The sequence below is a fragment of the Oncorhynchus mykiss genome, chromosome 10 (assembly GCF_013265735.2).
Source record: "Oncorhynchus mykiss isolate Arlee chromosome 10, USDA_OmykA_1.1, whole genome shotgun sequence".
Lineage (NCBI taxonomy): Eukaryota > Metazoa > Chordata > Actinopteri > Salmoniformes > Salmonidae > Oncorhynchus > Oncorhynchus mykiss.
In genome coordinates this window covers 35,322,943-35,394,632 of record NC_048574.1, presented here as the reverse complement: position 1 = coordinate 35,394,632, position 71,690 = coordinate 35,322,943, and the positions used below count along the sequence as shown (strand labels likewise).

The window sequence follows — 71,690 nt, the reverse complement described above, 5'->3', positions numbered from 1 at the left end:
AGGTATCCGCATCTCGACTAAGGAGAGGGAACGGAGAATCACCAACCGCCTCTGTCTCTATTGCGGTTCCGCTGGTCATTTTGTCACTTCATGTCCAGTAAAAGGCCAGAGCTCATCAGTAAGCGGAGGGCTACTGGTGAGCGCTACTACTCCTGTCTCTCCTTCAAGATCCTGCACTACCTTGTCGGTCCATCTACGCTGGACCGGTTCGTCAGCTTCCTGCAGTGCCTTAATAGACTCTGGGGCGGAGGGCTGTTTTATGGACGAGACCTGGGCTCGGGAACATGACATTCCTCTCAGACAGTTAAAGGAGCCCACGGCCTTGTTCGCCCTGGATGGTAGTCCTCTCCCCAGGATTCAGCGTGAGACGCTACCTTTAACCCTCACTGTTTCTGGTAATCATAGTGAAACCATTTCTTTTTTAATTTTTCGTTCACCTTTTACACCTGTTGTTTTGGGCCATCCCTGGCTAGTTTGTCATAATCCTTCCATTAATTGGTCTAGTAATTCTATCCTCTCCTGGAACGTCTCTTGTCATGTGAAATGTTTAATGTCTGCTATCCCTCCTGTTTCCTCTGTCTCTTCTTCACAGGAGGAGCCTGGTGATTTGACAGGGGTGCCGGAGGAATATCACGATCTGCGCACGGTGTTCAGTCGGTCCAGGGCCACCTCTCTTCCTCCACACCGGTCGTATGATTGTAGTATTGATCTCCTTCCGGGAACCCCCCCCCCCCCGGGGTAGACTATACTCTCTGTCGGCTCCCGAACGTAAGGCTCTCGAAGATTATTTGTCTGTAGCTCTTGACGCCGGTACCATAGTCCCCTCCTCCTCTCCCGCCGGAGCGGGGTTTTTTTTTGTCAAGAAGAAGGACGGGTCTCTGCGCCCCTGCATAGATTATCGAGGGCTGAATGACATAACAGTGAAGAATCGTTATCCGCTTCCTCTTATGTCTTCAGCCTTCGAGATCCTGCAGGGAGCCAGGTTTTTCACTAAGTTGGACCTTCGTAACGCTTACCATCTCGTGCGCATCAGGGAGGGGGACGAGTGGAAGACGGCGTTTAACACTCCGTTAGGGCACTTTGAATACCGGGTTCTTCCTTTCGGCCTCGCTAACGCTCCAGCTGTCTTTCAGGCATTAGTCAATGATGTCCTGAGAGACATGCTGAACATCTTTGTTTTCGTTTACCTTGACGATATCCTGATTTTTTCACCGTCACTCCAGATTCATGTTCAGCACGTTCGACGTGTCCTCCAGCGCCTTTTAGAGAATTGTCTTTTTGTGAAGGCTGAGAAGTGCACTTTTCATGCCTCCTCCGTCACATTTCTCGGTTCTGTTATTTCCGCTGAAGGCATTAAGATGGATCCCGCTAAGGTCCAAGCTGTCATTGATTGGCCCGTCCCTAAGTCACGCGTCGAGCTGCAGCACTTTCTCGGCTTCGCGAACTTCTATCGTCGTTTCATCCGTAATTTCGGTCAGGTGGCAGCTCCTCTCACAGCCCTTACTTCTGTCAAGACGTGCTTTAAGTGGTCCGTTTCCGCCCAGGGAGCTTTTGATCTCCTCAAGAATCGTTTTACATCCGCTCCTATCCTTGTTACACCTGACGTCTCTAGACAGTTCGTTGTCGAGGTTGACGCGTCAGAGGTGGGCGTGGGAGCCATTCTTTCTCAGCGCTCCCTCTCTGACGACAAGGTCCACCCATGCGCGTATTTTTCTCATCGCCTGTCGCCGTCGGAACGTAACTATGATGTGGGTAACCGCGAACTGCTCGCCATCCGGTTAGCCCTAGGCGAATGGCGACAGTGGTTGGAGGGGGCGACCGTTCCTTTTGTCGTTTGGACTGACCATAGGAACCTTGAGTACATCCGTTCTGCCAAACGACTTAATGCGCGTCAGGCGCGTTGGGCGCTGTTTTTCGCTCGTTTCGAGTTCGTGATTTCTTATCGTCCGGGCTCTAAGAACACCAAGCCTGATGCTTTGTCTCGTCTCTTCAGTTCTTCAGTAGCCTCCACTGACCCCGAGGGGATTCTCCCTGAGGGGCGTGTTGTCGGGTTGACTGTCTGGGGAATTGAGAGGCAGGTAAAGCAAGCGCTCACTCACACTCCGTCGCCGCGCGCTTGTCCTAGGAACCTTCTTTTCGTTCCTGTTCCTACTCGTCTGGCCGTTCTTCAGTGGGCTCACTCTGCCAAGTTAGCCGGCCACCCTGGCGTTCGGGGTACGCTTGCTTCCATTCGCCAGCGTTTTTGGTGGCCCACCCGGGAGCATGACACGCGTCGTTTCGTGGCTGCTTGTTCGGTCTGCGCGCAGACTAAGTCCGGTAACTCTCCTCCTGCCGGCCGTCTCAGGCCGCTTCCTATTCCCTCTCGACCGTGGTCTCACATCGCCTTAGATTTTGTCACCGGACTGCCTTCGTCAGCGGGGAAGACTGTTATTCTTACGGTTGTCGATAGGTTCTCTAAGGCGGCTCATTTCATTCCCCTTGCTAAGCTTCCTTCTGCTAAAGAGACGGCACAAATCATCATCGAGAATGTTTTCAGAATTCATGGCCTTCCGTCAGACGTCGTTTCGGACAGAGGTCCGCAATTCACGTCTCAATTTTGGAGGGAGTTTTGCCGTTTGATTGGGGCTTCCGTCAGTCTCTCTTCCGGCTTTCACCCCCAGTCTAACGGTCAAGCAGAACGGGCCAATCAGACTATTGGTCGCATCTTACGCAGTCTTTCTTTTCGCAACCCTGCGTCTTGGTCAGAACAGCTCCCCTGGGCAGAATACGCCCACAACTCGCTTCCTTCGTCTGCGACCGGGCTATCTCCTTTTCAGAGTAGCCTCGGGTACCAGCCTCCGCTGTTCTCATCTCAGTTCGCCGAGTCCAGCGTCCCCTCCGCTCAGGCTTTTGTCCAACGTTGCGAGCGCACCTGGAAGAGGGTCAGGTCTGCACTTTGCCGTTATAGGACGCAGACTGTGAGGGCTGCTAATAAGCGTAGAACTAAGAGTCCTAGATATTGTCGCGGTCAGAGAGTTTGGCTCTCCACTCAGAACCTTCCCCTTAAGACGGCTTCTCGCAAGTTGACCCCGCGGTTCATTGGTCCGTTCCGTATTTCTCGGGTCATTAATCCTGTCGCAGTTCGACTTCTTCTTCCGCGATACCTTCGTCGCGTCCACCCGGTCTTCCATGTCTCCTGCATCAAGCCCGTCCTTCGCGCCCCCGCTCGTCTCCCCCCCCCCCCCCATCCTTGTCGAGGGCGCACCCATCTACAGGGTCCGTAGAATTTTGGACATGCGTTCTCGGGGCCGTGGTCACCAGTACCTCGTAGATTGGGAGGGGTACGGTCCTGAGGAGAGGAGTTGGGTTCCCTCTCGGGACGTGCTGGACCGTGCGCTGATCGAGGATTTCCTCCGTTGCCGCCAGGTTTCCTCCTCGAGTGCGCCAGGAGGCGCTCGGTGAGTGGGGGGGTACTGTCATGTACTGTCATGTTGTGTCTTGTCTCTGTCCTTTCCCTTCACCCTGTCTCCCTCTGCTGGTCGTTGTTAGGTTACCTTTTCTCCCCCTCTTTCCCCCAGCTGTGCCTTGTCTCCTCCTAACCACCTCGTCACCCCTTTTCCCACCTGTTCCCTTTTTCCCTCTGATTAGGTCCCTATATCTCTCTCTGTTTCTGCTCCTGTCCTTGTCGGATTCTTGTTTGTTGTGTTTCATGCCTGAACCAGACTGTCGTCATGTTTGCTGTAACCTTGTCTTGTCCTGTCGGAATCTGCCGGTCCGTCTGAGCCTACCTATGTTTGGTAATTAAAGAAGCTCTGTTTAAGTTAATTCGCTTTTGGGTCCTCATTCACGCACCGTAACAGATAGTCATTTAGGCAGGTTACCTTGGTGTTCTTGGGCACTGGGAATATGGCGGTCTGCTTGAAAAAGACCGGATCAGGAATAGGTTGAAAATGTCAGTGAAGACACTTGCCAGCTGGTCAGAGCATACTCTGAGTACACATCCTGGTATTCCGTCTGGCCCTGCGGCCTTGTGAATGTTAACCTAGGTCTTACTCACATCGGCTATGGAGAGTGAAATCACAAAGCACTCCGGAACAGCTAGTGCTTTCATTTAGCTCGGTAGGCTTGTGTCGCTGAGCAGCTCACAGCTGGGCTTCCATTAGTAATCTGAGATAAACAGATTGTAAACACAAGCCATCCGTTGAGCGTCAGAGCCAGGGCAGGAGGATTCCATTTTAATCCTGTATTCACGCTTTGCCTGTATGATGGAGGTCGTAGCGGGATTTCTTATGAGTGTCCGGATTAGTGTACCGCTCCTTGAAAGCGGCAGCTCTAGCCTTTAGCTCAGTGATAAAGTCATACTTGAGTAAAAGTAAAGATACCTTAATAGAAAATGACTCAAGTAAAACTGAAAGTCACCCAGTAAAATGTTACTTGAGTAAAAGTCTAAAAGGATTTGGTTTAAAATGTACTGAATTATCAAAAGTAAATGTAATTGCTAAAATATACATAAGTATCAAAAGTACTAAAACAGACAGCACGATCTTGTTGTTTTTTAAATTTACGACTAGACAGGGGCACACTTCAACACTTAGACATAATTTACAAACAAAGCATTTGGTGTTAGTGAGTCAGAGGCAGTAGAGATGACCAGGGATGTTCTCTTGATAAGTGTGTGAATTAGACCATTTTTCTGTCCAGCTAGGAATTCAAAATGTAACTAGTATTATTGGGTGTCAAGGAAAATGTAAGGAGTAAAAATAACATTATTTTCTTTAGGAAAGTACAGATACACCAAAAACTACTTAAGTAGTACTTCAAAGAACTTTACACCCCTGCCCGTTGCTGACAGGTGGATAAAATCGGCCACACAGCCATGTAATCTCCATAGACAAATTTTGGCAGTAGAATGGCCTTAGTGAAGAGTTCAGTGATTTTCAATGTGGCACCATCATAGGATGTACTATTTATATAATATATAAATACAGTACCAGTCAAAAGTTTAGACACAAGTACTCATTCAAGGGTTTTTCTTTATTTGTACTATTTTCTACATTGTAGAATAATAGTGAAGACATCAAAACTATGAAATAACATATATGGAATCTGGTAGTAACCAAAAAAGAGTTAAACAATTCAAAATATATTTTATATTCTTCAAAGTAGCCACCCTTTGCCTTGATGATAACTTTGCACACTCTTGGCATTCTCTCAACCAGATTCACCTGGAATGCTTTTCTAACAGTCTTGAAGGAGTTCCCACATATGCTGAGCACTTGTTGGCTGTTTTTCCTTCACTCAATCTCAATTGGGTTGAGGTCGGGTGATTGTGGAGGCCAGGTCATTTAATGCAGCACTCCATCACTCTCCTTCTTGGTCAAATAGCTCTTACACAGCCTGGAGGTGTGCTGGGTCATTGTCCTGTTGAAAATGATAGTCCCACTAAGTGCAAACCAGATGGGATGACGTATCGCTGCAGAAATCTGTGGTAGCCATGCTGGTTCAGTGTGCCTTGAATTCGAAATACATCTCCAACAGTGTAACAAGCAAAGCACCCCCACACCATCACACCTCCCCTCCATGCTTCACTGTGGGAACCACGCATGCGGAGATCATCCATTCACCTACTCTGCGTCTCACAAAAACACGGCAGTGGGAACCAAAAATCGCAAATTTGGATTCAACAGACCAAAGGACAGATTTCCACCAGTCTAATGTCCATTGCTTGTATTTCTTGGCACAAGCAAGTCTCTTCTTATTATTGGTGTCCTTTAGTAATGGTTTCAATTTGACCATGAAGGCCTGATTCATGCAGTCTCCTCTGAACAGTTGATGTTGAGATGTGTCTATTACTTGAACTCTGTGAAATATTTATCCCAACCGTGAAGCACGGGAGTGGCAGCATCATGTTGTGGGGGTGCTTTGCTGCAGGTGGGACTGGTGCACTTCACAAAATAGATGGCGTCATGAGGAATGAAAATTATGTGGATATATTGAAGCAACATCTCAAGACATCAGTCAGGAAGTTAAAGGTTGGTCGCAAATGGGTCTTCCAAATGGACAATGACCCCAAGCATACTTCCAAAGTTATGGCAAAATGGCTTAAGGACAACAAAGTCAATGTATTGGAGTAGCCATCACAAAGCCCTGACCTCAATCCGATAGAAAATTTGTGGGCAGAACTGAAAAAGCATGTGCGAGCAAGGAGGCCTACCAACCTGACTCAGTTACACCAACTCTGTCAGGAGGAATGGGCCAAAAATCACCAAACTTATTGTGGGAAGCTTGTGGAAGGCTACCCGAAATGTTTGACCCAAGTTAAACAATTTAAAGGCAATGCTACCAAATACTAATTGAGTGTATGTAAACTTCTGACCCACTGGGAATGTGATGAACGAAATAAAAGCTGAAATAAATCATCCTCTCTACTATTATTCTGACATTTCACATTCTTAAAATAAAGTGGTAATCCTAACTGACCTAAGATAATTTTTACTTGTATTAAATGTCAGGAATTGTGAAAAACTGAGTTTAAATGTATTTGGCTAAGGTGTATGTAAACTTCAGACTCAACTGTAGTGGGTCAAATTGTATTCACAATCAAATCTGTAGCAAAATACAGGCACAGAGACACACAGGCACAGAGAGACACAGCAACAGGTTATGCCTGTAAGATATTTTAATATGTGACACATATTATTGCCAATATAACAAGCCTGTTTGTTTTTTTGGGGGCAAAACATGTGTGTTAGGGTTAGGGCTCTGCCCCACCTGTGCTGAATGACAGGTCGCCACTGCACTCTCTGAATTAATTGAATTCAACTACTGAAAACCCTCCCACTTGCTGGCCAACAGATTTTCTCTGTAGTTTCCATTCAATATGGTTTTCAGTACATTTATCTTAAGCTATCCCTTTCAAAACGGTGTACATTTAATTATAATTTTGTGGACAGAACAGATTCAGAATAGATGGATTAATGAAAGAATGCCATCTATGCATCTTCGTCTCCGTTTCAGCAGCAACTTGTAGATTTAAAAATAGCCTGATCCTGTAGATTCTTTAGGCACATTTTAGGGTTAGGAAAGCATGTATGAATCATTAAATAAACGTGTTTGGAGAGCCTTTACGCACAAAATATATTGATGAATCAAAAATACATGGGTTTGATTCATCCTGAAACACATGAAATATTGGATGTTGGAAAAAAGTGTACAATAGGGGTTGAACAATAGTCTTATAAATATACCCTTAATCCTCACTATTCATGGAACTGTATGACAACAGTCCAGTCGTTGTGAACCGTGAGCCAGGCTCCAGGTTTAAACTGCTACCTGGTCTGAGTTCCATAATGATTCAAATAGACTACATGTCCCAAATTACTGCACAACGTTAGCCTAATATGATCCACTAATGTGATCCACGTGATAGAGGAAAGAAAGGTAAACAGAATGGAATGATGAAAAATGTACGCTACAAATTGAAGAAAACTAACACTAAAGTAACAGTTATAAATGTATGTGTGTATTACTGACGGTGGCTCCCGATAGTGGCTAATATATGACATGATACACAATTTAATATAAAACGGAGAAAAGCCCAAGTATAGGCTATAATTAAAACATACATCAACTCGGCAAGTTCAGCCCTATAGAAGCCTCTAACTTGGGTGTCCAAATTTCATCCATGCAAATTGTGAGGGCACACAATTCAAATGTTGAATAACGATACAGCTGTTTATTCTAGCCTATTTCACTGTGGAAAAGGGTACGCCACACGTCATGTTTATATGATTTTCAGTTTGCTTCCATATGGCTAGTTTCACATTTGTCTACATGGTTCCTAAGGAAAAACAATCTAAAACAATTGCTATGTGTATTCACAATTCCCTTCTCCTAACGGACTACTTATTTTCCTAGCTCTTTTATATTGCTCTTATCCATTTATAAATTACAGTGCATGGAGAATGCTACTATTTCTGTCAGAAAAAAAGAAAGTAGATGCTTTCTCTACTGAGAAACCGGCAGGTTTGCTCGACCTTATTCAAGGTTTCTTGGCGCGTAAAGGTGGGGGGATTATGAGGGAATGAAGTGAAGGTCAGAATAGGGTTCATCTGTAGACACCTCCGCCACACCTTCATTTCTTAAATCTCCACCCTGAGCCAACGGGTGAATAGCATGCTATTCTCATGCTTAAATTCAAGGTCAGAATATGCATAGAGATAAAAGTACATAAAAAGGAATTACTTTCCATTTGCGTGTGCTTACCCTGGGTTGGAATCGGGGCCAATGTGAATAGCGCATCAATGCAAGGTTCTCCCAATCATCATTACTAACATCAGCCATTTGTCAAGCAAAGTAAAACTTTCAGAAATGATGGATTACAGCCAGTCGATATTTTCCATTTTGATCATTACAAACTCTTGTATTCGTTTATACATACCGTGGATAACCCATGATTTAGGTTGATGATTGATATTTCCAAAATAAAGGAAATCACACACAAAAAACACAGTTGTTTAATCTGGTACTTTTCATTTTTATTATTAAATTGACAGAGAAATCCATGAAATATATATAAGTTACAATTATTGTTCATCACTTAACAAATGTGAACTTATTCTGTCTCATTCTCTATGTACAGTAGGCCTCAGACTAAAATGTAGTCTGGTGACTGATGCGGCTGTATGCTGTATAAGATATTAAATATAAAACCCAGACTTGACTAAGAAAACCCACATGGAGCCCTTTTTTGACCAATTGTGTATTTAGATACATACATAAATGATTATAGCTAAACAAAAAATCAACAGAGGTGAAGGGCAGCTCTCTGAGAGGCTCCACCCACATCTTGATGAGACATTTACATACAGTATCTGTTTCATGTACATCTTGCAATAATTGCACGTTGCAGTTTTTCGGTGACATTGCTTTTACTTTAACAATTGATTCATTATTCATTATGAAAACTTTGTCTACAGGACTAGAACTGTGTCTAACCCATGTTTAACAGGAGGCCAACCTGTTAGACACACGGCATTTTTTTAAGACATGCGTTCTGATGGCTTGATTGGCCATTCCGTAAATTGCAGGGTTTATCAATGGTGTAAGCAATGTATAGTATAGTGACATGATGAGCCGAACCATAAAAGATGTCCCACTCATGTTAAATCTACTTTGAGCTATTTCAAAAAACCCTCCAATAGAGTAGTTTATTACTGAAAGTAAATGAGGGATGCACGTTTTCAGTGCTTTGACCTGAGATTCTTTTGAGGATTTCAGACAGACCCTGAAAATGTGTGCATATGAGAATATAATCATGAGGAGCTGTGGGATCATAAGGAAAGCTATTAGCACAAGTCCTACAATACTGTGGTAAGATGTAGTAGAACACGCATTTTTCACCAATTCAAAATTGACACAAAACAATTTAAAATGTATGAACCTCCCACAAAACCTCAATCTCAAAGTGAAGCCGAAGTACATCAGAAAGAGAGAAAAGGGATATAGCCATGCCAATGCAATAAGTTTACACATCTTGGGAATAGACATGATGCTGTGATAATGTAGTGGATAACAGATGGCAACATACCGGTCATATCCCATGACAGCCAAAATATGAAATTCAACCGCTGCATATGTATGTACCCAATAGATTTGTATTAGACACCATGGCAACGATATCTCATATGTCTCAGACAAAAGTAGAATCAGAGTCGAGGGAAGAAATCCAGTGCTGCCGTATAGTCCGTTAGCAGCTAAGTTACATATGAACACATACATGGGTTGATGCAGAGCTCTCTGACAGCATATCACAGCAATCAGCAGCAAATTGAACGAGATGATCAAAATATACAACAACATAAATATAGAAAACTGCAGGTACTTGTTATTTTCCATGACAGCATACGCAGTCATGGTAAATACTGTTACAGATGTGTTGTCCATGTTTGTCTTGAATTCTGAAAAGACAAGAAACATTGCCTTTATTCAACTCTGCCTTCCAAAAGTATTTATGCCACTTGTCTATTACACATTTTGTTACATCCTGAATTCAAAATGGATGAAGTATATTTTATTCTCACCCATCCACCCTATTTTGACAAAGTGAAAACATTTTTATACATTCTTTTGCAAATGTATAGAAAATTTAATGCAGAAATATCTAATTTACATAAGCTACCGTTCAAAAGTTTGGGGTCACTAAGAAATGTCCTTGTTTTTGAAAGAAAAGCACATTTTTTGTCCTTTAAAATAACATAAAATTTATCAGAAATACAGTGTAGATATTGTTAATGTTGTAAATGACTATTGTAGCTGGAAACGGCTGGAAATATCTACATAGGCGTACAGAGGCTGTCAGCAACCTTCACTCCTGTGTTCCAATGGCACGTTGTGTTAGCTAATCCAAGTTGATCATTTTAAAAGGTTAATTGATCATTAGAAAACCCTTTTTCAAGTATGTTGGCACAGCTGAAAACTGTTGTCCTGATTAAATAAGCAATAAAACTGGCCTTCTTTAGACCAGTTGAGTATCTGGAGCATCAGCATTTGTCTGTTCAATTACAGGCTCAAAATGCCCAGAAACAAAGAACTTTCTTCTGAAACTCATCATTCTGTTCTTGTTCTGAGAAATGAAGGCTATTCCATGTGAGAAAATGCTACTCCCTTCACAGAACAGCGCAAACTGGCTCTAACCAGAATAGAAAGAGGAGTGAGAGGCCCCGTGTACAACTGAGCAAGTGAACAAGTACATTAGAGTATCTATAGAGTATCAGTCTTCAACTGGCAGCTTCATTAAATAGTACCTGCAAAACACCAGTCTCAATGTCAACAGTGAAGAGGCGACTCCGAGATGCTGGCCTTCTAGGCAGAGTTGCAAAGAAAAAGCCATATCTCAGGCTGGCCAATAAAAATAAAAGATTAAGATGGGCAAAAGAACACAGACATGGACAGAGGAACTCTGCCTAGAAGGCCAGCATCCCGGAGTCGCCTCTTCACTGTTGATGTTGAGACTGGTGTTCTGTGGGTACTGCCTGTTTTTTCAAGAGGTAAAACACACATAAATAAGATAAAACATGAAATTGTCTTAATTTATTCTTCATCAAAATGACTTATTATTCTCAACAATCTTTAAATTCCACCTAGTGCAAACACTTAGTAAATAAGATCTACATTAATCTCTTATCCATTGTATGAATGTGGTAATTTGATTTGTTTAATTAAAAGCATTAAGGTTCTCCCATGTTCCGACTAGCAGGGACGTCAGGGAAGAATTACCTCTGAGAAGGAAGTGCATGTCATTATTCAAACTGGATAAAGAATTGTTAAAGGCCTGTTGCGGTCAAAAAGGTAATTTCCTGTGTTTTACATATATTTCCACACTATGAGGTCGGAATAATTCTATGAAATTGTGAAAATGATGTTAATACCCTTTTAGTGTACGAACTGTTTGAAAAGACCACCTGAAATTTCTACCTGTTTTGGTGGGATGGAGTTTTGGTCAAATTAGTTATTTTTAATCTTTATTTAACAAGGCAAGTCAGTTAAGAACAAATGTTTCTTTTCAATGATGGCCTCAGAACAGTGGGTTAACTGCTTTGTTCAGGGGTATAACAACAGATTTTTACCTTGTCAGCTCGAGGATTTGATGTTGCAACCTTTCAGTTACTAGTCCAACGCTCTATCCACTAGGATACCTGCCGCCCCATGTAGACCAATAAGAAAGAGAATTCCAAACCGCTCTTCCAATAACAGCTCGTTTTCAGTTTCAGTATTGAAAACAATCACAGTAAGGTACTTAAATGTTACACAAAAATGATTTGATAATGAACTAATGAAATGGCTTTAACTAGCCTTTATAAATACACTATTGCTAAATATCATTGTACCTTCAGACAACTTAGCTCCAGTGATCCCTAGTTATTGAATTAAACAATAATAACTCAACAGGAAATAATTCAAAACAAGGAAACAAATGTATACAATAAACACATTTTAAAGAAAACAATTAAAGGAGAAACCATAAATGAAGAGTTATTCAGAAAACGAAAATGCAGTGTGCATGATTTACCTGTTTCTGAGAGTCTGAGAGTTAAATAAAGGTTCAATAAAAATTCAATGAAATGTCCCTCTCAATCCAACACTGCCAGTGTTACACCTCCCCAGGTTGGCAGAAGTGAATGAAAATGTTGCATCAAGTGTCTTTTTGTTAAGACATGTGAAAACATGACGTCAGTTATTTGTGCAACATATTTGACCGATGTTGAGTATTCCAATCCCACAGGACACTAGCTGTAATCTGTGTGTTCCTAGACACACCGTGTCAATAACACTGCTGAAACAATGTCAAATATAGTAGTGACATGAAAAATATACTTAACTGCACAAATGAATTGCATTTTAATTGATCAACTTATTTATTTAATGGGAAAAACATCTTGGGACAGGATCACACACAGTGAGCAATAATTTTGTTGGTTAGGGCCCTGACATTAAAGGGATAGTTTGTTTTTAAAAAAGTTGTATCTTATGTTTGACTTAACAAGGGTGTTGTCGTTTGATCCAAACTGTTTATAGGTTCAAATCAAATACATTTTATTTGTCACATACACATTGTTATCAGATGTTAATGCGAGTGTAGCGAAATGCTTGTGCTTCTAGTTCCGACAATGCAGTAATAACCAACGAGTAATCTAACCTAACAATTCCAAAACTACTACCGTATACACACAAGTGTAAAGGGATAAAGAATATGTACATACAGATATATGAATGAGTGATGGTACAGAACGGCATAGGCAAGATGCAGTAGATGGTATCGAGTACAGTATATACATATGAGATGAGTAATGTAGGGTATGTAAACAAAGTAGCATTGTTTAAAGTGGCTAGTGATATATTTTAAATCAATTTCCATCAATTCCCATTATTAAAGTGGCTGGAGTTGATTGGTTTGGTTGCTGGTTATTGCTGGTTATTTAGAAATGTCCAGGATTTTATAATAATAATAATTACAACAATTAATTTATTTGCATAGCACATTTAATACACAGAATGCAGCTCAAAGATTTAAATAATTGGCTAACAAACATAACAGGTCCATTTTTGGGGGAGATTCAATGAAATGTATTCAGTTTGGATGAAAAAAACAACACCCTAGGTCAGGGCAATTCATCTATATTCTTATGGGAGCCAAGTATTGCAAGTATTCTTCCTAAGAACTATAAAAAACAGCGCGCACACACACCATATAAAACACTTAAAGATCCCCGACCAGCCTCTGAAGAACCTAATTTATTACCTCATTTACTTAACAAAAGGCTCAATAGGTAGTCCAGGTGTCCTCTGACATGGCACAAGTGGGGGTGGGTCTTTTCTCTTTTGTCCTCAATTGCTCCTCAAATGTTCCCGCAAGCAAGGGGGAGGCCGATGACATCACAGTACACGATCAGACCAACTCCTTGAATTGCCAAACACTTAATTTTCGCAGTTGTGTCTAAACTAAATTTTGTTTTAAAAAAAATGTAATCATTGAGTGTGTTCTTTACTGTATTTGTACTTGGAATATAGTTTTTTAACTGGAAAAGTAACAAAAAATAGCTGGAGTGGGACTTTAAGTAAAAATCCCCTGAAAACAAAGCATTTTAGCTATGATATTTACTGCCCTATTTACTGCCCTAACACACAGATGTTACCAACCAGCTACTTTTATTTTTGTGCTTTTGAATCAGTCTGAATGAAGTATACTTAGAATATATTTTCCTCAGTCATTGAAAAAGATTTCATCCTCACTCACTCTATGTACAACAGACTGTATGTTGACACAATGTTGACGGCTCAGTACATCACCGGGATCAAGCTTCCTGCCATCCAGGACCTCTATACCAGGCGGTGTCAGAGGAAGGCCCTGAAAATGGTCAAAGACTCCAGCCACACTAGTCATAGACTGTTCTCTCTGCTACCGCACAGCAAGTGGTACCGGAGCGCCAAGTCTAGGTCCAAGAGGCTTCTAAACAGCTACTACCCCCAAGCCATAAGACTCCTGAACAGCTAATCAAATGGCTACCCAGACTATCCCCCCCCCCCCTTCCCCCGCCCCCCAAAAGCTGCTACTCCTCTCTGTTATTATCTATGCATAGCCACTTTAATAACCCTACCTAGATGTACATATTTATCTCAATTACCTCGACACCAGTGCCCCCGCACATTGACACATTGACTCTGTACCGGTACCCCCTGTATTTAGCCCCACTATTGTGATTTACTGCTGCTCTTTAATTATTTATTTTTCTTATCCCTTACTTTTTTAGGTATTTTCTTAAAACTGCATTGTTAAGGGCTTGTAAGTAAGCATTTCACTGTAAGTATACACCTGTATACACCTGCTGTATTCGGCGCATTTGACAAATAACATTTGATTTGATTTGACCGAAGCTCTCATCTACAATAAGGCCCTAGCCAGGAAGGTAATGCTATATGCAGAGGTCACAAAGCGATATAGGCCTACAGTAATTTTAACCCCCTCAAACGTGGGTTGCCATTGTTCGCATGGCCACATTGGGTACATGGGTCCCTTCTCCCTCCATCCAGTTCCATCAGAGTTACATCAGTGTTGTCTGACGGGAGGTAATTACTGCGCTGTCCTCATCTGCTTCACCCTATCCTCCAGACACTGGCCACAGAGTGCTCCATTTGGTCGGAGTGTCCTTTAGGTCTCATCAGTGTGTGGTTTTTAATTGCTTTCCAGGGGAGGAAAGTATCAAGTGGATAATGACCTCTGATAAACATGTTTATCCACTTTGCAGTTCATCAGCGATATCCCAGAAGGTACTGAGAACCCTCCAGAATGTGCACAACGTTAGAATATCCAAAATTGGATAGCAACATCTATAGTTGAAAGTTAATATGCTGTAACTCTAAAGTTACATTCTCTTCATAATGACACTGTCCATAGGTCATCTGTCAATTACTAGGAAAATCAAATCAAATCCAAACCAAATGTTATTTGTCATATGCTTTGTAAACAACAGGTGTAGACTAACAGTAAAATGCTTACTTACAGGTCATTTTCCATCAATCAGTGTGCATATGTGCCCATGTTATGTGTGTGTGGACGTATGTAGTGTGTGTGTGTGTGTTGTGGTGCCAGTGTATGTATGTGTGAGTGTGTGGGTAGAGTCCAGTGTGTGTGCATAGACTCAGTGCAAGAGGTTGTGCAAAAAAGGGTCAATGCAGGTAATCTGGGTGGCCATTTGATTAGATATTTTGCGGTCTTGTTTAGCAGTCTTCTGACATAGTGGTCAAAGCTGTTCAGGGTAGTGTTCGTTCCAGACGTGGTACACTGGTACCTGCTTGCCATGTGGTAGCAGAGAGAACATTCCTTGGCTTGGGTGGCTGGAGTCCTTGACAATTGTTTTGGACACCGCTTGGTATAGAGGTCCTGGTTGGCTGACGGCTCAGCCCCAGTAATGTACTGGGCTGTAATCACCACCCTCTGTAGCGCCTTACGGTCGGGTACCTTGCAGTTGCTGTACCAATAGTGATGCAGCCAGTCAAGATGCTGTCAGTTGTGTAGCTATAGAACTTTATGAGGATCTGAGGGCCCATGTCATATCTTTTCAGCCTCCTGAGGAGGAAGAGGGGAGGGCCCATGTCATATCTTTTCAGCCTCCTGAGGAGGAAGAGGGGATGTCGTGCCCTCTTCACAACTGTGTGTGTGGACCATGTTAATTTCTTAGTAATGTGGACACTGAGGAACTTACAGCTCTCAACTTTCTCCACTACAGCCACATCGATGTGGATGGGGGCGTACTCTTCCCCTCTATTTCCTGTAGCCCACAAACAGCTAATTTGTCTTGCTGACGCTGAGAGAGAAGTTGTTGTCCTGGCACCACACTGGGCCCCCGTGTTGATGATTAGCATGGCGGATATGTTGTTGCCTACCCGCACCGCCTGTGGGAGGCCTGTCAGGAAGTCCAGGAACCAATTGCAGAGGGAGGTGTTCAGAGGTGTTCCTGAGATTGGTGATGAGCTTGGAGGGGACTATGGTGTTGAATGCTTAGCTGTAGTCGATGATCAGCATTCTTACATAGTTATTCCTTTTGTCCAGGTAGGTAAGGGCAGTGTGGAGAGCAACAGAGATTGTATCATCTGTGAATCTGTTGGGGCAGTATGAGAACTGGAGTGGGTCCAGGGTGTCTGGCATGATAGTGTTGATGTGAGCCATGACAAGTCTTTCAAAGCATTTCATGGCTATAGAGATGAGTGCTACAGGGTGATAGTCATTTAGGCAGGTTACCTTGGTGTTCTTGGGCACTGGGAATATGGCGGTCTGCTTGAAAAAGACCGGATCAGGAATAGGTTGAAAATGTCAGTGAAGACACTTGCCAGCTGGTCAGAGCATACTCTGAGTACACGTCCTGGTATTCCGTCTGGCCCTGCGGCCTTGCGAATGTTAACCTAGGTCTTACTCACATCGGCTATGGAGAGTGAAATCACAAAGCACTCCGGAACAGCTAGTGCTTTCATTTAACTCGGTAGGCTTGTGTCGCTGAGCAGCTCACAGCTGGGCTTCCATTAGTAATCTGCGATAAACAGATTGTAAACACAAGCCATCCGTTGAGCGTCAGAGCCAGGGCAGGAGGATTCCATTTTAATCCTGTATTCACGCTTAGCCTGTATGATGGAGGTCGTAGCGGGATTTCTTATGAGTGTCCGGATTAGTGTACCGCTCCTTGAAAGCGGCAGCTCTAGCCTTTAGCTCAGTGATAAAGTCATACTTGAGTAAAAGTAAAGATACCTTAATAGAAAATGACTCAAGTAAAACTGAAAGTCACCCAGTAAAATATTACTTGAGTAAAAGTCTAAAAGGATTTGGTTTAAAATGTACTGAATTATCAAAAGTAAATGTAATTGCTAAAATATACATAAGTATCAAAAGTACTAAAACAGACAGCACGATCTTGTTGTTTTTTAAATTTACGACTAGACAGGGGCACACTTCAACACGAGACATCATTTACAAACAAAGCATTTGGTGTTAGTGAGTCAGAGGCAGTAGAGATGACCAGGGATGTTCTCTTGATAAGTGTGTGAATTAGACCATTTTTCTGTCCAGCTAGGAATTCAAAATGTAACTAGTATTATTGGGTGTCAAGGAAAATGTAAGGAGTAAAAATAACATTATTTTCTTTAGGAAAGTACAGATACACCAAAAAACTACTTAAGTAGTACTTCAAAGAACTTTACACCCCTGCCCGTTGCTGACAGGTGGATAAAATCGGCCACACAGCCATGTAATCTCCATAGACAAATTTTGGCAGTAGAATGGCCTTAGTGAAGAGTTCAGTGATTTTCAATGTGGCACCATCATAGGATGTACTATTTATATAATATATAAATACAGTACCAGTCAAAAGTTTAGACACAAGTACTCATTCAAGGGTTTTTCTTTATTTGTACTATTTTCTACATTGTAGAATAATAGTGAAGACATCAAAACTATGAAATAACATATATGGAATCTGGTAGTAACCAAAAAAGAGTTAAACAATTCAAAATATATTTTATATTCTTCAAAGTAGCCACCCTTTGCCTTGATGATAACTTTGCACACTCTTGGCATTCTCTCAACCAGATTCACCTGGAATGCTTTTCTAACAGTCTTGAAGGAGTTCCCACATATGCTGAGCACTTGTTGGCTGTTTTTCCTTCACTCTGCGGTGCAACTCATCCAAACAATCTCAATTGGGTTGAGGTCGGGTGATTGTGGAGGCCAGGTCATTTAATGCAGCACTCCATCACTCTCCTTCTTGGTCAAATAGCTCTTACACAGCCTGGAGGTGTGCTGGGTCATTGTCCTGTTGAAAATGATAGTCCCACTAAGTGCAAACCAGATGGGATGGCGTATCGCTGCAGAAATCTGTGGTAGCCATGCTGGTTCAGTGTGCCTTGAATTCAAAATACATCTCCAACAGTGTAACAAGCAAAGCACCCCCACACCATCACACCTCCCCTCCATGCTTCACGGTGGGAACCACGCATGCGGAGATCATCCATTCACCTACTCTGCGTCTCACAAAAACACGGCAGTGGGAACCAAAAATCGCAAATTTGGATTCAACAGACCAAAGGACAGATTTCCACCAGTCTAATGTCCATTGCTTGTATTTCTTGGCACAAGCAAGTCTCTTCTTCTTATTGGTGTCCTTTAGTAATGGTTTCAATTTGACCATGAAGGCCTGATTCATGCAGTCTCCTCTGAACAGTTGATGTTGAGATGTGTCTATTACTTGAACTCTGTGAAATATTTATTTGGGCTGCAATCTGAGGTTGGTAACTCTAATGAATTTGTCCTCTGCAGCAGAAGTAACTCTGGGTCTTCCTTTCCTGTGGCGGTCCTCACGAGAGCCAGTTTCATCATAGTGTCACACAATGATCTGTTTCACCTGTTTTTGTGATTGTCTCCACCCCCTACCAGGTGTCACCCATCTTCCCCATTATCCTCTGTGTATTTATACCTGCGTTCTCTGTTTGTCTGTTGCCAGTTTGTTTGGTTCATCAAACCTACCAGCGTTTGTTTCCCTGCTCCTGACTGTTTTTCTGCTCCTGTTTTCTAGTCCTTCCCGTTTTGCCCATTCTGCCTGCCCTGACCCTGAGACTGCCTGCCGTTTTGTACCTTACCTCACAGTTCTGGATTATTGACCCCTGCCTGCCCTGACCCTGAGACTGCCCAGCAAAAAGGCACATGAAAGACTAAGATAATGAGCCAAAAGATGTGGTTTGATAAGACAAAAATGGAAATGGTGAAAACCAGACACAGCTCATCACCCATATAACACCATCCCTACCATGAAGCATGGTGGTAGCAGCATCATGCTATGTGGATGCTTTTCAGCAGCAGGAACTGGGAGACTGGTAAGGATAGAGGGAACAATGAATGGAGCCAAACACAGGCAAATTCTTGATGAAAACCTGCTTCAGAGTGCAAACAACCTTAGACTGGGGAGAATATGTACATTTCAACAGGACAATGACCCCAAGCATACAGCCAAACCAAAGCTGGAATGGTTTGAAGATTTGAAAGATTTGAAGATTGTTGTTCACCAAGATGACTCAAAGCTGCAATCGCCACCGAATGTGATTCTACAAAGTATTTGGAAAATATGTCTAGGTTGTAGATTTGAAGGACCATTAAGATAGGGGAAAACCTAGATTGCTGTTATTAGGCCGATTGTAACCACTACAGAATGTCCGGTAAGAACAATGAAGAGGCAGTGTTTCCAGATAATGGGTGTTTATTGAAGATCCACACACACACACACACACACACACACACACACACACACACACTCACTCACTCACTCACTCACTCACTCACTCACTCACTCACTCACTCACTCACTCACTCACTCACTCACTCACTCACTCACTCACTCACTCACACACACACACACACACACTGACCACTCTTGGTTCTAAGTTCTAACCCAGTAATATCTGTAGATATAGTAGTATGGTTTCATATTATGCATGCACAAGTACAGCTAACTTGTCTTCTGAGGAGAACTCAAACAGTCCACTTGGCTTCTCCACAACTCACTGGCTAGAGGTGGGACTTACAACGAGTAACTGATAGAATGTCTCTGCCGCCTTCTCTGCCCAGAAACATGCAACATGCAACATGGACCTCACCAGTGAGGGCTTGCAAGACCTCCAGGGAAGGAACAGGAGCCATCTATACCCCCGGCATGTCAGCTGAGGACACCAGGACTGGAGACATCAGGGACGCAGCGGCAGAGCTTTACAATGGCCTCAGGAATGGAGACCGCAGGACTGCAGGGCAGACAGGAAGCACCAACGGGCGGTGGTCACCGGACAGGCCGGGCCCATACAGAGTGACCAGATGAGGGCCCCGGATCAACTAGAGACTGCAGGTCCGCAACAGCAGAGCTCTTTGAGGGTGTCCGGACTGCAGATAGGGAAGTCGCCCCATCAGCGACAGGAGAGGCCCCCGGGACAGGAGTTGAGATTGGATGGATCTCCAAAGCAGAGTTGGCAGGAGATCTCAGGACAGCAGACAGCCGGAACCCCACATCAGTGACAGGAAAGGGCTGCTGGTCAGGAGCTGAGATCAGCTGGATCCTCACAGCAGTGACAGGTGGAGATCTCAGGACATGAGACAGTTGCACACCTAAACAAGAGGAAGAAAAAAGCGGGAGAGAGCTGAACCCCTGGTCCAGGTGAAACTGACTGAGTGCCCAGAGCTGTTGACTTGGGGCTTGACAGAGCTTGTGACTTGGGGCCTGACTGGGCTACAGACAGTGAACTAGGGGGTGTTAGATCTATTAGGACAGAAAGCTCCGGACCTACTGGGATAGAAAAATGGGGACCTAGTTTAGCAGGAGACTGTGAAGCCAGTAGGTGTTCAGGGAACTCAGGGCTAAGGTGGTCTGGACCTACTGGGGTTATAGATTGAGGACCTAGCAGGGAAGAAGGTGAGGTGTCTCCTACATCAGGACACTGAATACCTCTGACAGGAGGGTCCCCCACAGGGACATCAGGAGGGTCTCGCAAGGCTGGAGCTACCAGGGCACAGTTTGTAGGGGCTAGCAAGAACCCCAAGGCTCAGACTAGCAGGTTCCACCAGACAGGGACTGACAGCAGACATGGACCAAGCCACTTCAGCTGAGAGGGAACTTGCACAGAGGAGCAGGTAGAAGTATTTGGACAGCAGCAGGCTGGACGTCAAAGGTAGGAGAAGGGGGACATCTTTTTTTAGAGCAGCAGGCTGGACTAGGCATAACCCACCAGACAGGGACCAGAGATGCCAGAGCGACTTACAGAAGCAATTAGAGTTGTTCCTTGCTCAAGGGCACATTGACAGATTTTTCAACTAGTTGGCTCCGGGATTCGAACCAGTGACCGTTACTGGCCCAACACTCTTAACCACTAGGCAGCCCACAGCTAGAGTCAGATCCGAGACCGGGGCTGATGGCTACTTTGATGCTGATGGTGAGTGCTCATGCTGGCGGAGGCGCTGATGAGCAGCTTAAGGCTGGTGACAGTGTACTGGGGCTGCAGGGTGTAAATCTGCAGCACCGCCTTGATCCTGTGCTACAGCAGCTGACAGTGAGAGAGAAGGTGCATGAGAAAGGAGATGTGAAAACTGGTCAGCCCCCTCTTGGTCAGGATGGGCATCTCTTCTGGTAACCAGTGGTGGTGATCTTCTCCTCATCGTAGATACTGAGCCATTCCTTCCCTGCGTCTTCTCACTGGACCTCCATGGTGTGCTGGTACGAGCCTGTGGCACGAGCCTGTGACACAAGAGGTTCAGCTGGCTGTGGGCGTGGTTTGGTTAGTGTAGCCATGAGCTGCTCCATCTTATGCTCCATCTGCTTTAGATCCAAGTAGCATCAGGTCAGAGGTGGGCTGTGGCGGAGGACCTCGGTTGTAGGCAGAGGCCTGATAGCATTCAACTGATCTTCTACCCAGTGGTCACCCCAACCAGTAGGGGGGAAGTGGCATGCCGTGTTCTGAGGCTTGTCTGTTCGTCTTCGTTCAGGGAGAGAAGACTGGGATGAGGTGGGTGCTGCTGTGTGTGGTGGTCTGTGCCATACCCCATAGTCATTTGGATGATGTGGGTGGCGAGTCTGATGGTGGGGACAAACCACATCTTGTGGAGGATCTTCTCTGTGTACTGGCATCCTTGGGCTGTAGCAGTTACAGTACTTAATCCGCCTCGAAAGGACCATGCAAAATATGGCTAAGTTATAGATTTGAGGGACCATTCAAATAGGGGACAAGTTAGGTGCTGGTATTAGGCCGGTTGTAACCACTACAGAACGTCCGGTTACAACAATGAAGAGGCAGTATTTCCAGATTAATTGTGTTAATTGAAGATCCACACACACACTGATAAGGCTTGGTCCTAAATTTCAACCCAGTAATAATTGTAAATAGTGTGGTTTCATATTATGCACGCATAAATACAGCTAAAACATGGTGCAACTTGTAACTTGTCTTCTGAGGAGAACTCACAAACTCCAACTTGTCAATATTGTCGTGTCTTTACTATCATTAAATGGAAGACTTAATAGTTTTATCAAAGATTCTCTGTAATTAGTATTACGCGATCAAACTGATTAATCAGTAACCCTAATTAACTAGGAAGTCGGGGCACCAAGGAAAATATTCAGATTACAAAGTTATAATTTCCTAAAATAACTTTTCAGATATTTTATGTCTGATCAAATAGTCTTCTGATTAATGAATTATTTATTTTACCTCACTATAGTCTTATTCCAATCGTCGTAAAATTGTTGGTTATCTGCACGAACCCAGTCTTCACTATGTCATCTATACATCAATTGTCTTAAATAATTTATTTATTACTAACTAAGTAATTCACAGAAATGCATAATCAAACAAACAAGGTAAATATGGTTACAAGAAATGATAGGGGAATGTGCCCTAGTGGGCTAAACCGGCATCGCGGCTTGGTGGACAAAAGGGGGAGTCAGCTGAGAGGTCACTACAGAGTGATAATTATAACAATTGAAATGCTAATCCTTTGCACATTAACGCTCACTCAATCGGGAACAATTGCAATCAATATATATATTTACGCTCAGTGTGTCGTCTTGATCGCTGTTGAAAAGTTGTTTCTTTTGTAGAATTGTCCGTCTCTCTCCCTCTCTCTCTCTCTGTTGTGGTTAGAGTGTATAGTTCAGAGTGACATTCATTCGTTTTGTTATAGAATGGATGTTTCGGCGGTTGTCGTTCTTCGCGTTCAATGATACCGAATTCCTAGCTGCAGACTAGTAATTAATATCAAAGACTTGTTCTTATTCTGTCGGTATCGATAGTCTAAGAGTTTAACCACGTGGTATGGTTAAAAGATTCAGCAATGGTCTGCAACCTTGGTACTCCCGTGATTAAGAGAAACATGGTCTGGTTGAGAATTTCTCAAAGTTGGGTTTTATTTGGAATTGCAGAAAAGGGACTGTCCCAGGATGCTTGACCCTAACTGGGCTCAGGGGCGGTCCTCTGATTTAGTTAAACTCAATTGGAATTGGAATTTCCTTCATTAAACAGTCCAAAATCATATTACACAATTTTACAAACAGTATCATACTCACTCATTCACATTATACAACAATTAGATGTAAACCTCATATCTGAGGCTGTTATATAAACAGCATTATGGTAATGTAGCTGCACCGTCTCCCATGAGCTTCCCCAAAATGTAACAAACGGACCAGTTCGTAGCTGGATTCTTCACCGATCTTTTATACCTTCTCCGGAACATGAAATTTGTTCGGACCTCCAGTTCTGTGAGTTGGAAGAAATTCCTTTGTTCTCTATGAAACTTCACTCTCTCTCTATACTGTGTGGCCATGAGGCAGGGTCTTCTCAGGAATTTACGACCTCTCTCTAACCACAGCAGCCTAGTTGAAGGAGGCAGGGGAGTCAGGGAGAGGGGGATGGGCTTGCTGTACCCAAAGAGGGCAACGTCATGACAATATAGAATGAGCAAAGTACATTTTATACAAACAACACATCCTATCCAGTAGTCTGGCTAACATGACTGTCTCTCACAGAGAGAAAAACATTCCCTGGAAATGATTAACATAAGGACTAAAGCACGAGTTTGAGATTAGGTGAAAAAAAATGTTGCTCGCGGATACCGTGACACTACTGCATCATGAGCAGCCTACCCTTTGCAGTGAAGCAGTTTTACTAATGTGATTAGGAACAGTATGTCTATTCAGACATCCACATAATTCCATCCTGAGGTTCTCACAGTGACCATAGTGTTCCCTATTAAAGTCACTCCTCCCTCAAGACCAACATACAAAACAGGCCATGACTAAAAAGTTGAATTCCGTGTCAAAGTCATTGGAGTAGCAACATCATCTTCTTCAGCCACCAGAATGTCTTGTCAACGTATGGTCACTTTGGTGCTCCTGGTTTTCCTATTGCTTAATGGTAAGTTTGGATTACATTTGTGTTTACATGTCTTATGAAAATAGCACTGCTAAATGAAATGGTTATATCTCTGCATTGGTATATACAGTATATGCCATATGTTTTTCTTAGGTTTCTATTGTTTTATTGATTCCAATTTGTACTCCTTTTGGTTCGATCTTAAGTTGTGGAGGATGAGGCTGCATCATTTCCCTTCTCTTGCCCCACCCTGAGTGGAGTCTGCCGAAAACTTTGCCTGCCAACAGAGATGTTCTTTGGACCACTGGGCTGTGGAAAGGGATTCTTGTAAGTCTATATTTCAACAGTTCCACATCAAGTAAATGTATTAAATAGTGGGACACACTTTCATTTTTGAATATGTGCACTTACTAATCTATTATTTTATTTTCAGGTGCTGTGTTTCTCATTTCTAAAGACAACTGAATAATTACTAGATTGTTTCTGATCAATCACACATGAAGACATCACATCCGCATGTATGGTCTTTCTTCTTATGTCCCTCCACTTGACCTTGGATTCTGTGGACTTCCTTCCATGACTTAACTGTGTGTCTGACTACCTTCGTATTTATTTGTTGCAGTTTTCTGTTTGTAACACCCCCCAAGAAATAACATATCCTACTTTGTATCTAATAGTATCACCGCCATCCTCACGGCTTAGATGATGGTGGTGGCGGAGTGGGATGATAAATACACTGGGAAACAATGTAATAAATGCATGTATTAGTGATACAGCTCTCCTGTGAGGAGTGGATGGTTAAAAAAGCTGTTCTGTTATATTGTGGTGCTATAATGGTATTCACCACTCTTGTTTGGAAGAGCTTATAAAGCATAGAGGGGCAATCTGTGATTGCTACATCCATTGTTTTTGTCAAAATGCACAAGCTCAGTACATTTGGTTGGGAATCATTGATGGACAGCCATATTCAAACTTTGCTTTTATTAATAAAGAAACATGTCTATAATGTAGGTTGTGTAAATACTGTAAGTAGGAAACAAATCCAATTGAATCCCTTTTTAGATTGAATTTTAAGGCAGCAAAATGTGAAAACTGTGCAAGGGCTATGTAGATATCCGCTAGGCATTGTTAATATCCACTCACTCTTGAATATAACTTATAAATGCCTCATGAGCTTAGTTCAACTGTCTTACCCCATCAGAACCCCAAATATAAGCTTGTTTTACCACATTGTTTGTGAACAATGCCATTGTAAACAAACGCTGTATAAACAATTCCATTGTAAGCAAACACTGTATAAAAACATGGTTAACTATCTCTCTATGAATGCGAGAATGGTTACATTTCTCCAGCCCAGCCCCATCCCTCAGCTATTTAATAATTAAGTGGCAGGGTGTCCGCTTTGTTATTCTTTGTTTTGCAGATTTTCCCTTTAATCCTGAGTTTTTTGGAGGGGTTTTATAGCAAAGAAAATACACATTTAGGATCAATTCAGAAGTCACGTTATGTCTCCTTAAAAGTATCTTCTCTGTGATAATACACATTTACCGGTAATAAGGCATGTGATAAAACTAAGCCTAGGGTTTTGTGGAGAAAAGCATTTACAGTCAGGTCCATAATTATTGGCACCCTTGATGAAGATGAGTAAAAACCCACCACTGGTGTGCGTGGCCGAAGAGCTCTATTTTCATGTCATCTGACCATAGCAGCGGTTCCAAGCCGTGTGCCATTGCCGTTTATAAAACTCCAGCTGGTGCTATCGTCAGATGACATGAAAATAGAGCTCTTTGGCCACACACACCATTGGTGGCTTCGGCGTCAAAAACGGAAGCATATGCAGAAAGTACCTCATACCTACGTTAAATATGGAGGTGCATCTTTGATGTTATGGGGCTATTTTGCTTCCACTGGTCCTGTGGCCCTTGTTAAGGTCAACGGCATCATGAACTTTACCAAGTACCAGGACATTTTAGCCAAACACCTGGTTGCCTTGGCCACAAGTGGATCTTTCAGTAAGACAATAACCCCAAGTACACAAAAACATCCACCATTTTTTTAAATTGAGCACAGAATCAAAATGTTGGAATGGCTAACTCAGTCTCCAGACTTGAACCCCATTGAAAACCTGTGGCTTGAATTGAAGAGGGTAGTCCATAAGCACAGACAAAGGATAGACAAAGATCTGGAAAGATTCTGTATGGAAGAATGGTCTAAGAGACCTCTCAATGTGTTCCCCACAAAAAGGCTCAGTGTCGTTATCCTCTCAAAGGGAGGGTGCTGGAGTACTGAAACGGGTGCCAATAATTATGACCCCTATCGTATCAGATTTATTTTATTACTTGTTAAACAATATCTCTTTCTCTGAGCAATTGTATTAGTATAAAAAAATGTAATTTTAGAACAATGTTGAGCATGTGACATAGCTCAGTATTTGTATTATTTATTTGATACAGTATTGTTTGCTCATATTTATCAAGGGTGCCAATAATTATGGACCTGACAGTACAAAGAAATGTAGAATCCTCTATATTTAGTACTGTTTCAAATATTTGTTTGCTTTGTTTAACATGAACATTATCTTGCATCTCATCTTTGTCTGAGATTCTCTCTCGGGACAGAGTGGTGGAGTAGCAGGTAGGCCTAATGGGATGTGCACGCCTGATTGAGGGTGTTTTAACTGCACAGGCACTCATCTGTTCATGGAGAGGGTGGTATCTTTCTGGTTTGGATTTACCAGTAACGCAACTATTATGCTCAGTATTTTTATAAGCCTAATGAATAAATAATTTAAAATTAAGACTTACATTATAAATATAATACAAAATGCATTGGGGCTAGAAAAGTATTTAAGCCGCTATCTGGCAGGCTTCTGGAGATTGTCCTGTTAGGGTGAAGGAAGCAAAGGTGGCAAGAATAAGGGCTGTCCAGCATGTCTCCTATCCGGAGGAAATGACAAGAGTGAAAGAAGGGAGTGACGTTGAAGAGGCATAGGTAGCAGGGTTAGAGCAGGGGTCTCCAAACTTTTCTAGCATGAGAGCTACTTTAAACAAATGTACATGTCACAAGCTACTCATTGTTTTCTAGCTCCTCTGCCCTGCAACTCTTCCCCTGGTCCTTGGTGTACAAGAGGAAGTAGTGCACTATGTTTTCTGTTAATATACCTGGTCAAATAATGGTTAATAAACAACTAAGGGGCTCCTATAAAATCAGTGATTTTTTTTGCAGATTCTTTTTAATATTTTCCCAAATTAGGTTCTCCTGTTTTGAGAAGAAAAAAAATGTCAATCTCGAAATTATAATTGTTCATAAAGAAACAACTCAATTGGATGTTTTAAGTACATTTCAATGGTTAAATCACATCAGAATATAGTTTTTTTTTTTGTCTGGAAGAAAACAAACAAATAGATTTTTGAGTGTAATTCCAATTTAATTTAAACTACTGGTAGTTCGCAATCGACCTGTTAGAGACCCCTGGATTAGAGACATTAGTGAATGTTCCATGCCAACAGAGGGACCCTGACATGTTGCATGTTAAGAAGGTGGACTTTGTATTGTTTATGGCAGTGATTACAAACTGCACAGCATAAACAGAGAAAATCAGAGAAAATAGGAATCAACGCTAGTGCGGCCAGGTGTATTTTTGGGGCTCAGGGAATTTACAGCAGAGGCATTTAGCCTAGGCAGCTGATAGTGGGTGCTAGATCTGCACTATTGTTTATGATTGATGTGCACAGCCGGTAATACTCTCCTGTCCCCCGTGGACCAGCTTGTACATAAAGCATCTTCCATTCAGGCAGCAAAGGCATGATTTTCCACTTTAACTAGCTTAAAATTGCAGGCCGTCTGGGAAAAAAATGTGTACTGTCTTAATAAAACACAATCTTCCACCACAATTTTCGGGATTTCGGACAACTTACCCTTAGCTGAACGTGGTGTGTAACATACTAAGTTATCAGAAAATGGTGATGGACATTTTTGTTTTATTAATAAGACAGCACACATTTCTTTTCAGATGGCACGTCATTAAAGCTAGTTAAAGAGGAAAATAATGCCTTTGCAGCCTGAATGGAGGATACTTTATTTATGAGCAGGTCCACGGGGGACACTAGTGTATTACTGGCTAGGCACATCAATCTTAAACGATAGTGCAGATCTAATGCCCACTATCCTGGCAACGAATGTTCCGCCCTCACAGGCCTCACAGGCAATACAACTTTTCATGATGTAGTCCACCTTAAAACCCCACCAAAGAAGAAGAAGCTTATGGAGCTCTCCTAGAACAGTGGTTCCCAAACTAGCGGTTTGAAAATAAAATGTGTCTCCTTGCCTATGTAACAGACATATTTGGGAAACTGAACGAACTGAACGCAAGGATGCACGGGAAATACAAAATAATTCTATAGATGAGTAAATTAAATTGAACAGCTGATCAAGCTGTCATGTGACCAAATACTGCAGACAACACATTCATTGGTCACAATAAAGGAATTTTGGTTCTTGACTAAAAGGGAATACTATGCCATCTCCCTCCGAGCATTTATTCAATGCACTGATTCAGTACTCTCGCCTGCATTAAAAACAAATCAATCCAGGTTGGATGTGACAGGAGAGATGAGGTGCGCACTGTTGACCACACCCCCTGATTTAGAGAAGCGCCGAAGCAACATGCATCAAGGACACCCATCTTATTAGTGATGGTGAGATAAGAGAAATTGTCAGACTAATTTGAAATTGACTGTAATTGCCCCACATTAAAAGTATATGATGGTGAGTTTAGAATACAATCAGAAATACTGTTTGAATGTTTTGAAATTGACTGCAATGACCCCAATTCAAAAAGTAAACATTGCGGTTAATTACATAATTTTCAAATGGCTGGGGTCGGTGAATTTTCAGATATCAAAATAGGGTCGTTGGCCAAAAAAGTTTGTGAACCTGTCTCACCCTGATCTGTTTCATCTGTCTTTGTGCTTGCCTCCACCCCTCTCCAGGTGTCACCCATCTTCCCAATTATCCCATGTGTATTTATACCTGTGTTCTCTGTTTGTCTGTTGCCTGTTCATTTTGTTCCTCAAACCTACCAGTGGTTTTCCCCTTGCGCCTGCCTTGTCTATGTTCCTGGTTTCTAGTTTTCCCGGTTTTGTCCTTTCTGCCTGCCCTGACCCTGAGCCTGCCTACCATCCTGTACCTTTGCCCTCTAATCTGGACTACCAACCTCTGCCTGCCCTTCCCTGAGCCTGCCTGCCATCCGGTACCTTTGCCCCACTATTCTGGATTACCGACCTCTGCCTGACCTGAGCCTGCCTGCCGTCCTGTACCTTTGCCTGCCCATGTTCGAATTAATAAACTTTTGTTACTTCGACATTATCTGCACCTGGGTCTTACCTTCAAACGTGATATAACCCCTGTCCTAGAATTTCAAGGACAGGAGTTTCAAGGGAATAATTTTGCACGCCCAATTTGTCAGTTTTTGATTTGTTAAAAAAGTTTGAAATATCCAATAAATGTCGTTCCACTTCATGATTGTGTCCCACTTGTTGTTGATTCTTCACAAAAAAATACAGTTTTATATCTTTATGCTTGAAGCCTGAAATGTGGCAAAAGGTCGCAAAGTTCAAGGGGGCCGAATACTTTCGCAAGGCACTGTATATTGCTTACAAAGACAAACTACATTTGCGTGATTCAGCTTATTCCTCATTCATAATCAATTAATCATTAACATTTATTATCATTCATGTGACCGACCAAAACTGGTTCATGCATGTGACAGACCAATACCTCTCCAGGCTTCTTCTCTCCAAGCTGAGACCTTGAAACTGAGATATCCCTTTCGTCCTCAAAACAAGATTCTTGGCATACTGCCAAATTGTAGATACTGATAGTGAGGATTCCTCCCAGGCAAGTTCAAACAGTCACTTGCTTGAACACGGAAATGCACAAACACAGAACAAAGAAATTGGTTATTAGAAAAGCACAAACATAACATCCATCACACATATTTCTTAAATTATTTTAGATTCATTCTGACTATTTTGAGTAAGTGATACTGGCTTTGATCCTACGGTGTCTCATGGGGGACAAACATCGGTAACTGCCACATCAAACCACACCCCCAAGACTGAAATCATAATGTCATGACTATAACTACAGTTCCCCGAGGGAGGGAAACGAGATACAACATACTATGGGGAGTTGCACTCTCGCGACTTTAGTTGAAGGATTGAAAATCTAAAAAAGGCCAATGAAATCCACACCTTGCTGGAAGCTCCGCCTTCCACAAGTGATAAGCGTGAGGCTCAGATTAATTCCTTCAATTCAATACCTCTCTTCACCAAGCACAGGAACGGGCAGTGTGGTGGCAAACATGTTTTGTACCTTGTTTCCCTCCTTCAAGTAACAGTAGTTAAAGTCATAACGTTATGTGTTATGTTCCCTTTCAGTCAACTTCGGTACAACATACTATGGGTAAAAAGAATCACGCACCAGATACTAAAATGAAACAGAGCATCGCAGACCACCCAGACCTGACCCCGCAAGATGAGACAGTGTGGGTATTGCGCACAAGTCATGGTGCCTAGTCACTTTCCCCTGTCCCAGCTGTGAGCACACTGGGAGCAGTGACATCAAAGTGATAAAACCTCACAAAAGTGTGTGGTGATGGCCAACTCGCCGCATCTCAAATATCTCCTATAGTCAACCCTTAAAATAACACAAGACGCTGCCAGACCCTGGTGGAGTGGGCGTGTACATCAATAGATAACACTTGCCCCTTGCTGCTATATGCCAGCTCCAATGCCTGCCTCTTATACAGCGTCAATGTGGACGAATAGTAGCAATCACGTTCGGAGGTAAACCTCTATTCCCGAGATTGGACCTCTCAGATGCCAAGAACCACAGACCCCAAAATCTCTGGCCGAGGGTGCCAAACCTGCCTGTGTGCCTGGGATAATTGATCCCTTGCACAGAGGGAGTTGCCACTGGACCCCACCCATCATGAATAGGATGCATAAATCATGTTATAACAACCCTTCTACACTAAAACAAGTGACATATTAGACAACTGCAACCTGTTAAACATTACGATCTTGTGGCTAGCAAGTAGCAACTAACGTTAGCTAGCACATCTAACTCTAGCTAGCATTGTTCAGCCCATAGAAAGTCAGCCCGCTAATAACTTTGGCTTGCTTGCTATCAACTCGAAATTGGATGGCTTAACAAATGTATATTGTAGTTATACATTAACTACATAGGCTGAACATTTCCGTACCCCACGGGAGTTATAAATGTTCCTTCTTGGATGTTCTAGCTAGCTAGCTACTACTGTACTACCCATGTTCACTTCTGGCAAGTTTTGGCAATGCATGAACATGAAGTACCCTAAACATAGTTCATAGTCTGGCCCAAAATATCGGACTACAGCAAGTATGACCAACAAAACCAAAAGAGACATGAATCATCTTTCATCAAGTTAACCAAAAATGTACACTACCGTTGAAATGTTTAGGGTCACTTACAAATGTCCTTGTTTTTGAAAGAATAGCACATTTTTTGTCCATTAAAATAACATCAAATTAATCAGAAATACATGTGTAGACATTGTTAATGTTGTAAATGACAATTGTAGCTGGAAACTGCTGATTTTTTATGGAATATCTACAGTACATGGCATTTAGAGGCCCATTATCAGCAACCATGTGTTCCAATGACACGTTGTGTTAGCCAATCCAAGTTTATAATTTTAAAAGGCTAATTGATCATTAGAAAACCCTTTTGCAATTATGTTAGCACAGCTGAAAACTGTTGTCCTGATTAAAGAAGCAATAAAACTGTCTTTCTTTAGAATAGTTGAGTATCTGGAGCATCAGCATTTGTGGGTTATGCGATTATTGCGATTATGTGCTAAAAATGGCCAGAAACAAAGAACTTTCTTCTGAAACTCGTCAGTCTATTTTTGTTTTGAGAAATGAAGTTTGAAAAAAATGATCTGCTGTTTCCAGCTACAATAGTTATTTATAACATTAACAATGTCTAACCTGTATTTCGGATCAATTTTATTTTATTTTTTATTTTCTTTCAAAAACAAGGACATTTCTAAGTGACCCCAAACTTTTGAACGGTAGTGTATATCTAATGCAATATTTACTAAGGATAAAGAAAACAGAGAACATGTACAAAATGTTTTTTATTTTACAGGATGATATAATCTTGAAGCAAACATGGAATGACTTGTGAAAATGTAGACTCAGTGAAGATGTCGAGGGAAGGTGCCTTTCATCCCTCTCTGTACCCTGGTGCAGTGGAACAATTCTTGTTCAGCCTCATAGTAGCATGATTCTGTTTCTGATTCAGGATAAATTAACTCCTGTAAATAGTGAAAGGACATTTAGATAACATTGTAAAGCTTTGTAAAACATTCACAGTGGGCTATGAGTTTTTCCAACTTGAGACCCTAAGGAGGATGAATGACCTGTCGAACAACCTTGTACTTGTTCATATGAATTTGAGACTAAAGGGGGGGGGGGGGGGGGGGGGGGGGGCATAGCAGTGGAAGGTAAGAAGTAGGTGTAAGAGAAAAATCTGAATTAAAACAAATATATTTTTAAACCGCAGCACCCCCACACCCAAAATCTTCATGCGGCTATTTTTAAATACAAATATTTTCACATGACCCTCCCCTTGTACTGTTAAAAATGCACCACACACATCCAATAAGCAACACATAACGTTGGGATACGGATGTAACCTTGGTTCTCTTTAGTTTTCGTAACAGGTCGCCAAACACCAAATCACAAGACGTGATTGAGATGCTTAATATCAAAGATGTTTACAGTCACGCCACACCCTTATTGTACCCATGTGACCTGTCACTATAAAAGGTGGTGTGACGTGACATCTGTAACCCAACATTTTATTTTGTTTTCATAACAGGTCACCAAACGACCTATGGGAGAGGCTGTACCAAAGAGACCGTTTGGACAACACAGTCAGGATAACACACCTTTTAACTTAGTCCAGATGAGTCCCTGGGACGTCCTTGTATCCACCACAGGATTCAACAGTATAACAGGATAACACAGAATTCAGCTGTGGTATACAATTGTATACACATGCAAGCTGAAAGCTAGAACTTACAACATGAGGCAACAAATTGGGTGCAACAGCACCAAGAGTGGAAGGCCTCTGTATAGAACATCCATCTCACTGATGGTTGATAAGTATCTCAATGTTCTCGGTACGCTCACTTATCTAGGTTGAGAGAGAGTTCCGTGTCCAGAACCACAGACCCCACTGATGGTGTGGACATAACATTGAGCCTGTAGTACCTCATGAAAGTCATGGGTGTTGCCCAATTTGCAGCAGCACAGATAGAGCCCAGGGAGGTTCCTTTGAACATGGACCATGAAGTGACCACAGCCCTGGTAAAATGTGCTACCACACTGTCTGTAGTTGGTCTACCTGCTGCAGCGTATGATTTTGACACTGCATTGGTAATCCAAAATGCCAGTCTCTGCTTTGAGACAGCACGCCCTTTGGTGTTCTCCCCATAACACACAAATAGCTGTTCTATTTGATGAACATTTCTTGTTGCAGCAAGATAGGCACTCAATGCCCTAATAGGGCAAAGTGTATGCAGTCTCACGACTCTCCTGTGACAAGTGGGGAGGCGGGTGAAATGCCGCTATGATTAAGGGCTGAATGGCATATGATGATGAAAGCACCTTAGGTAAGAATGCTGTATTTTTCCCAAGCACTGCCATAAATCCATCTTCTGCTAAATTGAGGCATGAAGGATGTGTAGAAAACGCATGTTATTCTCCAATACGCTTGGCTGAAACAATGGCCAATAGAAAGGCAGTCTTGACTGAGAGCTCACATAGTTTAAGTGAAGACCCTGGCTGAAGTGATCATAGGACAACATCTAACTCCCATGAGTGTACTGAAGGAGCCTTGGGAGCCGTAGCCTGTGGGCACCTTCCATGAATTGTGATACTAGAGTGTGTGCCCCTGGTGATGCACCCGTAATCTGGTCATGTCCCATACAGATGGCTGCCATATACACTTTCAATGTAGATGGGAACTTCCCTACAGCTATAAGCTCCTGGAGGAAAGTCAAAATGACAGGAATTGGGCAGGAAGATGGCGATTCTGCATGGTCGACACACCACTTCCTGTAAACGCATACAGCATCCCCCTTGACCCTGAGCGGGCCTGCTGGACCCTTTATGGAGAACCACATAGGACAATGGGTTGAGTCTTGCGATGCAAACAGAACGACGATGGCACTTCCGAATCGAGCTTCAGTACGTTGATGTGAACCATTTTCCATGGTGCTGATCATACACCATGGACCCCTGACTGGTTCAAGACCAACTCCGCATCCCTGTAGGGAGGCCTCTGTGGTCAAAATCACCCATTTGTGAACTACGACTAGGAGAGCTCCACTGGGAGTTCGAAGTGCTAGGCTCCATGATTCTATTGCTCTCCATCAACTCATTGAAATTGTGAGATTTTTTGGTTTGTCCCTTCTGGGACATAGATTGTGACTCTTGTATCAGTGCTGTATTGGCCGCATGTGGAACAAGCCCAATGGTACAAAATTAACTGCAGCAGCTAGGAGGCCAAGGAGCCTATGACTAGCACTGTCACCTGTTTTCTCAGTTTGAATGTTGAAAGACAATTTGCCAAAGATACCAGAGAGTGTTGCACACATGATTTCAATGTCCAATGTCAAGCCCAGGAAGTGATTTTTGAAATAGCCTAATCATACATTTTAAAAGTGAAATGACAAATATTTAGGCTTTATTGAAGTGCTAGGTTTTAGGTCTAGGAATAGCCGCTAGGATTGGAAAGAAAGCAGAACACGTGTTAAACTTTCCTGAATAACTGCCTGCTGGGTGCATAGGCCTATGTGGCACATAGGACAACTATGGAGAATGATGATTGGCAACAGACATCCCATCAGTATCAGAAGTAAAAAAATAAAGCCAGACTGGCCTGCTACTATGCCTTTCTACAATCTGTTGAGAGTACACCCACAACTGATCCAAACATGTGAGTGAATGGAATAAAAATTCAAATAACAAGGCTTTTACGCCATTATTCAAATGACATTTTCAGAAAATGGTAACAAAAAATAGCTTTTTGTTTTGGTGTGTCTAGGTGTATGACTCGGTATCGGTTGCGGATGCTTAGAGAGAAAGATATACTTACGGTTGGCTCCGACCTGTCGTGTTTCAGGGTCATATCAGAAGTAAACATGCAGTCAGACTGGCCTGCTACTTTCTATAATCTGTGGAGAGTAGACTCACAACTGATTGGGCTATGAAGAGAGTAGAGGAAGATGGGTCAAGGATGAGGGATTCTACAAATGCTCCCGGTGAATAGTAGTCCTTTGCCAGTACAGAGTAATAGTTCCACGAATTAAATGTGCTTCAGTCAGGTTGGCTTTTTAGCATTCATTGCCATGGTTATCAACTCTACCGCAGAAATGGAACGCAAATCACAGACAATAGGTGTTGTAGGGGAAGCTGCAGGGAAGCACTTCAGATTTTACTGCAGAGGATTACAAGGAGTGTTGAATGGTGGTGTCCCATCCTCCTAGGCTGTTGACCTGGGGTAGATTCAGAAAGTAATGGAATGGGGTGGTGGGTTTTTATTTTATAAGTGATGGATTAGTTGGCAGGGTAATTTCTTTCCCTTTTGTATCACAAAGTGAAATATATTTACATTCATCTCCAGTTGGTGGCAGTAATTCACATTTAGGTTGCCAACCTCCATTTAAAGCTGCAATATGTAACTGCTTGGTTGACCCTACCAAATTCACATAGAAATAAGTTATAGATCTGTCATGTTAATTGAAAGCAAGTCTTTATATGTTTACATACCCTACATTACTCATCTCATATGTATATACTGTACTCTATACCATCTACTGCATCTTGCCTATTTCTTTCTATACCATCATTCATTCATATATGTTTTTATGTACATATTCTTATTCATTCCTTTACACTTGTGTGTATAAGGTAATTGCTGTGAAATTGTTAGGTTAGATTACTCGATGGATATTACTGCAATGTCGAAACTAGAAGCACAAGCATTTCGCTACACTTGCATTCACATCTGCTAACAATGTGTATGTGACAAATAAAATTTGATTTGAAGAAGTGCTAGATCTGTTATATGTGCATTATTTCTATGTTTTTACTTTCGGTTTTGTACACCAGCTTCAAACAGCTGAAAATACAATATTTTTGGTTATGGAAAATATATTTCACACCGGTTTAATACCTGCTTGTTTTGTCTGAAATTTTAGCAACCAGGAAATGGCGGAACGATTTCTTAATGCACCTTTAAAAAACACAGAAGAAGAAGAACAGATTACCATTCCAAAGATTTGTATAACTAACCCAAGATAGACCACCAACTGGCGTTTCGAATGGGAACGAACAAGAGCCAAGCACGATGTAGAGAGATCCTATTTGCGCGTTCTAGCATGTCGTTGCATATTTCCGTTAGAGAACGCCTACTGTCAAGTGTGCGTATGTAATAACTCAATTGGCCCTTGCACTCCTTCTAAACAACGCAATTCATTTGGCAAAGGGTAAAGTCTGTTCGTCACATATTCTAGTTCTGGGAACAGAAAACGGTATTGAGATCAAACGTTTCATCGATGTTAAACAAATTGCAGAATGTTGGCCAAACTCCATCAATGGGCTTCCTCTCATCGCCATATTTGGTGGGAAGCGTAAACGCCAACCGGATGCTTCAGATTTATACATCCGGGGAAACTTCTGGCTTATTTTTCTATCTGTGACCGTTCACCTAGCCGCAGGATATTATTATACAGGAAATGCATAAATCTTTAGCATAGTATTTTCATAAGAGTGGCTTTAGGCACCAAACAATATAGTTATACACTATTATAACGTATCTAGCTGTCTTTCCAATTATACTTTAGTTTGCTAGCTGTGGCATACACCGTTAGCTACTTGAGTCTAAAAAATTCGAAGCTTTTAACTAGTTAAATTAGTTCGCTAAATCTAGCCTCTGGAACCGGGAAGGAGAGGACAAAACAACAAGGCACTGGACTGGTACAAGAAGGATCATAACCCTTTATTTTATAAATCAATTATCACACCACTTCTCCCTAGATAGCTAATTAGATATGTTTTACTTCCGATTATTGATATGGTTCTGATCAGTTGATCGGACAGTCAGTGATGATCAACCTGACATAAAGTACCGTAGTTTTAAGATCGCTAGCTAGCTAACGTTAAAATATATTGGCTAAGATTACAGCTAGCTAATGTAAGCGTAGCTATCAATCCGTGGTAAATCAAATTCGTGTTTGTTGTTGTCTTAGCGCACCCGGCTAGCGAGCTAACGTGAACTTATCAGGCCAAGTAAACTAACTAACTTTAGCTAGCTGAGTTGTTACCGAACATAATAGTTTTGTCCACCAGACCGAATGTTTTCCCCCCATTGATTACAATTTTTTAACGTGTTTTCGCTATTTGCTAGCTGGGAACGCTAAATAGCTCTTTGTGTTGTATTTACAGGCACCATTGATAGTAAAACTATTATACCGTGAAAGTGTGTTCGTTTATTTCAACAGCTTGCAACTGCATCCCGCAATTCTGGGCGTTCCTGTATTGTGGGCTTTCCCCGCCATGGGGTGATGGCTATTTCGCGACACCGTTAGCTATGGCCTGTTATGTACAGTCGGGGGTTTACTGTCTACCGGTCGCTCCCGCTAGCGCGATAGGATGGGGCTACACGGTGTGTATGCTAGCTAGCACACGGTGTCGTTCCCGACAGCTGGTACCGGACTAGCTGGCACACTTTAACACACGTAAACTGCGGGAAAACAGTGCCCGACAGGCGGGGACGAATGACACTGTCTGCCGGTGTACGGCTAGCTAGATACCATTGTCGCCCCGGCCCTTCTATGGGCTTTATCGGCGACTGACATCCAACGTTATTGTGCATTAACGCCACGTACTGTACTGGAGCGCCTCTGCTAGTTTAACAATGTACAAATAGAAGTATAAAGAGAGGTTCCTGCTAATGCAGGAACACGCCGAAATGCAGGCCGCAATTCCACCCATGTTTATTTGGTCTGGTATTGGAATCATTTGTTATTATGCAATTGATGAATGATGTATGAGATTTGCCTCTTCCACTCCCCAGGCTGAACTTTCCAGCTTCCTGGCTCTACTCATCCCATTCTCCAGACAGACAGTGAGGTAGGATGTTGGGTCTGTGGTGCATGGGTGCCCGACTGGGCGTTCTCACTCTGGCGCTGTGCTGTACACTGGCTCCCTTACCTGCACACGCGTACATCTATGCTGTGAGTCCTCATGATTGTTGAACTGTGTGATCAAGTTTGTTGTGGATTTACATGTGATCTCAGTGTACTGGCATTGATTTGAACACTTGTGTCTCTGTCTGGTAGCATTACAGCAATATGACCAACATGTTGTTTGAGGACCTGCCTGCCTTTTTTGGATCATCACTACCCAAAGAAGGACTTATGGTGAGTAGTGAGTAAGGTTTAATATCAAAATACTCAATACCAAAATGATACCATGGAAAAAGAAGGCATATTAGCCAAAGTAACAGAATGGCACTTGATCCAGACAGAAACTCCGCTACTGCTCTATTCAATCGTTAGGCATCTTTAGAGTTCAATATCATTACACTTTACATTTTTGGGTCAACTTTTTCATAGACAGCGTGTTCGTAAAGTATTCAGACTAGAGGTCGACGGATTAATCGGAATGGCCGATTAATTAGGGCCGATTTTAAAGTTTTCATAACAATCGGTAATCAGCATTTTTGGACACCGATCGTGGCCGATTACATTGCACTCCACGAGGAGACTGCGTGGCAGGCTGTTATGCGAGTGCAGCAAGGAGCCAAGGTAAGGCGCTAGCTAGCATTAAATGTATCTTGTAAAAAACAATCAATCTTAACATAATCACTAGTTAACTACACATGCTTGATGATATTACTAGTTTATCTAGCTTGTCCTGCTTTGCATATAATCGATGCGGTGCCTGTTAATCATTGAATCACAGCCTACTTCGCCAAACTGGTGATTTAACAAGCGCATTCGCAAAAAAAGCACCGTCGTTGCACCAATGTGTACCTAACCATAAACATCAACGCCTTTCTTAAAATCAATACACAAGTATATATTTTTAAACCTGCATATTTAGTTAATATTGCCTGCTAACATGCATTTCTTCTTACTAGGGAAATTGTGTCACTTCTCTTGCTTTCTGTGTAACAGAGTCATGGTATATGCAGCAGTTTGGGCCGCCTGGCTCTTTGCGAACTGTGTGAAGATTATTTCTTCCTAACAAAGACAGCCAACTTCGCCAAACGGGGGATGATTTAACAAAAGCGCATTTGTGAAAAAGCACAATCGTTGCACGAATGTACCTAACCATAAACATCAATGCTTTTCTTAAAATCAAAAACACAGAAGGATATTTTTTAAACCTGCATATTTAGTTAAAAGAAATTCATGTTAGCAGGCAATATTAAACTAGGGAAATTGTCACTTCTCTTGCGTTCATTGCACACAGAGTCAGGGTATATGCAACAGTTTGGGCCGCCTGGCTCGTTGTGAACTAATTTGCCAGAATTTTATGACATAACATGGAAGGTTGTGCAATGTAACAGCAATATTTAGACTTTAAGGATGCCACCCGTTAGATAAAATACGGAACGGTTCTGTATTTCACTGAAAGAATAAACGTTTTGTTTTCTAAATGATAGTTTCCGGATTTGACCATATTAATGACCTAAGGCTGGTATTTCTGTGTGTTATTATATTATAATTAAGTCTATGATTTGATAGAGCAGAATGACTGAGCGGTGGTAGGCAACAGCAGGCTCGTAAGCATTAATTCAAACAGCACTTTACTGCATTTGCCAGCAGCTCTTCCCAATGCTTCAAGCACAGCTCTGTTTATAACTTCAAGCCTATCAACTCCCGAGATTAGGCTGGCAATACTAAAGTACCTATTAGAACATCCAATAGTCAAAGGTATATGAAATACAAAGGGTATAGAGAGAAATAGTCCTATAATAACTACAACCTAAAACTTCTTACCTGGGAATATTGAAGACTCGTGTTAAAAGAAACCACCAGCATATGTTCTCATGTTCTGAGCAAGGAACTTAATCATTAGCTTTTTAACATGGCACATATTGCACTTTTACTTTCTTCTCCAACACTTTGTTTTGCATTATTTAAACCAAATTGAACATGTTTCATTATTTATTTGAGACTAAATTGAATTTATCAATGTATTATATTAAGTTAAAATAAGTGTTCATTCAGTATTGTTGTAATTGTCATTATAACAAATATAATATAAAAATTGGCCGATTTAATCGGTTTTTGGCTTTTTTTTGGTCCTCCAGTTTGCGGTATCGGCGTTAAAATCATAATCGGTCGACCTCTAATTCAGACCCCTTGACTTTTTCCACATTTTGTTACATTACAGCCTTATTCTAAAATTTATTAAATAATAAAAAATCCTCATCATTCTACACACACTACCCTATAATGACAATGTGAAAACAGTTTTTTTTTTTTTTTGCAAATGTATAAAAAATAAAAACAGAAGTACCTTATTTACATAAGTGTTCAGACTCTTTGCTATGAAACTCAAAATTGAGCTCAGGTGCATCCTGTTTTCATTGATCATCCTTGAGATGTTTCTTCAACTTGATTGGAGTCCACCTGTGGTAGATTTTATTGATTGGACATGATTTGGAAAGGCACACACTTGTCTATATAAGGTCCCACAGTTGACACTGCATGTCAGAGCAAAAACCAAGCCATGAGGTGGAAGGAATTTTCCGTAGAGCTCCGAGACAGGATTATGTCAAGACACAGATCTTGGGAAGGGTACCAAAACATTTCTGCAACATTGATGGTCCCCAAGAACACAGTGGCCTCCATTATTCTTAAATGGAAGGAGTTTGGAACCACCAAGACTCTTCCTAGAACTGGCTGCCCGGCCAAACTGAACAATCGGGGGTGGGGTGGGGCCTTGGTCAGGGAGGTACCCAACAACCCAATGGTCACTCTGGCAGAGTTCCTCTCTATGGAGATGGGATAACCTTCCAGAAGGACAACCATCTCTGCAGCACTCCACCAAGCAGGCCTTAATGGTAGAGTGGCCAGACGGATGCCGCTCCTTAAATAAAGGTTCAATAAAAAAGGGACCTCAGACTGGGGCAACGGTTCACCTTCCAAAGGGACAAAGACCCTAAGCACACAGCCAAGACAATGCAGTAGTGGCTTCAGGACAAGTCCCTGAATATCCTTGAGGGACCCAGCCAGATCCCGGGCTTGAACCCGATCGAACATCTCTGGAGAGACCTGAAAATAGCTGTGCAGCGACGCTCCCCATCCAACCTGACAGAGCTACAGAGGATCTGCAGAAAAGAGTGGGAGAAACTCCACAAGTATAGGTGTATCAAGCTTGTAGCGTCATAACCAGGAAGACTCGAGGCTGTAATCACTGCCAAAGGTGCTTCAACAAACTACCGAGTAAAGGGTCTGAATACTTACAGTTGAAGTCAGAAGTTTACATACACCTTAGCCAAATACATTTAAACTCTTTTTTTTTTCACAATTCCTGACATTTAGTCTTGTCAGTTTGGATCACCACTTTATTTTAAGAATGTGATCTGTCCGAATAATAGTAGAGAGAGTGATTTATTTCAGCTTTTATTTATTTCATCACATTCCCAGTGGGTCAGAAGTTTACATACACTCAATTAGTATTTGGAAGCATTGCCCTTTTAAATTGTTTAACATTTCAAACATTTCAGGTAGCCTTCCACAAGCTTCCCACAATAAGTTGGGTGAATTTTGGCCCATTTCTCCTGACAGAGCTGGTGTAACTGAATCAGGTTTGTAGGCCTCCTTGCTCCCACAAATTTTCTATCGGATTGAGGTCAGGGCTTTGTGATGGCCACTCCAATACCTTGACTTTGTCCTTAATCCATTTTGCCACAACTTTTGAAGTATGCTTGTGGTCATTGTCCATTTGGAAGACCCATTTGCGACCAAGCTTTAACTCCCTGACTGATGTCTTGAGATGTTGCTTCAATATATCCACATAATTGTCATTCCTCATGATACCATCTATTTTGTGAAGGGCACCAGTCCCTCCTGCAGCAAAGCACCCCCACAACATGATGCTGCCACCCCTGTGCTTCACGGTTTGGATGGTGTTCTTCGGCTTGCAAGCGTCCCCTTTTTTCTCCAAACATAACAATGGTCATTATGGCCAAACAGTTCTATTTTTGTTTCATCAGACCAGAGGACATTTCTCCAAAAAGTATGATCTTTTGTCCCCATGTGCAGTTGCAAACCGTACTCTGGCTTTTTTATAGTGGTTTTGGAGCAGTGGCTTCTTCCTTGCTGAGCGACCTTTCAGGTTATGTCGATATAGGACTTGTTTTACGTTTGTGGAAAGCTACCTGAAACGTTTTACCCAAGTTAAAGAATTTAAAGGAAATGCTACCAAATACTAATTGAGTGTATGTAAACTTCTGACCCACTGGGAATGTGATGAAAGCAATAAAAGCTGAAATAAACTATTCTCTCCACTATTATTCTGACATTTCACATTCTTAAAATAAAGTGGTGATCCTAACTGACCTAAGACAGGGAATTTTTATTAGGATTAAATGTCAGGAATTGTGAAAAACTGAGTTTAAATGTTTTTGGCTAAAGTGTATGTAAACTTCTGACTTCAACTGTAGATACTTTTGTACCTGTTTCCTCCAGCATCTTCACAAGGTCCTTTGCTGTTATTCTGGGATTGATTTGCACTTTTCGCAGCAAAATACATTCATCTCTAGGAGACAGAACACGTCTCCTTCCTGAGCAGTATGACGGCTGCGTGGTCCCATGGTGTTTATACTTGCGTACTATTGTTTGTACAGATGAACCTGGTACCTTCAGGCCTTTGGAAATTGCTCCCAATTATGAACCACACTTGTGGAGGTCTGCAATTTTTTTCTGAGGTCTTGGCTGATTTCTTTTGATTTTCCCATGATGTCAAGCAAAGAGGCACTGAGTTTGAAGGTAGGCCTTGAAATACATCTTCAGGTACACCTCCAATAGTCTGAAATTATGTCAATTAGCCTATCATAAGCTTCTAAAGCCATGACATAATTTTCTGGAATTTTCCAAGCTGTTTATTAAAGGCACAGTAAACGTAGTGTATTTAATCCTCTGACCCACTGGAATTGTTTTACAGTGAAATAATATGTCTAACAATTGTTGGAAAAAGTACTTGTCAAGTTATTTGTGGAGTGGTTGAAATACGGGTTTTAATGTCTCGTATGTAAACTTCTGACTTCAACTGTATGTAAATGTGATATTTCAGTACATTTTTGTAATACTTTTTCGAAAATGTATAAAAACCTGTTTTTGCTTTATCATTATGGGGTATTGTATGTAGATTGCTTGGGGGAACAAACAATTTATCAATTTTAGGCTGTAACGTAACAAAATGTGGAAAAAATCAGAGGGTCTGAATACTTTCCGTATGCACTGTATGCATTAATGAATCAATTATACAGTCATACAATCAATTTGATTTTTTTTTTCTTTTTCTAACCATACTACATAACATAATGGTATTCATTTATTTGAATGGTAAATGTCTTTGGAAAATTGCGATGTAGCCTAGGCCTATTGCTTATTCATATTTTTTTTTAGTTTACTCTTATTTTACCAAGTGAATGCATATTCAATAGCAGTGTGTGTATGCATTCAGTTATTGGGCTTGTTTTGCCTTATTTCATGGAACCATATGGGATTTATTTTATTTTACTGCAGTTTAAGTGACACCCGGCCCAGAAAAATAATTTCCATATATGGCCAAATAGAGAAGTCAGATTAGACATTTCCTAATAAGACACTTTAGTCAACACCTTTGTTCACAAAACAGCCATTGAATTATTCAAATAAGGCCCGTTTTTTTTTCATTGCTCAGCCACAGATCCTAATGTTTTATATTCATCCCAATGTCTCCCTGTGCACCCTGGGTGCTAGTGTGCATGTGATGTTGGTCTATGTAAACCAAATGTAACCTGGATATAGCCGGTCCATGAATCGGCGTATCCAAACATGAGTGGATTACCTTGAAAACAGAGGTCAGGCATTTTAGAGTCAGTCTCTAGTTCTTAATATACCTCAGTGATTCATACACAGTTTCGTTGAGGCAATAGATAATCTTTCGGAGAGACCAATTTTAAGTGAATGGCACAAACTTTATTCAATCAGCTTTTAAATCAGCATATTTTGCATTATGGTTAGCATATTATCACCAAGTACTAGGGTAGATAATTGATATTCGCTTCAGCTGTAAGCTAGCAATATAAGTTAGTTTACAACGCTGGAAGCTACTGGTATCTTCTTGCATTGTCGAGTGTTCTAACCATTATGGATGTTGTTTTGCGAACAGTAATGAACAGTTTGTACATACCGTGTCGCATTATTCAAGTGTGTTAACTTCTGTGCAGTATGAGTGGGGAGCTAACATAGGATGCAGCCTTCCCAGTGCAGGAGCAGGCACGGTATAAAGGTTTCTACACACTTAATGTGGGTAGAGTTGTGCGTACGCTGGGTGGAGTCATGCATCCTTTGTTACATGATATCTCATCAGTCCATACTCTCAAATAGCATCATTCACAAGGGGGTGACAGATGTGTTCTTGTTGTCTTCTAATTTGCTGTGAAAGCAAAATAAGAGTATTGTCTTCTTTTCTTCCCTTGCTAGCAAGTTGGCTAAACATTGCAAGCTAGCTAGCCTTTTAGCATCCCACATCGCCATGTGAAATAATATAATGAAATAATATGCCCCGGCCACTATTCTTAAACTTTCCGGTGTGACTTAAAACACTATTCCTACTTTGATATGTTTCTTCAATGTCTTCGCTCCCATATCAGCTAAAGATAGAATGTCTACATTTGTTGTTATGGTTTCATACCATCTGTATTTCTGTATTTTTAAAGTTATATATCTTAAACTTGATTGCTAACTAGCTTCAGAGGGAAGCTGGTTCCACCATTGGGATGCCAGGACAGAGAAGAGCTTGGACTGGGCTGAGCAGGAGCTACCCTCTCGTAGGGGTGGGAGGCCCAAGAGAACTAAGGTGGCAGAACGGAGTGCTCGGGTTGGGGTGTAGTACCGAACCGTTTTCATTTTCTAGTATCGAAAAAGTATGGAAGTTTCCGTATACCATGCAACACTAATGTGAGAGAAGGGTAATGGAAGAGTGAATACAGGAGCAACATGTCCTTTGATCCATTGCAAACATCAGCTGAAACATCCTTTCTCTCTCTTCAAGGGTGTGTTAGTAGAGTCACGACCACTCAACGGCTGCACTCCAATAGAACCTCCACCACCACTGCCCACATCTAGTGATCCCAACACGACCACTACTAAGTACATAGTCCTCATCCGACGCTATGACTGCAATTTTGATATCAAGGTTGGTGTGTGTAGCTATGCTGTTGGGTTGCTTAGGATATAAGGTGTTGCAATTACATTTGAATTCAACAGATTATGGATTGCAACATATTCAGTGTAAAATCACACTGGTTTTGTTTTCAACGCAGGTGCTGCATGCACAGCAAGCTGGATTCAGTGCAGCCATTGTTCACAACATGTACTCAGAGACACTACTCAACATGAACTACAGCAATGGTGAGGATCCTACAATCATCACCTTCTCTAAGCTGCCTATATCCATTTCTTACAGAATCAGTTCAGTTAGTACAATGTTTACTTAACCAGGTTGCCTCTCTCTCCTCAAAATCTCAAGTAGTCTTTATTAACCAGTATCATCCTAATAATTAAATACATTGGTAATGCTGAGTGGCAGTACTCCCCTTTTTGTTTGTTTGTGTGTAGAAACTATTGCAGAGGAGATTGAGATCCCCTCCGTATTCACCAGCTACTACGCCTCCCAAATTCTAAGGACTTTCATCATTCCTGAACATGGGTGAGTACCATTGTGACGTTTTTTATTTTTGTCAAGCTCAACTTCCATGACAAGCTTTTAATTGGTTATTTATTTGTTCATTTCTACCTCTAGTCACAATGTTAAATGGAGGTATGACTTATCTGTCTGTTGAGGGGTTATGATTGCTAATGTAACCATTCAACAAATATTTTTTGGGATATTTGTTCATGGTCTTGCACCATAGTGAAGACCGGACCTTTATTGATCAGATTTGCGCTGAGATTCAGTCATATTCTTCAAATCTTTGCACTCATCATGTCAACCCTGCTGAGGGTCTCAAATCAAATTATATTTGTCACGTGCTTCGTAAACAACAGGTGTGGACTGACAGTGAAATGCTTACTTACGGCCCGTCCCAACAATACAGAGAAAAATAAAATAGAGAAATAATAGAAAGTAAAACACGTAATAGTAGATACACAATGAGTAACGATAACTTGACATTATACAAGGAGTACCAGTGCCGAATCGATGTGCAAGGGTACGAGGTAATTGAGGTAGATATGTACATATAACTAGGAATAAAGTGCGATTGGCTGGTCCTATGTGGACGTCATCACTATGTTGGAGGTGGTGTTGAGTCTGGCACTGCTGTCCCTCTTAGTCGTACAGATTTGTGATCTGGAGGTGGTCGCTTTTCTGAACAATGCCCCCATACTAATGCGGATGGTGCTGTATTTGGTATGCAGGGCCTATGTGATCCTCAAGCCGGAGTTTGCCTTCCCACTCTCATACTATCTCATCCCCTTCACTGGAATAGTGGGCATGATCATCCTTGTGATGGTTGTCATCCTGGTAAGTGCCTTTAGGAAACAGACTCATTTTGCTATGAATGGGGAGTTGATTTCACAATTGAATAGTTAAATATTCATTTCATACATCCTAAATCAATGGGATTCAATAATTGTATTCGCATATTAAAAGCCCTGTGACTCTCAATCCTTAGATTTTGGTGTGGTCTGTGTCTCATCTTGGTTTAGATTGTGCGCTGTGTGCAGTACAGGAAAAGAATGAGGAAATATAGGCTGACTAAGGAACAGCTGAAGAAGATCCCCATTCACAAGTTCACTAAAGGTAACGAGAGAGTCCCTCCACACATTCAAATGAGAATCTGTCACCCGTGTAACTAGTCAAAGACATTGCAAAACACTTTGTGAAACAGCAGTACAGTATTTCTTCTCTGGAATGTTGAGAAACCTGATTAACAAGAAGGGTAATCTGATTGTCTGCTCCTGTTATTATTACATTACACGTAGCATTACAATGCATTGTATTTCCACCTGTCACATGTCAATCTTATTTGTATTCTAGGTGATGAATATGATGTTTGTGCTATTTGTCTGGATGAGTATGAAGAGGGTGACAGACTGCGAGTTTTGCCTTGCTCACACGGTAATTGCAAGTGATCACATTTGGCCCTGTCTCACTCAGAAGTTGTTCTCACAGGTCCAAGGCCATATGGTAACTGTTTTATTTCTGTCATCTCTTCAGCGTACCACAGCAAGTGTGTGGACCCCTGGCTTACAGGGACTAAGAAAACTTGCCCCGTGTGTAAACAACGCGTAACCCGACCTAATCCAGAGTATTCTGAGTCCGAGTCTGAGGATGATGGGGCATCTCGTGCAGATGAAGAGGGGGCAGAGGGTGAAGCTGACACCGAGCGCACCCCTCTGCTCCGCCCCTCCAACCCAGGCTCCCCTTCTGGCAACCCAGGGGCCTACTCTGCCACTGTCACCACGGTAACCACCGCCCAGTGCCTAGGCTCCCCTGTGCACAGCGACTCGCCCATCCTGGAGTACGAGGGCTACTACTCCCCTCAGGGGGAGTCAGACTCTGATACCGAGGAAGAGGGGATGGACTCCCATCCCTCAGATGATGACACTGCCCAGCTCATTGTTAGGGGTGCAGTGGGGGTCTGAAAGCCTGGAGGGAGCTGAGATAAAATTACTTTGTGTTAGCTCAATAGGGTCAGGCTTGTCCCCGCAGGGTGTTTTTAAATGGTTTATGGAGTTGTGGCTATGGAGTTGTCTCAGCCATAGACTTTCTAGAACACTATTGTCACTTTGGTTACGTTGAACAGATTTACATATTTTCTCCAACTTAGACTCAATGTTGCTAGCTCTAAGATGTTAATATTTAGCCAAGATTCTGTTATGTTTTAGCAGTTCTGTCTTCAACATGAGGCACACATTGATAAGTACAGTAAATCAGTTCAAACATTTAGCTTTGAGTCTTTGCCAGTGAACTATAACCCCGCCACCCATCCCTAAAACTTAAGATTTTCACAAAATGAATCAACTGACAGGTAGTCTAAATCTTAACTAGCAGTATTTAGTTGAATACATTTTTTTCAATGCACTACTTGACAATTGACATACCCCAAATTCTTATTTTCAATTAACATATTGTACAAGGAGATAACCCACCTGAGATTATTTTTGTAGTTACTGAGTAGACTCAAGTCATCCACCAGTTGTTCTTCATATTTCTTCAACATTTTTATTCTAGTATTACATTGTTATTGCATTGTTGGGTTTTGAGTTTGAAAGAAAGGCATGTCACTGTACTTGTGCATGTGACATTAAAACGTAAAACTTGAGTTGAAAGGAAACTACAGCGCTGCAGTCTCATTAATAAGATCTCTTCCCCATGCTAGTAGTATACCTGTATGCATCTCTGTAACGGGTTTCTGTCATTATATTGGTTAAGTGGGAGTATAGTTTACTCTATGGGGTGTTTCTCTGTCAGATGGGTTTATGGAGTTTTTGGACTGTTAATTTGTTATGCATCATTGACCAGTAATTGGGGAATGCCATAGGAGATTATTTATTTTTTACTTCACTGTAATACATTTTTATTATCCAGCATTGTTTCTTTGAACTTCTTTTACTCCTTTTAAAAGTTCAGAATTTGTCCAGTTTGATTTTATTTCAGCCTCTTCTATGATCGATCGTTCAGAGTTCTTCATGATGTTGTAATGTTTGTTTGTTTTCTTTCTGTTTTTGTTTTTGACATAACTGGTGATATGGTCCGTCTAAAAGAGATTCCATCTGCTCTCTGAAGAAGTTGAACAAACTCAGGAATAGGAACATATTCACTCTGTATGGAAATTACATTTCAGAATTCTTCATGGATATTCTTGTTTTATTTTCATACTGAATGAACATATTACACCATAGAATATAGCAAACCATCGGCACAATTCTTTCCAGTTTTGTCAGTCTCCTCACATCAGCCTTTCTCTACCTGTAGAAGTACAGATTTATTGTTAGGAGAATAGTGTGTATCTTAAGGGACTATTACTCATGTAATTTTTTTTTTTTTTTTTTTTTTTTTTTTCCTGTGTAGCCTTTTATACACAGTACACACTTTAGGAACAAGGTAGGCAACCATGTATATGATTATATGTCCATGCATCAAAATACACTCTGTTTAGATATTTTTTCCCCCTGAAAATAGCAGGAGAAGGGGGATGCCAGTACTTACACATTGTTACATATTCACGTTGGTCTCCACCTCTGCTATGAATCTATTGCTTTCTGTATGCAATTTCTTGATTGTCTGTGTACATTGCATATTCTAGTATTCCTAGGATGGCAATTATTTGTTGACAAATTATATGTTGACATCTCCTCCCATATGACATGATGTATGATTTAGCTTTTGAGTAGAATGTGCCTAATTTCAGTCAGAATGTATCTTTATTGCTGATAAATGATCAATGTTCACATACCACAATTTAATTTGTAGATGTATTTTTAAAAACATTTTGGAAATCAAATGAAAGACTTATGTCAATGTACCTTTAAGCACAAGCAAAACGCTAGTAACAATAGTAATGGAACTGGCTATAAGCTTCTGTGGCGCTCATGCCATTGGGACCAAGTTTGAAGTGTTATGTAACACTTTCATTTATTATGTCATTGTCGGTTAGTCCTTGACTGCTGCATTTACATAACCTCCTTTCTCACTTCTGAAGATTTATATAGTCTTGTGACATTTTATGTTGGTCCCATAAAAATAAATGACATATTTTGGGCTTCTGTTTTAAGTCTAGAGTTTTTATCAGCCAGGAATCAACTTCCTATTGACATTAGTTAGAATATGGTAAATTAACTTAAATATCCCCTCTCCCTCCACCAAAGTACCATGATTAGTGGGAATGGTGTCTTTCATGGCTGTGTTTGAAAGTTAAGAACAATTGTCATAAGATTCACAACAGTCGTTGAAATCAGAATAATTCTAAAAATAGGCTATTTATTTGATGATAAATGTTCTAAATCATTACCAACTACAAACCTAGTGACTCATACTGTACCATAACTGAATGGCAGCATGAATTTGCTTCTAGCCCCCTGCAGTTTACCAGCCCTGCAGTTCCATTGGTTGAATTGAACTGAGCCATGAATGGTTATGGTCAATGGATTGGACCAGTCACCACGCCTCTCTCATTTCTATTCTGCGTCGAAGAGACAGGTTCATTTATAAGCAAATACCTCAGAGTACAGTGGTTAGGCTAATTAACATTGAGCATAGCTCAACAAGTCTGTTCCCTGACTGTTTTCATTTCAATAAGGCTCTCCCCCACACATTTTCTTTGTTTAAACTCCATTTATGAAAGACATTCTGAAAATCAGTTGTCAAACACTTTCTAAAGGGCAAGTACACATCACCCCTGTGAAAGCATGTACAGTGGGGCAACAAAGTATTTAGTCAGCCACCAATTGTGCAAGTTCTCCCACTTAAAAAGATGAGAGAGGCCTGTAATTTTCATCATAGGTAAACTTCAACTATGACAGACAAAATGAGAAAAAAAATCCAGAAAATCACATTGTAGGATTTCTATTGAATTTATTTGCAAATTATGGTGGAAAATAAGTATTTGGTCAATAACAAAAGTTTATCTCAATACTTTGTTATATACCCTTTGTTGGCAATGACAGAGGTCAAAGGTTTTCTGTAAGTCTTCTCAAGGTTTTCACACACTGTTGCTGGTATTTTGGCCCATTCCTCCATGCAGATCTCCTCTAGAGCAGTGATGTTTTGGGGCTGTTGCTGGGCCACACGGACTTTCAACTCCCTCCAAAGATTTTCTATGGGGTTGAGATCTGGAGACTGGCTAGGCCACTCCAGGACCTTGAAATGCTTCTTACGAAGCCACTCCTTCGTTGCCCGGGTGGTGTGTTTGGGATCATTGTCATGCTGAAAGACCCAGCCACGTTTCATCTTCAATGCCCTTGCTGATGGAAGGAGGTTTTCACTCAATCTCATGATACATGGCCCCATTCATTCTTTCCTTTACACGGATCAGTCGTCCTGGTCCCTTTGCAGAAAAACAGCCCCAAAGCATGATGTTTCCACCCCCATGCTTCACAGTAGGTATGGTGTTCTTTGGATGTTAACTCAGCATTCTTTGTCCTCCAAACACGACGAGTTGAGTTTTTACCAAAAAGTTATATTTTGGTTTCATCTGACCATATGACATTCTCCCAATCTTCTTCTGGACCATCCAAATGCTCTCAAAAAAACTTCAGACGGGCCTGGACATGTACTGGCTTAAGCAGCGGGACACGTCTGGCACTGCAGGATTTGAGTCCCTGGCGGCGTAGTGTGTTACTGATGGTAGGCTTTGTTACTTTGGTCCCAGCTCTCTGCAGGTCATTCACTAGGTCCCCCCGTGTGGTTCTGGGATTTTTTCTCACCGTTCTTGTGATCATTTTGACCTCACAGGGTGAGATCTTGCGTGGAGCCCCAGATCGAGGGAGATTATCAGTGGTCTTCCATTTCCTAATAATTGTTCCCACAGTTGATTTCTTCAAACCAAGCTGGGACAGGTGTCTTTTATACTGATAACAAGTTGAAACAGGTGCCTTTAATACAGGTAACGAGTGGAGGACAGAGGAGCCTCTTAAAGAAGAGGTCTGTGAGAGCCAGACATCTTACTTGTTTGTAGGTGACCAAATACTTATTTTCCACCATAATTTGCAAATAAATTCATTAAAAATCCTACAATGTGATTTTCTGGATTTTTTTTTCTCATTTTGTCTGTCATAGTTGAAGTGTACCTATGATGAAAATTACAGGCCTCATCTTTTTAAGTGGGAGAACTTGCACAATTGGTGACTGACTAAATACTTTTTTGCCCCACTGTATATAACCTCCAATGATCTAAAACCTTCAATGTTCATTACACCTGATACAACATAGCTGATATTTCTTACTGTCTGTTGTGGGAAAGGATGCCTGGATCATCACCTTCCCCCTCTCTTGTGTCTCCCGCTTACTATTCTAATTGATATCATATTTTTTGCTTGTTTCCAAAGAGTTCCCTTAAAAACTGGACAGGGAGGAACGTGACCAAATGTATTTGCCTTTGTGCTGAATAAAAATATGTTATCTACAGGAACATCACTGTTTTAGGGGACCCTTTGTTCCATTAAAAGCTGAAATAAACACTTGTACTGTAATTCATGTATAATACAAATGATGGTTTCAGACTGTTTGTATTGTGTTTTCCTGTCCATCATCGGTTTCGTCAAATTACTATTTTGTACTACAAATTAATTTCATGTCTCTTAAGCAGCCAGATGTCAATGACGAGTCAGGGGATGTTCGTATATTATCATCATACAAGGATGTATGGTCTAACGTGGATCAGGGTGTTGAACCCACTCCTGTCTGGTCGCACATCCTCTGGGACTTCCTGGATCACCAGCATAATAAGTTCAGGGGCAAGACTAAGAGCCTAAGAGCCATTGAATGACAAAGGTGAGTACTGGACTGTATGTGCTCTAGCCAACTCTTCTATTGTTGTTGTCATGCCATGTGTGTCATGCCAATGATAGAGGAGTTGGCTACAGCACACAGTATTGGACCAGACAGGATCATGTAGCCTGGTGGTCCCAGCCCTGTGATCTGAGTCACACGCACACCACCTGTCAGGTGGATGGTTTATCTTGGAAAATAATAAATGCTCAATAACAAGGATGTAAACAAATTTGTGCACACAATTTGAGAGAAATAAGCATTTGTGCTCAAGTAAAATTTCTGGGATCTTTTATTTCAGCTCATGAAACATGTGGCCAACACTTTACATGTTGTGTTTTATTTTTGTTCAGTGTATATTTATGAAAACTACCCCTTTATGATTCATATTTGTGTGCAATTATTAACGTCCCCTGAAATTCATATGTTGCCTTTGAAGCATTCAACCTATATATGTGTAATTAAATGGATATAAGACCTTTGTGAAGTTTGTAAAAGTGATTTTTATTATACGTTTTATTGTTCTTTTTTCTGTGTTGTTTGGCTATATGCTTAACTAAATACGCAATTTGAACGTGTAATCCAACTTCCGGGAAATGTGTTTCCTGTCTAACGGCGTCGCCATTAAGAGACCACGCAGCATTGCTAAAATAACTTGTTTTATTAACAGGTAATTTACCGCCTATAAAGTTTCATTTCATGCTGTCACGGGATGTATGCTAAAGCTGATGTTATGTAAAGAAAGTAACAGCATATGTTTTGTAGCACGTAAAATACAACGGCCTAGTAAAAATACCGACCTTGCTTTGTTTGCGTCTACCGGTACTAGCTAGCTTCTTCCAACTAAAGCGGCTAGTTAGATATATAAATTACAGTGCTGGGGACGCTAGCTAAGCTAACTTTAGCTTACTACTATGAACATGTAAATAAGCTAGCAGTAAATTGGAAGTACCTAATTAAACTACGACTAGCCTACCATTGAGAAAGAAGTAGCTAGCTTCACTAAACCTACTTCGAAAAACAGATATTCAAGCTAGCTAGTTAACGTTAGCTACATAAACGGCTAGCTAGCTACTTGAAATGCCATGTAAGATGTTGGTTAGCTAACTGGTCATGTGACTCCCAGTAGCATAACTCAATCAGGAGGCACATGCTTTGCTACACACATTTGGCTAAGGACAACGTAATGTTGGTGTTTAACAAATTATGATGATTATATTAGCTTGATTACTGTGGCCCGTTCGATATCATTTGTTTGCTGCCGTTAGCTACTTACCATTTTAATGTCTGCTATTTGTCTACAGACCTACATTTTTAGGGTGATGGCGGACAGTGATGATGAATATGATCGCAGAAGGAGAGACAAGTTCCGTCGTGAGAGGAGCGACAACTATGACCGCTCCCGAGAGAGAGAGGAAAGGCGTAGGGATGACTGGAATGACAGGTGAGGAAGAGGGAATATACTTGTATAAAACAAAAGAGAAATAATGGCACATTGGAAGCAACTTTTGAAATTGGAGAGAACAATTCCAATCCATGTCATACATACATGGTGTTTCACATGTATCTTTTTGTTCTTTCCGTTTACTGGCGCCCATCTGCAAGGGAGTGGGACAGGGGCAGGGAGCGGCGTAGCCGGGGGGAGTATCGGGACTACGAGAGAGGTCGCAGGGAGAGGTTCTCCCCACCCAGGCACGACATGAGTCCCCAACAGAAACGCATGAGGAGAGATTGGTGAGAATCACATTTACCTACACTACCTACATTGCTGTACACAATGTTTGAGTTAATCTTCCCTCTGTTTTGATCAGGGATGACCATGGAGGAGATCCCTACCATGGTGGGTATGACTTGGGCTACGGTGGTGGCGGAGGCCCCAGCTACGCCCCTCCACAGCCTTGGGGCCACCCTGACCTTCATCTCATGCAGCCTCACCATGGCATACCCATCCAGGCAAGGTGAGGAGAGGAGAGTAGACTGGACACAACCAACCTGTTCATGCAGACTTTGTCATCTGTGGAAAGCAGATGACAATAAAATGTCACCATGTCCTTGACTGGAGCTGTAACTGTTCCACCCAATAGATTAGCTTGCCCTTAGTTAGTCCGTTTCTAAGTAACTGGTTTTCTCACACTCTTTTTAACCTTGTCATTTGTCTACTAGGCTAGGAAACATCCATGATATGGATCTGGGCCTGCCACCTCCGGTGATGAAGAGCTTTAAGGAGTTCCTTCTGTCCCTGGATGACTCTGTGGATGAGACCGAGGCAGTCAAACGTTATAATGAGTACAAGATAGACTTCCGACGGCAGCAGATGCAGGACTTCTTCCTTGCGCACAAAGATGAAGAGTGGTACGATTATCATAGCCTTTGCTGCTCTATTATTAGTATTCATGATCAGTTCGCTGTGAATTAGGCTGGCAACACTGACAACCTTTCTATTCACAGAAATTGTCAGTCAAATGGATCTGGCGCTATCGGAGCTGTTCGTTAATAGCTTGGTAAAGAGAGTATAGTTTGTGGAAGACGTTAGGCCTATATTTGACAGGTTGCATTATCAAGGCATACAATACTTTTAGTTGGATATCTCACTAAAAATCGGGTATAGTTGAATGGGTGTATTTAAAACATCCTGAACATACTTAATTTAAGCTATTTTTATATATAACGATTTTGATCTATTATTGAAAGTGTTAAGATAATACTTGGTATTTTGGGCAGGCTTATCATGCATACCATGCCACCTTCAGATAAGAATAGTTGGTTAATGCTTTGGGTGGTTACCATCATGAATAGAGAGGTCAGTAAATAGCCTAGCTAGTAAACAGTACAGGATAGAGATTTGGCTCTTAAGTGAGTGATTTGGATTATCAGTTGACACAGTTTTTAACAGTATGTTTGTCGGTTTTGCTTATCACACTTTACACAAGTGTGTCCAGGGATTATGAAACAATGTCAATGTTATTTTTTTTTTCTTAACTTAACCAAACCTTCTTCCCTCCCACTCCTCCCCCGCCCTTCACAACAAGGTTTTTGAAGATGAGGAAAAACTGGAACTCCTCGCAGGAATCGTTGTTAGACAGCTAGGGTTTGCACTGCGCACAATGCAGTTGCTTTTAGACGTACAGTACCAGGGATACTAGCTAGACAGACAAATAAACCACTTGCGCGCATGGAAATATTTTATTTTCTTTAGTATGTGATGCTTTTTTCCCCCATTTTTGTTTTTATATTTGGATCAAATCGAATCCCAAAACCGAAAATGAAATTGTGTGCGCACACAAACACAGTAGGGGGGTGAAGTGGAGCCCATTTTTACAGAAGAGACCCCTCTCAGTATATATGTGTTGTTATACTGGGAGAAAAAAAGGTAAATTTTGTCCACTCCATGGCAAATTTGCTCTTCTGAACTGTAAAATTCTAAACTGTGTTATGTTATTTTATTTGAATATCTGTGTCCCTTTTGCCTTTGAGTTATTTTTGGTGCGTTGACCTAAAGCATCCTGATATGTTTCACAAACGGCTATACTCACACACAAACATAACACCATGCAAACTTTGTGAAGAATCCACAGTAGGACACCAGAGCATTTCCAGGTGCAGAACAAAAGTGTTTCTTCAAATGCCAGTCACTTGAGTGGACCTAGATACACTACATATCCAAAAGTATGTGGACACCTGCTTGTTGAACATCTCATTCCAAAATCATGGGCATTAATATGGAGTTGCTCCACACATTGCTGCTATAACAGCCTCTACTCTTCTCGGAAGGCTTTCCACTAGATGTTGGAACATTGCTGCGGGGGACTAGCTCCCAGTTAGCCACGAGCATTAGTGAGGTTGGGCACTGATGCTGGGAGATTAGGCCTGGCTTGTTGTCTGCGTTCCAATTCATCCCAAATGTGTTCGATGGGGTTGATGTCAGGGCTCTGCAGGCCAGTCAAGTTCTTCTACACCGATCTCAACAAACCAGCCATTTCTGTATGGACCTCGGTTTGTGCACGGGGCCATTGTCATGCTGGAACAGGAAATGGCCTTCCCTAAACTGTTGCCACAAAGTTGGAAGCACAGAATTGTCTAGAATGTCATTGTATGCTGTAGCGTTTATAGGCTCGTAGGCTTGTGTGCAGCTGCTCGGCCATGGAAACCCATTTCATGAAGGTCTCAACAAATAGTTATTGTGCTGATGTTGCTTCCAGAGGCAGTTGCCAGGTGTGCTGTGTTTCCTCCGACACATTGGTGCGGCTGGCTTCCGGGTTGGATGCGCGCTGTGTTAAGAAGCAGTGCGGCTTGGTTGGGTTGTGTATCGGAGGACGCATGACTTTCAACCTTTGTCTCTCCCGAGCCCGTACGGGAGTTGTAGCGATGAGACAAGATAGTAGCTACTAAAAACAATTGGATACCACGAAATTGGGGAGAAAAGGGGGTAAAAATCCACTAATTTGAAGTGGTGTCCACATACTTTTGAGTATATATTGTAGTTGCATTTAATTGATGGACATGCTGTGTTCCCCCAAAATAAGACATTGCAGGATACAGGAACGTTCAGAAAAAAGTTGTCCTCCAGTATTTTAATTTAGTTTTTTAAATTTGATTTAGTGTTTGGGTATAGAATGGCAGTATATTAGTCCCAGTTCATTGCTGTAGGCCAGTTTATTTGGCCTGGCCATACATACAAGGACATTCTCTAACATTCTGCTCTCCTCCCCTCCATCCCTGCCCTGTCTCTCTCCCGTGCTCTTTTGGGGACATTGTTGTGAACTCAGGTTCAGATCCAAATACCACCCGGATGAGGCGGGCCGGCGGAAGGCTGAGGCCCACAGTGGCTTGCAGAACCGGCTGAATGTCTACATATTCCTGATGGAGAACGGCTGGTTCGACACCGTCTCCCTGGACATGGAGAAGGCCCAGGCCATCATGAAGGTCTTGGATGCAGGTAGAGTAGTGGGTGTGGTTGGAGGTGGGTGGCAGTGGGAGACCTCTCTAATGGCTTCATTCAGCTCTCTTGCACAGTACTTGGATGTCAACCTTAGTTTCGAGCAGTGTCAGGATGGGTGTTATTTGTTGGTAGGTTTAGTTACCTCAACAGGTTTTATATATATATATATATATCCTAACCCAGTGGTCACCAAACCTTTTCTGATTCAATATCACTTTCTGAGTCAAAATGCAAGCCAAGTTCTACCATTCACAATTTTGTAACCTGGCTTAAAAAATGTACGCCTATGCAACATGAACCTATTTAAAAACAGTTCTGTAGCAATGAGGGTGGTTCAATGTTTTTCTCAGACCATTTTGAAATGATATTTAAAAATCACACTGGTAATATATAATTTGTTGTATTACTTGAGGCACAGCTGAGTGTGCATAATTTGCTTTTTAAAAATTTACTGAACTGATGGCCTGCGTCTAAGGCTTCCTCTCACCGTCCCTCCCTGAGACTGACCAAAAGGACACACATTATTCCAGCTAATGGCAACTTTAGTCGCACTGCATTATTTCTGCCCCATGCACCAATTCATGTTGTTACTCCTATGACCAGAGAAAGTTGAATATTTCTTAATATTGAAGACGAGCTGATAAAAATAATGCAAGCTTATCGATACAATTTTCTACTTATGCATTGTAAGTGCAGTGTTGGTTGTAGTGGAAGTAGGGAGAAGCACATTTAATAACTTCTAAAAGTGTTGAACAAAGTGTTTGACGGTGAAGTGTTGAATAACTTAAATGTGAACTTCCTTGTAAAAACAGCAGGTCTTTGCTGTATTCATTGACACTCTTTAGTCATGGTTTAAATCTCACAGTATCAACTTTGCTGTGCGTTTGAGGTTTCTTTTTACAGTCTTTACATAATGAAGCTCAGATCAGTGTCTGCAGTTATCTTGATTTTCTCCCTGGGGCTGCCGGGTAGGCACAGTTTTACCTTCAGACACATGAAATGGTTCAAACTGGGAACACTTCACTATGCCAGCGCTAGGGCAGCTAGTGCACCTACTGCCAACAGCATGAAATGAATAAGACAAAAATAGATATGCAAGGCTTTATCACGATCGACCGGTTGGTGACCAGTGTCCTTACCCCTGTCCTCCCTCTGTCATTCAGCGGTGATAAAGATGGAGGGAGGGACAGATCATGACCTGCGTATATTGGAGCTGCCGTCTGAGGAGGAAGAGGAGAGGGAGAGAGCTGACAGGGCGGCAGCTGTTGGTCCTGGAACTGAACCCCCCAAAAAAGAGGAGCCCAAGGATAAGAATCAGGACAATGACCGCAAACCCCCAGCTGACAAAGAGAATGTATGCTGTCTTGTCGTAACCACCTTTTCTTTGCCCTGCTCTATTCTTCCCCCTCGAGACAGGGAGTTATCAAATTTTATTGGTCACATACTCCTATTTAGCAGATGTTATTGCGGATGTAGTGAAATGCTTGTCAACTAGTCATTGATGTAGCAAACTCTGCCACAGGGGGAGAGTGATGCCTGCAGCACGGAGAAGGGGGCAAACGGTGGTGGTGAAGCAGCAGCAGAAGGGAGTGAGGGAGAAGAGAAAGGAGAAAAAGAGGTGAAAAGCAAACAAGTTGTGCCTGAGCCTAAGAAGGTTAGTGTTTAGCATCTGTGTGTCTTAGTCTGTCTTTCTGACTTTTTGAATGTGCTGCTCTTAATGGGCCAAATCCTAACTTGCATCAATGACAGTGGGAAATTTGCACTAAAACAGTACTCAAGTTAGGATTTGGGCTAATTGATTTGTATCAGTGATGGATCTATTGACCTTTACCACCACCTATTTACCTTCCCATGTGTTTGTTAGCTGAGTAAGAAGAGGAAGCGGAAGCACAGTGGAGACAGTGAAGATGAGGCCAGTGCTTCTGAGAGTGACTCCGATTCCGACTCCAACTCCCATCATTCCTCTGATAAAAATGCAGAGAAGGAGGATGAGGGTGAGGAAAAGGAGGAAGGGGAGGACAAGGACGATGAGGAAAAGGAGGAGGGGGAGGACAAGGATGAAGAGGAAGAAGAGGGTGAAGGTGAGTGATGAAGGCACTGTGTTGGGGTCACTGTTTTCACAAATTCTAGTATTCAAATATACACTGCTCAAAAAAATAAAGGGAACACTTAAACAACACAATGTAACTCCAAGTCAATCACACTTCTGTGAAATCAAACTGGCCACTTAGGAAGCAACACTGATTGACAATAAATTTCACGTGCTGTTGTGCAAATGAAATAGACAACAGGTGGATCAGCCTGTAGTGTGGTTTTCCACTTTAATTTTGAGTGTGACTCCAAATCCAGACCTCCATGGGTTGATAAATTTGATTTCCATTGATAATTTTTGTGATTTTGTTGTCAGCACATTGAACTATGTAAAGAAAAAAGTATTTAATAAGAATTTCATTCATTCAGATCTAGGATGTGTTATTTTAGTGTTCCCTTTATTTTTTTGAGCAGTGTATTTTTGGTAAGGTAATGACTTCTCTGCTCCACTCATTGTGTAGCTGACGGTAAGAAAAGCAAAGAGGAGAAACCAAAGGAAAGGGCGAGAGAGAGGGAGAAACAAGAGGAGAAGAAACCCAAGGAGGACCAGCCCCTGAGACCCAGGCCTCTCCACAGGACCTGCTCTTTATTCATGAGGAGCATCGCCCCCACAATCTCCAAGGCTGAGATCATAGCTGTGAGTTTAAGCAATTTGACTGTACAAACATACTGAACACTTGTATGGACTGTCAGAATGACACTCTACTCTGAAGTTACATTGATACAAGGGACTCTCAGATACAGCTGTTACCCACACACACAATGACTGGAGGCATCCAGGAGGAAGAACTAACCTGTTGTTTTTGCCTCCCTCAGTTATGTCGGAGATATCCTGGGTTTATGCGAGTGTGCTTGTCTGATCCCCAACCGGAGCGCAGGTTAGTTCCACTTTCACGTGACCACATCCACAGCTTGACCCTGTCTGCTGCTCCTTGCTGCTAATGGACTGTAGTAGACGGTTGAAAATGTAACGTCTGTCATTCACCTCAGGTTCTTCCGTCGCTGCTGGGTGACGTTTGACCGTAGTGTCAACATCAAGGAGACCTGCTGGAACCTCCAGAACATCAGAGTGAGTTTAACAACCTTTCAAGACTACAACATTAGGCAGTACTGGAATCTGATGATGAGCAAGATATGGCACTTGAGTCACACAGCTGGTTAGTGAGTGTTCTGACCCTGTATGTGTCCTCTTGACTGTGTGTAGCTGCGTGACTGTGAGCTGGCCCCGGGGGTGAACAGAGACCTAGCCCGGAGGGTCCGCAACATCAATGGCATCACTCAGCACAAACAGGTGCTGCGCAATGACATCAAACTGTCAGCCAAACTCATCCACTCTCTGGACGACAGAGGCAGGCTGTGGAGCCAAAAGGCCCGGGGAGATAATGTGTCTGCTGTGGAGGTACAAGACACTGAAAGCAATTTGGCGTCTTTGCAGTATGTATCATGAACTTATCAGTTTCTTGGATGTTTAATCCCGTATTGTGTGGTTGTATCAGATGGCGGCTCAGAACCCCATCCTGAAGAACATCACTGACTACTTGATAGAGGAGGTGAGCGCTGAGGAGGAGGAGCTACTGGGCAGTGTGGGCGGAGCTGATGCAGAGGAGGGCAGCAAGGAGGGGAACCCAGCCGAGATCACTGTGGAGAGGGATGACACGCTGGTCAAGGTCCATCCATCTGCCTTGGCACACAGCTGCTTTACATTATTTTTATGCAGTGCAATGTTTGGGTTTTGTCTGATGCTAAAGTGGTCAAATGAAAAGGAAAAAGTACATTATCTTGACTTGATTTCCTTCATCTCTTCCCAGGTGTTGGACCGTCTTCTCTTGTACCTGCGTATTGTCCATTCCATTGACTACTACAACAACTGCGAGTACCCCAGCGAGGATGAGATGCCCAACCGCTGTGGCATGATCCATGTGCGTGGGCCCATCCCTCCCAACCGCATCACACACGGGGAAGGTGAGCAGGACACTACTGTACTATTCAACACTGGCTAGGCACACATTTGAGATGGCTGCATCATACATTGACACACGATTGACTGACTGTCTCCCCCTCCCCCTGTCATGCACTCAGTGTTGGAGTGGCAGAAGACGTTTGAGGAGAGGCTAAGCCCCCTATTCAGTGTGAAGGAGAAGCTATCAGAAGAGGAGGCAGGCAAGATGGGCCGAAAGGACCCAGAGCATGAGGTGGAGAAGTTTGTGTCGGCAAACACCCAGGAGCTGGGCAAGGACAAGTGGCTCTGCCCCCTCAGTGGCAAGAAGTTCAAGGTGTGTGTCTGTTAGGATGGAAGTAAATTGTCAACAGAAATATTGTATATCCAAAAAGCATTAAGTATGTACTGGTCTGCGTTTCCCTTGCCACGGTGTGGTGCAGATTAAAATGTGAATTCATTTGATCCCTCTGCCTGGCCAGGGCCCAGAGTTTGTGCGCAAGCACATTCTGAACAAACACGGGGACAAAATTGATGAGGTGAAAAAGGAGGTGGTGTTTTTCAACAATTTCCTCATGGATGCCAAGCGACCTTCCCTCCCGGAGATGAAGCCACCTCCTCCGCCTGGCCCAGGACAGGGTGAGGGACACGTTGCACATAGAAATAGAATGAATAGCGCTGACACGATTCCATGTTGTCGCTGACAATCATATTTGTTCTACACCATAAATTTTGTATTCAAACGTTCTGTAATGTTACATCCTCCTGAAAAGGCCCCCCGGGGAGCAAATGTTTATAGAATAGTTTAGGTGTAGCTGTATCATTTAATCTAAGTGTGTATTTTTCCACTGACCCTGTTTCTCTCCATCTCTCTGTAGGAGTTCTTTCTCCAGGCATGCCCTTCCCTCCCCAGGGCCTCATGGGCTTCGGTCCCGGCCAGCCTCGTCCTCCTGTCATGGGTTACGGAGGTGAGCCTCTGCCTCATCTCCTATCATATTATCAATCACATTGATTTATTAAGCTCTTTTTACATCACCACTTATCCTGAGAATTTAACAAATTTAAGTTTACCACAACTATGTAATTAATTTGGTTGCAGCTCTCGGGTGTTCTGTTCTGACATGACACACATACTGTACCTTACTCTTCCCAAGGTGGACCTCCTTACCCACCAAACCAGTATGGGGGCGGTCGGGGTAACTATGACAACTTCCGTGGACAGGGTGGTGGCTACCCTGGTAAACCCCGCAACAACAGGTGAGACCATGGTCAGTTAGGGACGAATACCGCACCATTATCTTCGGCCAGCGGCATACCACCCTGCATCCCACTGCTGGCTTGCCTCTGAAGCTAAGCAGGGTTGGTTTTAGTCGGTCCCAGGATGGGAGACCAGATGCTGCTGGAAGTGGTATTGGAGGGCCAGTAGGAGGCACTTCTTCCTCTGGTCTAAAAAAAATCTGAATTCCCAATGGCGGTGATTGGGGACATTGTCCTGTGTAGGGTGCCGTCTTTCGGATGAGACGTTAAACGGGTGTCCTGACTCTTGTCACTAATATCCCATGGCACTTATTGTAAGAGGGGTGTTAATTCTGTTGTCCTGGCTAAATTCCCAATCTGACCATCATGGCCACCTAATCATTGCCCACTTCCAATTGGCTCATTCCTCTCCCCTGTAACTATTCCCCAGGTCGTTGTTGTAAATGAGAATGTGTTTTCAGTCAACTTGCCTGGTAAAATTAGAGTTAAATAAAAACATTTTTAAAAAGCTTTCCTTTTCTGCTAATGACAGACTTACGTTTAGAAACCTCTGTTAATTTTTCTCTCAATCTTTCCTATTTCTATGCTGTGCCTCTTTGCACTCCTTCAGAATGTCTCGGGGAGATCCACGCAACATCATTGAATACCGTGACCTGGATGCACCTGATGACATGGACTTCTTCTAGACTCCATTTATTTTAATCTCTTTTGTTTCTAATCATTGTAATTTCCCCTTCTTATCCCCTTATGTTAAGTGATGAATTAGCCTCGTATTTTTTTTGTTCAGTGTCTGCAGCGCAAAGTCTCAGTACAATTGTAACCAACTTGAATTAAAAGAATGTATAACCTCAATAAAAAACATTTGATGACAATGGCATTTTTTAAAATATATATCAGCAAAAAAAGAAACGTCCTCTGTGTCAATTGCGTTTTTTTTTTCAGCAAACTTAACATGTGTAAATATTTGTATGAACATAAGATTCAACAACTGAGACAAACTGAACAAGTTCCACAGACATGTGACTAACAGAAATGGAATACTATGTCCCTGAACAAGGGGGGGGGGTCAAAAGTAACAGTATCTGGTGTGGCCACCAGCTGCATTAAATACTGCAGTGTATCTCATGGACTGCACCAGATTTGCCAGTTCTTGCTGTGAGATGTTACCCCACTCTTCCACCAAGTACCCAGACATTTCTGGGGGGAATGGCCCTAGCCCTCACCCTCCGATCCAACAGGTCCCAGACGTGCTCAATGGGATTGCGATCCGGGCTCATTGCTGGCCATGGCAGAACACTGACATTCCTGTCTTGCAGGAAATCACGCACAGAACGAGCAGTATGGCTGGTGGCATTGTCATGCTGGAGGGTCATGTCAGGATGAGCCTGCAGGAAGGGTACCACATGAGGAAGGAGGATGTCTTCCCTGTAACGCAGGCAATATCAACGCTGTGACACACCGCCCCAGACCATGACGGACCCTCCACCTCCAAATCGCTCAAGAGTACAGGCCTTGGTGTAACGCTCATTCCTTCGACCATGTACGCGAATCTGACCATCACCCCTGGTGAGCCAAAACCGTGACTTGTCAGTGAAGAGCACTTTTTGCTAGTCTGATCCAGCGACGGTGGGTTTGTGCCCGTAGGTTGCCGGTGATGTCTGGTGAAGACCTGCCTTACAACAGGCCTACACGCCCTTAGTCCAGCTTCTCTCAGCCTATTGCAGACAGTCTGAGCACTGATGGAGAGATTGTGCGTTCCTGGTGTAACTTGGGCAGTTGTTGTTGCCATCCTGTACCTGTCCCGCAGGTGTGATGATCGGATGTACCAATCCTGTGCAGGTGTTACATGTGGTCTGCCACTGTGAGGTACGATCGGCTGTCTGTCCCGTCTCACAGTACAGACAATGCAATTTATTGCCCCAGCCACATCTGCAGTCCTCATGCCTCCTTGCAGCATGCCTAAGGCACATTCATGCAGATAAGCAGGGACCCTGGGCATCTTCTGGTGTTTAAAGTCAGTAGAAAGGCCTCTTTAGTGTCCTAAGTTTTCATAACTGTGACCTTAATTGACAACTGTCTGTAAGCTGTTAGTGTCTTAACGACCGTTCATTAACTGTTTATGGTTCATTGAACAAAGATGGGAAACAGTGTTTAAACCCTTTACAATGAAGATCTGTGAAGTTATTTGGATTTTTATGAATTATCTTTGAAAGACAGGGTCCTGAAAAGGGACAATTATTTGTGGCTGAGTTTATATATATATATATATATATATATACACATATATACACTGCTCAAAAAAATAAAGGGAACACTTAAACAACACAATGTAACTCCAAGTCAATCACACTTCTGTGAAATCAAACTGTCCACTTAGGAAGCAACACTGATTGACAATAAATTTCACATGCTGTTGTGCAAATGGAATAAACAACAGGTGGAAATTATAGGCTATTAGCAAGACACCCCCAATAAAGGAGTGGTTCTGCAGGTGATAACCACAGACCACTTCTCAGTTCCTATGCTTCCTGGCTGATGATTTGGTCACTTTTGAATGCTGGCGGTGCTTTCACTCTAGTGGTAGCATGAGACGGAGTCTACAACCCACACAAGTGGCTCAGGTAGTGCAGCTCATCCAGGATGGCACATCAATGCGAGCTGTGGCAAGAAGGTTTTCTGTGTCTGTCAGCGTAGTGTCCAGAGCATGGAGGCGCTACCAGGAGACAGGCCAGTACATCAGGAGACGTGGAGGAGGCCGTAGGAGGGCAACAACCCAGCAGCAGGACCGCTACCTCCTTTGTGCAAGGAGGAGCACTGCCAGAGCCCTGCAAAATGACCTCCAGCAGGCCACAAATGTGCATGTGTCTGCTCAAACGGTCAGAAACAGACTCCATGAGGGTGGTATGAGGGCCCGACGTCCACAGGTGGGGGTTGTGCTTACAGCCCAACACCGTGCAGGACGTTTGGCATTCGCCACTGGCGCCCTGTGCTCTTCACAGATGAAAGCAGGTTCACACTGAGCACGTGACAGACGTGACAGTCTGGAGACGCCGTGGAGAATGTTCTGCTGCCTGCAACATCCTCCAGCATGACCGGTTTGGCGGTGGGTCAGTCATGGTGTGGAGTGGCATTTCTTTGGGGGGCCGCACAGCCCTCGATGTGCTCGCCAGAGGTAGCCTGACTGCCATTAGGTACCGAGATGAGGTCCTCAGACCCCTTGTGAGACCATATGCTGGTGCGGTTGGCCCTGGGTTCCTCCTAATGCAAGACAATGCTAGACATGTGGCTGGAGTGTGTCAGCAGTTCCTGCAAGAGGAAGGCATTGATGCTATGGACTGACCCGCCCGTTCCCCAGACCTGAATCCAATTGAGCACATCTGGGACATCATGTCTCGCTCCATCCACCAACGCCACATTGCACCACAGACTGTCCAGGAGTTGGCAGATGCTTTAGTCCAGGTCTGGGAGGAGATCCCTCAGGAGACCATCTGCCACCTCATCAGGAGCATGCCCAGGCGTTGTAGGGAGGTCATACAGGCACGTGGAGGCCACACACACTACTGAGCCTAATTTTGACTTGTTTTAAGGACATTACATCAAAGTTGGATCACCCTGTAGTGTGGTTTTCCACGTTAATTTTGAGTGTGACTCCAAATCCAGACCTCCATGGGTTGATAAATTTGATTTCCATTGATCATATTTGTGTGATTTTGTTGTCAGCACATTCAACTATGTAAAGAAAAAAGTATTTAATAAGAACATTTCATTCATTCAGATCTAGGATGCGTTATTTTAGTGTTCCCTTTATTTTTTTGAGCAGTATATATGTGTGTGTATATACATACACACACACAATCAAAAGTTTGGACACACCTACTCATTGAAGCTTTTATCTTAATTTGTATTATTTTTCTACATTGTAGAATAATAGTGAAGACATCAAAGCTATGAAATAACACAAGGAATCATGTAGTAACACCCCAAAAATGTGTGAAGTTGCAAAAACCATCAAGCGCTATGATGAAACTGGCTCTCATGAGGACCACAACAGGAAAGGAAAACCCAGAGTTACCTCTGCTGCAGAGGATAAATTAATTAGATACGAGCATCTGAAATCTGCCATTAACAGCACCTCAGATTGCAGCCCAAATAAATGCTTAATTGAGGAGACTGTGAATCAGGCCTTGATGGTCAAATTGCTGTAAAGAAACCACTACTAAAGGACACCAATAAGAAGAGACTTGCTTGGGCCAAGAAACGTGAGCAATAGACATTAGACCGGTGGAAATCTGTCCTTTGGTCTGACGAGTCCAAATGTGAGATTTTTGGTTCCAAATGCCATGTTTTTGTGAGACGCAGAGTAGGTGAACAGATGATCTCACCAGGGAAGAAACCCAGCATCTGGCGATGTCTATGGTTTCCAGACTTCAACTTCAACTGCAAAGGATTTGCAAACAAGTATTACAACTCACAATTTAATTAATGATTGTTTGTGCAATTACTCCTGAGCTCCTAAAATGGGGGTGGGGGGGGGGGGGGGGGGGCTGTATAAAAATGGTTGTAATTCCTACACGTTTCATACAATAATTTTTACAAAACCCTTAAATGAAAGGTGAAAGTCTATACTTAAAGCAAATCTTGATTGTTTCCTTTCCAATCCATTGTGGCGGCGTACAGAGCTAAAATGATGCAAATTGTGTCATTGTCCAAATACTTATGGACCTGACTATATATATAATAGGATTTTGTAATATCCTGTTGTTTACCCTTGGTAATGTTATAGTATGACTTGTTAATATACAGTATATAACTACTAGAGAGACAGCGCTGCACTTGAACTTGGTTTATGCCATGACTGCCATGCAATACCCTACCTCGCACATGCGGAAACTACATCACAGACTTCTACTGTTTTCTTCTTGAACATAATGTTTTATTGCAACATTGCAATCAAAAATGCGTTATTATGGTCATATAACATGTCCCTCCCACCCTGAAAAATGATTACGGGTGGGATTTTTAGGGGTGGGTGGAGAAGAAAATAGCAATGGAGAAGGAATATCCATTTTTGTTCATAAACGTTTCAATTATTTGTAAGAGAGGACCTCGCACTTACATCTGATAACAGTGATGCTGAATCTCTTCTCATAGAAATTCCCTCCTGTTTTTTTGGGGTGGTAAAAAAGTGGTAATTGGATGCATCTGTCGACCACCCTATTCTGACATTGGTCACTTTTTTTTATATCCTTGCATCAACCTTGGATTTGATTAATAATGAAGATAAAATGTGTTTTCTATTGGGTGATTACAACATAAATGTATTTAAAAGTGAGAACCACTCACTGACATCTGACTTTTTAAATACTTTATACTCCAGCTATCTGTATCCCCTCATCTATAAACCCACAAGAGTGATCAATTCATCTGACACCCTTATTGATATTTTTACAAATTTTAATAATGTGGCTAACTTTATACTGACCGGTCGCTAAAACATCCTCAGTTAAAAACAAAGTTGTGTAAAACGTTTCTCACAAATGTCCTCTCCCCTGATTTCTGCAAATTACAGAAAGTATAAGAACAAATTGAATCACCTACTTAAGATATCCCCAAAAATATAGATTTACTAACAAATTCCAAGAATCCTAAATAATATAACATCAACTTGGAAAATCATCAATCAACTGTTGAATAAGAAAAAGGCATTTACAATTATCCCATCTCAATTTATTGTTGAAAATAAGACTTGATGATAAGTTGCTAAGATGGTGCCGACAGACAACGGCAGCTCTGCTTCTAGCTCCTAAGCAATTTTGCAGTGTTTTGTTTTTTTGTGTGTTATTTCTTACATTATTATCCAGAAGTTTTTTCTACTGCACTGTTGGATCTAGGAACAAAAACATTTCACTACACCCGCAATAACATCTGCTAAATATGTGTATGTGACCAATACATTTATTTGATGTTATTTCATGTGAATTTAATAACTTTTTTTGTGAATGGGTTCCTCTATGTCAAAGAAAATGGAGAAAACTGATGGAAATCCCTTGGATTACATTAAGGGACATTTCCCTTCTCTGCTTCGGTTTGATCCTCCTGATGTAATAATGGAGGTGATGGAGGTAATTGGTAACTTGAAGATATCAGCAGCAGGTCAAGGTGAGATTGGTGCCTCTGATGAAATCAGTGTCTTCATCGATTACTGAGCTTACCAGTCAAAAGTACCAGTCAAAAGTTTGGACACAGTTACTCATTCAAGGGTTGTTCTTTATTTTTACTATTTTCTACATTGTAGAATAATAGCAAAGACATCAAAACTATGAAATAACACATATGGAATCATGTAGTAACCAAAAATGTTAAAAAACAATAAAAATGTTTTTTATTTGAGGTTCTTCAAAGTAGCCTCCCTTTGCCTTGATGACAACTTAGCACACTCTTGGCATTTTCTCAACCAGCTTCATGACGAATGTTTTTCCAACAGTCTTGAAGAAGTTGCCACACATGTTAGCTGCTTTTCCTTCACTCTGTGGTCCAACTCATCCCAAACATCTCAATTAGGTTGAGGTCGGGTGATTGTGGAGGCCAGGTCATCTGATGCAGCATTCCAATCACTCTTCTTCTTGGTCAAATAGCACTTACACAGCCTGGAGGTGTGTTTTGGGCCATTGTCCTGTTGGAAAACAAATGATAGTCCCACTAAGCACAAACCAGATGGGATGGCGTATCGCTGCAGAATGCTGTTGTAGCCATGCTGGTTAAGTGTGGCTTAAATTCTAAATAAATCACATACAGTGTCACCAGCAAAGCACCATCACACCTCCTCCTCCACGATTCATGGTGGGAACCACAGATGCAGAGATCATCCGGACATCAATCCCTACTGCTTAAACACACGGATCACTCTCAAACAACATTCTGCTTTTCCCCCTATTGAAAGGTTTAAAACAAAACAAACATGATAACTTTCTCCATATTGGAAGGCATTGTTTTCATCTTAGTATCCCTTCAAAAGATCCTCTATATTTTTTTTACATTTCTGTTGGATATTCACTTTCTCCTTCAATATTTATTAAATGTTTATTATTTTAAGATGCATATGTAATGCTTTGGAGGCATCAACATGTAATAACTGGGTTGCACTGTCTATCAGTCCCCTGTAGATGGCATGCTCTGTCCATAATAAGTCTCTACCTAGCATACAGAAAATCATTGGTTCTATTTTCTATTTAACAGGGTATGGGCTTATTTCAAAATGTATTACCAGGATGGAGGAAATCTCATAAGCGTGTATAGTTTTATTGGTTAGGGGAAAGTCAAGTCCCGTACAATGCTTTAACCTCAACTTTAATATATGATCCATAAAGGGACCACTCTGAACAGAATACTTTTTACACCACTTACGTACGTCTACGTGAGGGTGTGCAAGTTGTATATTATTATTATTATTTATATTGCTACTTCATCAGATCCCTAGTAACCCATTATACAAATATTATGTTACTTTATCTCTAGTAACCCATTATACAAATATTGTGTTACTTTATCTCTAGTAACCCATTATACATTTGTACTACATCACAAATTCCTCCTCTACAGTAGTGTTCTATTTAACAGCATATTCAGAATCATAAAACACGGGACGAGATGTTAAAAACTGTCCATTGTGCCAATAGATGGTATGCACTCACATGAGATTTGCTGTGATGTTGACAGAGTGGCATGGGAGGTTTATTTCTTAGACTGGGTTAAGATGTACATTTTGGGACACATCCTCAGTAGTGTGCCTTCGAATCAGTGGGTGTTTTGGCCTTTAATCACTAAACACCCTCATCAAAGGTGGCCAGCTAAAGGGTGATCAAGCCTTAGCTTGTGTCCCATGGCCAATTAAGATTTCCCACGGGACTATGCAAGGCAGGGGCGTCCTCTTCCCTGAGCCAGCCCTACAGCTGACCGCATACCTCATATGCCCTCCTCAAGTTGGAGGGATCTGAACTGGGTTCTCAGGTGGGGGTGGGGTGGTCATGAAGTTATAGCCCAGCAAGGGTCCTTCCGTTTGATCCAGATCCACTGGCTGCCTCTTTCAGCTGCTTGAGAAACTGCTCTGATGGTCTGCCGCAGAGCCTGTGCATGGATTCCAAGTTCTTTCAGCAACCTGATGGTGGAAGAAGCCACGAATCCTCTGCATCCCACTTCAACTGGCCAGACTTTTGCATTCCAGCCACGCTGAGTTGCGTCTGCTGCCAACTCTGTGTAACGCAGTTTCTTACGCTCGTAGGCCTCTTCAACAGAGTTTTCCCACGGAACTGTGAGCTCTATGATGTACACAGGCTTTTGTGAAGGGGACCAGAGTACCATGTCTGGCCTAAGGTTGGTAGAAGCAATCTCAGGTGGAAAAATGAGTTGCTGGCCAATATCGACAAGCATCTTCCAGTCCCGGGCCATGGCTAGGTGTCCAGGCTAGGTGTCCAGAAATATATTCAGCATATTCTCCTCTCATATCTCCATACAGAATCCCTTTATAACGTTATAGGTATTCTCCTGTCTGTGCTCACAGCCTGTAGATCGATGGGCAGTGGTGGACAGAACCCCATGATAATGTTATAGATCTGAAAACTCAGCTCACACAGAATCAGTAATCCTCTTTCCCACTGGAGCTAGTCCCCTTACAGCTCTCATTCACTCTGTTCAGTCAGCTTTT

General features: G+C 42.1%; 4 protein-coding genes and 1 long non-coding RNA gene across 7 annotated transcripts; 3 read left to right on the top strand and 2 right to left on the bottom strand.

Moving 5' to 3' along the window:
- Positions 1-8,982: 8,982 nt before the first annotated feature.
- On the bottom strand, positions 8,983-10,163 carry LOC110534898 (olfactory receptor 1496-like). The gene has a single exon (XM_021619817.2). It carries the CDS (start codon positions 9,955-9,957, stop codon positions 8,983-8,985), a length of 975 nt encoding a protein of 324 aa, XP_021475492.2. The 5' UTR covers positions 9,958-10,163.
- Positions 10,164-23,902: 13,739 nt separating this feature from the next.
- defbl1 (defensin, beta-like 1) lies at positions 23,903-24,519 on the top strand. The gene is given in 3 exon segments (NM_001124434.1): positions 23,903-23,967; positions 24,132-24,252; positions 24,359-24,519. Coding segments are annotated over 3 exon segments (198 nt in total). The 5' UTR covers positions 23,903-23,912; the 3' UTR covers positions 24,381-24,519.
- Positions 24,520-32,092: 7,573 nt separating this feature from the next.
- LOC118966749 lies at positions 32,093-36,592 on the bottom strand. The gene is made up of 2 exons (XR_005053626.1): positions 35,137-36,592; positions 32,093-32,287 (listed from the first exon to the last, which is right to left on the bottom strand). It is a non-coding gene; the product is annotated as an uncharacterized LOC118966749 (long non-coding RNA).
- A 135-nt stretch (positions 36,593-36,727) lies between these two features.
- On the top strand, positions 36,728-50,040 carry LOC110533735 (E3 ubiquitin-protein ligase RNF167). Of its 2 annotated transcripts, none has more exons than XM_021618217.2 (10): positions 36,728-37,019; positions 38,119-38,278; positions 38,384-38,464; positions 45,324-45,467; positions 45,595-45,682; positions 45,890-45,980; positions 46,691-46,796; positions 46,982-47,075; positions 47,313-47,393; positions 47,493-50,040. In XM_021618217.2, exons 2-10 carry the CDS (start codon positions 38,180-38,182, stop codon positions 47,918-47,920), a joined length of 1,212 nt encoding a protein of 403 aa, XP_021473892.1. In that variant the 5' UTR covers positions 36,728-37,019; positions 38,119-38,179; the 3' UTR covers positions 47,921-50,040. The 2 variants fall into 2 exon arrangements, with proteins under 2 accessions (XP_021473892.1, XP_021473893.1); XM_021618218.2 differs by lacking the exon at positions 36,728-37,019 and adding an exon at positions 37,046-37,707.
- A 3,278-nt stretch (positions 50,041-53,318) lies between these two features.
- LOC110533734 (serrate RNA effector molecule homolog) lies at positions 53,319-63,901 on the top strand. 2 transcript variants are annotated; one of them, XM_021618216.2, is made up of 20 exons: positions 53,319-53,436; positions 54,071-54,210; positions 54,357-54,500; positions 54,578-54,724; positions 54,930-55,118; positions 57,533-57,702; positions 58,869-59,059; positions 59,228-59,323; positions 59,570-59,786; positions 60,258-60,433; positions 60,613-60,674; positions 60,787-60,865; positions 61,001-61,195; positions 61,293-61,463; positions 61,605-61,758; positions 61,876-62,069; positions 62,215-62,371; positions 62,611-62,700; positions 62,887-62,989; positions 63,600-63,901. In XM_021618216.2, the coding sequence occupies exons 2-20, from the start codon at positions 54,089-54,091 to the stop codon at positions 63,673-63,675; spliced, it is 2,733 nt and encodes a 910-aa protein (XP_021473891.1). In that variant the 5' UTR covers positions 53,319-53,436; positions 54,071-54,088; the 3' UTR covers positions 63,676-63,901. The 2 variants fall into 2 exon arrangements, with proteins under 2 accessions (XP_021473891.1, XP_021473890.1); XM_021618215.2 differs by having other exon boundaries at positions 59,228-59,359.
- Positions 63,902-71,690: the final 7,789 nt, after the last annotated feature.

What these genes read in the sequence shown, in the direction of transcription:
- LOC110533735 (XM_021618217.2), top strand. Translation starts at nt 38,180, where the DNA reads ATGTTGGGTCTGTGGTGCATGGGTGCCCGACTGGGCGTTCTCACTCTG. An exon ending in CAACATGAACTACAGCAATG is followed by an intron (nt 45,683 to 45,889) that starts GTGAGGATCCTA and finishes GTTTGTGTGTAG; the next exon opens with AAACTATTGCAGAGGAGATT. An exon ending in TTCATCATTCCTGAACATGG is followed by an intron (nt 45,981 to 46,690) that starts GTGAGTACCATT and finishes TTTGGTATGCAG; the next exon opens with GGCCTATGTGATCCTCAAGC.
- LOC110533734 (XM_021618215.2), top strand. Translation starts at nt 54,089, where the DNA reads ATGGCGGACAGTGATGATGAATATGATCGCAGAAGGAGAGACAAGTTC. An exon ending in CCCCAGCTGACAAAGAGAAT is followed by an intron (nt 59,060 to 59,227) that starts GTATGCTGTCTT and finishes ACTCTGCCACAG; the next exon opens with GGGGAGAGTGATGCCTGCAG. An exon ending in TCCTGTCATGGGTTACGGAG is followed by an intron (nt 62,701 to 62,886) that starts GTGAGCCTCTGC and finishes ACTCTTCCCAAG; the next exon opens with GTGGACCTCCTTACCCACCA.
- LOC110534898 (XM_021619817.2), bottom strand. Translation starts at nt 9,957, where the DNA reads ATGTTTCTTGTCTTTTCAGAATTCAAGACAAACATGGACAACACATCT.